This window comes from Trichoplax adhaerens, genomic scaffold (genome assembly GCF_000150275.1).
Source record: "Trichoplax adhaerens TRIADscaffold_19 genomic scaffold, whole genome shotgun sequence".
NCBI lineage: Eukaryota > Metazoa > Placozoa > Uniplacotomia > Trichoplacea > Trichoplacidae > Trichoplax > Trichoplax adhaerens.
Window position 1 is genome coordinate 721,707 of NW_002060961.1, and position 60,948 is coordinate 782,654.

Here is a 60,948-nt window from a genome sequence, read left to right on the forward strand (position 1 = left end):
AAAGTGGAATTCTATCTATCCAAAGAGATCTTACTTCAGCATTGCCTATGTATCAGATGATAGTCCGTGTACAAGATAAGAATAATACTAATTTATTTTCAACAAGTCGGCTACTCCTTCGAATAACAAATAACACCCAGCCATTATTTGAATATCCAGCTTACACAGCTAATATCAGGGAAGATACCGCTATTGGTACTACAATACAACTCGTAAGAGCTCAATCTATTAATAACAATACTTTAACGTATACATTTGAAGATACTGATGAATTAAATCCGTTAAGTATTGATTCAGATGGTCATGTAACTCTAAAAAATGAAGTTGACTATGAATTACAATCCACATATAATTTATTCATTCAAGCTAATGATCCAGTAACTCAATTAACGACGGTTACCACACTCGATCTACATGTTATTGATATCAATGATCATGCTCCAATTTTTCTGCATAAAGTATATGAGATTTCCATTAATGAATCGTTACCTATTGGGGTAATTGTTTTACGCGTAACGGCAATTGATGCAGACGACGGCCAAAATGGGAATATAACCTATTCACTTGTATCGTCTGCATCATCATTACAAGATCAGCAACTATTAACTTCTCGATTGCCATTTGAAGTCGATCCACTGACTGGTATTATAAAAGTAGCAGGACCTTTAGATTATGAACGGAAGAAAGAATACGAGTTTGAAATTATCGCCCGGGATTTCGGTCAATCTCAGCGGCTTTCTGATACTACTTTAGTTTTGGTTCATATTTTAAATACCGATGATGAAGCTCCACAATTTGAGCAAGTCGTCTACACCAGTCAAGTTGATATTAAAGCTAATATTGGACAATTTATATTATGTGTTCAAGCTTTCGATGAAGACGAGAATAGGCAAATTACCTATTCTATTCAATATGGCAACTTTAATTCAACGTTTCGTTTGGATCCATTAACCGGTGTAATTTGGCTAAATCGCTCATTAGAGCATCATCGACCCCCACTCCCAACGTATACTTTAATTATAGCAGCTACAGATGGTCGTTTAATTGGCCAAACCAGGGCAATCGTTCGCGTCCTACAAAGAGCTGAGGATCATCAGCCTATATTTTCGCAAAATCTATATCGAGGTTCAATTGGAGAAAATCTACCCAGTGATACGTTGATTACAACTGTCATGGTCACCAATCAATATAATCAGTCCATTGATATAGAGTACTATTACATTTTGGACGACTATGCAAGGGAATTGATTACTATTAATCGACTGAACGGACAGTTAAGAAGTCGAAAAATTTTTGATCGAGAACTTCCGTTGCAGCAACGAATTCAATTTGCTTTATATGCTAAAACGTCTAGCTGTCGTATCGCATGGACGGAAGTTGAAATTACTGTTTTGGATGAAAATGATAATCGACCATTATTTTTATTGCGGCGTTTCCAAGGTTTATTACCAGTTGGCAATGGTACTGGTGCTAAAGTCGTCACTGTTAAAGCTTTAGATCGTGATATTGACAATAATGCAATGATTCGATATCGAATCGACACCTCTAGTGCTAAAGATTTTTTCACCATCGGTCGACGTTCCGGCATTATCAGGACATTAGGCAATATTAATTCTATTATGAGTTTCGATTTTGTTGTACGGGCAACAGATATTGCTGATACAAGATTATATTCAACAACACAAGTGTCGATCTCGATGTATGATCCAAGCCAGATGAAACCTGAATTTCAGCATGCATCGTATGAGTATAGAATTAGTGAGGAAACATCAATGAAAACGGTTATAACCCAATTAAAAGCGCAATTTAGCAACGATAGCAATCGTATTTTGTCGTATAATTTAGCCAACGGAAATTGGTTATCAACTAATAGCCTGCAAAATTTTACATTAATCAGCACAACTGGGCAATTGGTTACTGAGACGCTATTAGATCGTGAGATAGTGCAAACTTACAATTTATATGCTGAAGCATGGGCATCACGTCAAGTACCGGCATTAACTGAAATTAAAATTACCGTCTTAGATAGTAATGATAATGCACCCCAGTTTACAAGCCGTTCCTATGTCATATGCATGGCAGAAGATGTCCCACTCCGTTATCGAGTGATTCAAGTTAAGGCTTCTGACGCAGATTTAGGTGATAATGCAACATTTCATTACCAGTTTTCTCCTCCAACATCAGACATAAGTCAATATCGTCGATTTTTTATCGATCCGCAGAATGGTTGGATAACTACTGAAGGACAATTTGATCGTGAACAACAATCACGTTATGAGTTAAGAATAGAAGCACTAGATCATGGCCCGATAATACAGCGATCATCCTATGTGATAGTTACTATTGATATTGCTGATGTAGACGATTCACCGATACAGTTTAGCCAGCCTAGTTATCGAGTTGAAGTTCGAGAAGATGCAACAATAGGGTCTAGCTTATTGCAATTACAAGTAATCGATAATGATTTATACCAACGTCATCAAGTTAACTATTATATTATACAAGGGGATCGAAAAAGATACTTTCAGTTAGATGAGAAATCTGGCCTGTTGACTTTGAAGAAGAAAATTGATCGTACAGTTCAGTTGGATTACCAATTAAAGGTGATTGCATCTAGTGGTCGCCATTGGACATCAACACAAGTTAATATCACTGCTGTAGATATCACATCTTATATGCCATCGTGCCGACGAGCTAACATTAAGATGACGTTACCTTATCATATTGCTGTGGGAACACTCATACTTACGATCCAGCCTCAGGATATACAACGACAATATTACAGTAATTATACTTACACAATATATGGTGGTAGTAAAGCGTTTCGAATTGATCCTCATCGTGGCCAAATTAGAACATTAACTGAATTTCAACGATATCAACCAAATTATGATTTGATTATTATAGCCACTAAAAGCCCTTCACATAACCCGCCTTCATGTCATATACAATTGCATGTTCAGTTTAGTAATATTGACAATAAACCACCTAGGTTTATAGCGACAAAATATCAGGCCACCCTTAAAAGCTACGCCCCTATCAATCATTTGTTATTACAGATTATGGCTATTGATAATGATGAAGGTCAAGCTGGTAATTTAACTTATGGACTGATTGATTCTGTAAATGGAACATTTGTGTTAGATAGCCTAACAGGTCAATTGTATCTTGGAAAATCGTTAATGGAACGCCCATCCTATAATTATACGTTGCTTGCTATTGCTAGTGATCATGGTGAGCCTAAAATGTCGGCAACAACGAAAATTATTGTATCAGTGTTCAACATTCAATCTTTATTGCCTCAATTTGAACTAGATTATTACATGGGTATTGTTTCTGAAGATGCACTACCTGGTACATGGATTGCTAATGTAAAAGCTAATCCAGGATACAATCAACATTATCATTATGGACCGATTATGTATACAATTATTCAACAGCAACCACTGCAGAAGGGTAACGTCTTTCATATAGATGAAAAGACTGGAAATGTTACATTACAGCAACATTTAGATTATGAAAAAGTACGAGATTACAATGTAACGATTAAATGTTATTATGAGGATGATGAAATGTTGTATGATACTGCGACGTTATTAATTCATATCAAAGATAAAAATGATAACCGGCCGCAATTTTCCCGATCATCCTATATTGTCAAAATGCATAAATTAACATCAGCTGGTACACCAATTGTTCGCCTTGTTGCATATGATCGCGATAGCCGTGAAAATGCCAACATACGTTACTCAATTCTTACTCCAAATCAAGATTACTTTAATATGGATTCTAATACAGGTATTATAACGTTAGCTCGAGCGTTGGATAAGTACTATCGAAAGAGATATTATTTAACAATTCAAGCAAAAGATGATGGTTCACCGTCGTTAGCATCTACAACAGCTTTACAGGTTATAATCGACGAAGTTGGCGCAGTCTTTGAACCGAAAAGGTTTACCGCAACCGTTCATATAGGCACTCCTGTTGGGACAGAAGTATTAACTGTCAAAGCTAGCAATCTTGACTTCCAAATTAACCATATCTATTATCAAATGCTAAATGCAACGACAATTTTTCAACTTGGCAATACCACAGGATTATTAACATTGGCTGATACGATTAAGCCAGAGCATAATCATACATTGCTTTTGGTTGATGTTTACCATGCGTTAACAAAAGCTTTCGTTGCTAACGTAGAAATCTTCATTTATGTCAGATATAACGATGAGTTAGTAGCACAAGCTAGGCCAATTTCAACAAATATTGCAAGCAGTCAATTGTCAGCTCAGCTTGGTCCAATTGGCCGAGTTAGAGTGGATAATCCAAGCTGGTTTTCTCGATTGCAATATGAACTAGAGTATCTGGGACAGAACACTAGCGTACTTTCTGCTATAGTAATCGATCGTTATTACGGAAATATTAGTATCATTCAACCGCTACCGACAGGCAGATATCGATTTAATATAAAAATGATCAGTCCTTATCAAATAGGCAAAACTTCGTTAGATATTACAATTAATGTAATTTCAATCCAGGCATTGGAAAATAGTGTTGCGCTTCGAATTCGATCGACATCAATAGCCCAGTTTTTGCAAAGTGGTGAATTACAAGTTTTAAAAGATGGTCTGCAAATGATTTTCCCACAATTACGGGTACTTATTATTGGATTACAAAACAGCCAATCGACTGAAAGTGAGAATAGACAAAAACGCTCGATTCAAACACAAGAATTCCAATTTCTTGAAGCTATTGTTATGGTTACTAACCTTGCTCAAACACAAGTTATCAACTCGAAATATGTTAAATATGTTATTAATAATAAGATCGATCGATTAAACGAATTTACGCGATTGAATATATCATCCACTGAAGATAGCAGATGTGATCGCGCTTGCCCTCTAGGAACAATTTGTTATGTACAGCAAACTACCGCTAATAACAAAAACTCATATAATCAGCGATGGCTGCCTAGGAATGGAACAACTGGATTTATTTCCGAAGAGTATCTATCTGTTGCTAAATGTTACTGTGATAATACCGCTAACGAATACGCCAACTGTACTAGTAATAATCATACACTCAATGGTATAACGCCTTTCGAAGAGGAAGATGCTTGCCAAGCAAATCCATGTGCTGCAAATGAAAAATGCGTAAATCAGCCACGCGGCTACCAATGTCTGTGCCAGAAAGAGAATCTACAAAGTTGCAGATCTCCAAAGTGTAGCCATGAAGTGTGTGATGATGGTAAGTTATCAAATTTGAATAGTTAATTCTATATAATACATCTTTATGTAAATAATCAATAAAAGAACATATATTGCGATCCCATCCTTTGAAAATAAAATCTACACCTTAAAGATTTTGACCGAAATAGTCATATAAGAATAAATATTAAAGCTCATATTAATTAGTTTTCTTGTCAGCAAAATGTATGAATATCATGTTAAATTCGATATTACTCATATATAAACTGTAGTCAATATAAACTGGCAACATAGCAATGAAGATACCTAATAGATCTCTTTGGTGTGATATTAATGTTCTCTTTACCCCATTGGTCCTAGATAAAGCTATCTCGTTTACCAGCAAAAGTCTTATACGATATACATTGGATAAGTCGTTACTGTATCAACCTTTGCTATCGCTAAAACTCAAATTTAGAACTGTAGAAGAGAATGCGACTTTGATATATATTGGTAATAAACTGGATACCCTTGCTGTTATGGTGAGTAGTAATTATAAACTTGCTTTGTCAACAAGAGTTATAGTGATGCATCGAGTCTCTTGTAGGTCTAAATCTTTTATTTTGAAAATAAGCGATGTCCAATATTTATAAGAAAATTAAAAAAAAAAAGTAGTGCATGCATGTTGTTGGATAATTGCTGAAATGATATATTATCTTTTACAGTTAATGGGTGGCTATATCCGCATTGTATGTAAATATAACGAGCTAATACAAACTATTACGATAAACTGGATTACATTTAATGATGGTCAATGGCATCAATTGCAATTAACACAAAGTGGGAGAAAGTTAATTCTAAAACTTGATATGGGCTTAAATACGGCATCAACTTTAGTCAACGGTGCATTCCGAATCGAGGATATGGAATCTGGATATGTTTTACTTGGTACTGCAGCTTTACAATCTGCCAATAGTCCATTATCTAGGTTAATCCAAGCAAGAAATTTTGTAGGTTGTATACAAGACTTTGAAATAAATGACAATTTAATGTCACCATGGGGTAAAAATATTCAATCCAGTGATTATATGCAAAATATTGAGAAGGGATGTCTATCATCAGACTTATGCTTATTACAACCATGCCCATCAAATCATTCTGTTTGTGTCAGTGGCTGGAATTCATATCGATGCGAGTGCCCGGGGGGCTATTTTGGACCTAATTGTGGAAATGGATCATTAATAACTAATTCTTGCGAACAAGATCCTTGCGGTAGTCGAGGTCAGTGTATCGAAAACGCAACCTATGTTGGATGCCAGTGTTATCCACCTTATACTGGTGAATTTTGTGAGGCTAAAATAGATTATTGCTCCATTCATCCATGCTACAATAATGGTACTTGTGTTAGCACAGTGAATGGTCCTAAATGTCAGTGCAATAGTGCTTACTCTGGTCGCCATTGTGAAAAAATGTTTGCATATCCATGTGGTAGCCAACTTTGCAATATTTTAACTACTTGTATAACCCATGCCAAATCATCCAGATGCATTTGTAATAACGCAATGACAAGCTGTCCGTTAAAATGCGCTGATCGTCCGTGTATTAATGCTATTAACTGTGTTGATAGTGATCTTAGACCAAATTGTACGTGCAAACCTGGCTATTATGGCATTGCCTGCGAACAAGATATTGATGAATGTTTATCAAATCCGTGCAATAATGAAGGTCAATGTATTAACTATCCTGGATCATTTGCTTGCAAGTGTACAGCTGACTATGAAGGCGAATTATGTCTAACACCTAAACTCCGATTTGCACCATTAACTGGATCAGGTGGAATGCCGTTAGAGGATATATTAGGCATGAGTTTATTTATAGTAGCAGGGGTGGTTTTGGTTAGTCTCTTTATTATTTGGCGAAAGTGTAGAGTGCATTTTACCCAGAAAGTAACGATAAGCAATCCTCAACCCCCTATTGCAACACCTGGTGAGCAATTGCCACCGTTAAACGGTAGAGCGTCTCCAAGGCAAATTAAAGAAGATAAGGAAAAGCGTAAATCACCTGTATCTCCACGAAAAGATGCAATTGCTCCTAATTCTGAAGATGAAGATGTTAGTCAGTCAGAGATTGAAGTTGATGTTAAGAACCATAGCATCGATGAAACGGACAAAAAAATTACAACCTTAAATCAAATTGAATTAGAGAAGTCGATTCGAATAAATGTCAACGAAATTTCTAGTGGTAGATCATCTGCTTTAAGTTATCAGCGCCAACAAAGCAATAATCATCTTTCACCTACTAAGTTAAAAGATGATGCTGCGAGTTTCTTTATATCGTCTGAAGGTGAAGATACAAGTTGGAATACCTCTTATTCAGCAACAGAATCAGCTGAATGCGCTCGAGTTCGAAGATCTAAATTAAAGGGAAAATTGCCAACGTCATCATTTTATGGGCCAAATATTAAAGTCAATAAAGTTTCGCTTGGATATTCAAATAATAGTGATAATAGCAGTATTTCTAGTGCTTCATATGATTCTGAAATTGCTAATAGTACGTTTAGTGTTCGTGACATGTTAAAATCTCGTCAAAGTCGGCAATTAGACAGAGCAAAGATTAGCCAATCACATCGACGTTACGAGAATTATTCTGCACAGCCTGAAGTACATTCTTCGCCACAAATTGAAGATTATGCCCATTATCCCGGTCGACATGGCGCACAAGGTGAAGATTTCCCACAGCGGCTAACTTCCTCTTGGGATCCTAGGCGACAAAGAATGCGATTTAGCCTTCCTTTGCCAGTATCCGATACAGATGGTGGATGTACAAGTAGCGATAGCAGTGAGCGTGCAGTTCGTAAAACCAAGAGCGTTTTCGAACGTAAAATTGAGTCGGCTTTAGCTTTTCGCTTACGTGAGATGGATCGTCGATTCATATTTAATAAGCAAGTCGATGAAGTCAAGATATATAAAGATGCCGGGCCGGTGACCGATCATGATAGCGACAGCTCCAGTCTAAGTACGTTATCGTTTACAAGTTCAGTTGATGAAAATGGTGCTTGCTCTAATGACGGCGGTAGTACTGACCGATTTACTTGGGATTATACCGATATGAATATCGAGGAGTTTCCAGTTGGCTACGTAGACATAAATCCTTGCTCAGATGTATAGTTAGTCCCGTTCAATTTATGCCTCATACGAAAGATACAAAGATCTAGATCATATCCATATTATCGGCATACATATTGCCTTGATTGCTATAATAATCATGTACAATTATAATTGTAATCTGATTTATCATTAGGTGGATGAGTTTATATGATATCTTTTACTCCGGCGGGGATATGTCAACAAATCTAAATCGATGAGGCTATTTTATATTTATTCTAGTAGGAGAAGATTTGTGTACGTATACAACTGATAGGTCTACAGTTAGTGAAATTATTGATCAATGTCGCACAATTCGCCTATCTCTTTACTAGTACCAGTTGGAAAAAAAAAATGCGAATCCTTTGCCATGCTATCGACAATAACGTCGGAAATGTGTTTCTGAATTCGAGGAAATAAAGTGCTTGCTTACATTCCGTAGAATAATTACGGTAACTACAGTTTATAGACCTTAGCTGATTGAAATTATCAATTCTATTCTGGTTATAAATATCGTGCCATTACTTGACTTAATTCCGAATTTAGTGTCATACTAATATTTATTATTACCACCATTTTATTCATACTTTAAAAAACTTTAATCTATATTTGAGGACGGCAACGATTGATTGTCACTTTTATTATTATTATTATTATTGTAAAAATTGACCTAAGTTGGCAAATTTGGTTTCATTATGTTACTATTAACCTTTTTATGCTACTTTTAAAAACTTGTTATGGCCACTAAATTAAATTTGATAATTTTGAGACTTTTTATTACGGCAAAATTGATAGTTTGATATTGCACTGGGTATCTTTCATTAATTATGTGCAATTGAACTAGCGTATGCCTGCTTCGCTTAAAATATTAATAATAATAATAATAATTATAATAATATTGTTGTAGTAATAATTCTATCCAAATGCTGCACTTAATGGACTGTTTTATTACTAACGTTAAACGATGATGAGAATGCAGTCATGATTAACACACTATAATTATGCTATATTATCACTAACGCTATTGCTCTTGATAATATTCCTATTATTAATATTATTCTTAAGTCTATAATATTAATTTTTTTTATTAATATTATTCTATTGTTATAATAATTATTATCTAAACTGCTATTGTATTTTATATCATAAAGAAGATTGGATGCCAAGTGATCATATCGCATTTTATTTTTGATCACGGATTACTTGCGATCTTATACAATTCTAGGGTTGCGTAATTTGTGCTATTATAGATGCGATATACAATAATATCATTTGATTAGGCAAGTAAAATGGTGAGAAAAATCAATGGACTTTAATTTCCATTTGAAGATATAAAATACATCTACGTGTACATGTATTGTATGTATTATAAGTATTATTCTATCAAGCTAAAACATGTATACTGAGAGAACAAAAATATATCAAGAGTTTGTTTTGATAATAATTAATTCATAGATAATATACATTTATAACAGTAATAGAACGAAGTAATGTACAGGGAAGATTGAAAATTGTAATATTGTATTATTAGTTATTAATATGTACTAATAAACTAGGCTATCTAAACAGCCATGATATATGACAACCTTATTCTTGTCATGAGTCCATCTTGTTACGTAAACATAATAAGTTTCTTGTTACAGCCGAGAAATCAATTCTTTAATAAATAGAATATTGACATTGATTGTATGGTTAAGCAGCAATTAACTATTGAATATGTTATCATCGTCAGATTCTGATTTACTACTAATTATCTCTTTAAGAAGTAGACAAAATAAAATTCGCACTTGTCATTTTCTATTCGATATTATCTTGTTGTTACGGCATATAGATATATTCAATGCTGCTCATAGTATTAGTCTTTAGTCGACAAGTTTTGTCACAATCTGAAATATAATATAAAAATAGAAAGGGTTATTTAAAATTGATTGTAGCAATGATATCCACGCAATGCCAGATTGCTGCAAAGTAATGATAGTCGAATATTGCCTAATTAACAATGATGATTAAACGACATCATTATTATTTCCTTGCGGCATGACATTGGGTACCGGAATTTCATCATCATTAATAGCACTAGTCGAAGCCATGATGCGCTCTACTTGATAGCGTTCCTGTAATAAAATGGATAAAATTTTACTTTTATAATAGCAATAGTAGAAGCATCATATAAATAACCAATTTCAAATGTTAGCTCGCCTTTCTCTCCGCTAAACGAACAGAGTATGGAACATCAGGTATAACACTTGCTAGGAAGTATTTTAAGGCAAATACTCCATGCTAATTGTATTTATGATAAAAATTGATGATATATTAATATCACTCTAATAAGTAAATTGCCGAAAGTGAAGAAAAAATATGTAGACGTAAATTATAGTTAGTTATATGTATGGTGTATAAGTATACGCGTATGCTTGAACCATTTAAAGATTTTATATAATTGATCAAAAATGGACCAATATACCATAAACGCTTACCTCAAAGGCGACAACAATCCACAAGGCTCGATCACTAGCAGTTTGGATATTGATATATGTGGCAAATGATGAGGTAAAAGCGATTAAGAAAGCATTACTGACCACTCCAGCAATGTTCAAAAAGTTCAAAATCGGCATCCACATTCCTATAACGAAGAATAACATTAATTGACATTCCAGCAGAACTGAACAATTCTAAATTGCTTTATTCTTTACGTATGAAATTGTGCTAAAAGATCAGTACTAGATTATTAAAATAGTTACCAATATGCTGAGCCCGATTAGCAAGTAAACGGCGATCGTAATGCAATAAACGCCGACAGTCAATTCTCATGTCTACAGACATGATTAGTATAGCTAGTAATGGAGCCAGTGGAAATGCAGTAGCAAATAGCTGTATATATAACAAATAAAATGAAATTATTACTTTGATCTTAGAATAGCGATTTTAGAGCCTAAAATGCTACATCTATTTGCAATATCTAGAGAAGTCGATATAAAAAAGTTAATCAATTAAGTGGATTGCAAAGATCGTGGCTACTACATACCATAAGATATCCATACATAAGAACTAGTTCATGAAGAAAAATCGAATAAATTTAGAGTTAACACATGAAATAGCTTATTTCAACTATATTAAAGATTTATTTTTATAGAAAGTAATTCATAACTAACTTTTTTCAGTATATTCGGACATTGTAAAATCTTCTGTTTTATATAAATAATATTCTTTTGCAAGAGCATTTTCTTCTACTTCTGGATGAATATCGCTTCCTTTCTTGGTACATTTGTTGATAAAAATTTGCTTTAGCCATCTGTTATAAAGAGATTAATACGTTAGAAGCTCTTAAGTTAAGATTTGATGCATTGTATTGCATAAAACCAAAATTCATAAATAGAAGATACAATTAAACATACGGCAATATTATATCTCGGAAGAATTTTGGCATCGGCTTAACTATGAGTAATACTGCCACTTGTATCGTCAATAGTGACATGCAATCATCATCAGTACCACAAGAATCGCGATATTGAGTGCCTAAATTGAACAGTCCAGCTCTCTGAATGTCCTATTAAATATGATTTGAAGAGCAATAGTAAGCATAAGTGGATTATTGGTACAGGTGGTCTTCGATATGGTAGTTATATGTAGGATAACTATTTTAAAAGCTAAACGAGTTAAAGATTCTATTCTTATTCCGAAATAAGGCACTTTACCTTGCGAAAAAATGCAATATAGAAAAGTGAAGTATAAGAGTTGACAAATTGAAAGGCAAATGTCTTTAGAATTAACGAATCATCATATTCTGTTTGAGTACGATAATTCTCTAAAAATTGAATATGCGAACCACAATGATCAGAATGGGGTTTTCGATCGCCATATTCATATTACTAAATAATTTGAAGCGGTAACACAATAGAGACTACTATTTTAAATTCCTACCCCAATCGTTCAACCATTTTGCAATTTTTGAATAAATCTATGGCATGATATGAAAGATAATAAGATAAATAGGTTATTTTATAACCCATTTAGAGCTATAAAACAATCACTACATTGAGAATTAAAATTCTTACTCGTCCTAGGATCATAATAGAAATAGTGTTCAATAAGCTTGAAGTTATGGAGAAAAACCAATTGCTATACTGAAAATTTAGCTGGCTATTAATTTTCAGAATGACACGGAAGGCAATAACAGCTGTAACACTAGCAATAACCAAGAAAACCTGAATAATTTATTGGTCAAGATAAAGGAAATGTGTTATTCTCATCAAGTTAACTTAATTGATATATTGGATAAAGTGAAAGCGCAGAATTCTTATAAAATGAGCATTTATCATATACCATAAAAAGTAGACAAACTCCAGATGCAAGAAGTTTCATAATTCTCTTCGATATTGGATAAATTGGAGTTTCAACGCCAGTTACCGGATCCTATCCAATTATTCGATATTAAATTTTCGTAAATTGTTGACAATACATTGCTTTAGAGATTAATTAGTAAAATGTACCTTAGCAAGCTTAGTTCCATAAAATTCAGGCCGATTTGGTTCCTACATATAATTATGTTATCATAATGAGCAGAAATGAAAGACTGATTTAGAATAGAAAAACTATCATCGGACATTTATCTATGATGTAGTAATAAATAATTTTCACGTTTGTTCCATTTAGTGCTATACTCGATAAAAAATTCATTGGGAGTAATATTACATATATGATAAGCTAAACGAAATGCGGTTCAAATATATAAAAGAAAATTGATAATTTTCAATGCTTAACGAAAATACACAACAAACTGGTTAGGTATCACCTAAGAAGGGATTTGTACATAGTATGATAACCTAGCTGTGAATTTTGTTTTAGTGTAGTATTTTGTGTAGAATACGTTCTCGCTCATTTGAACGGGTGCTTGGCTAGTTTGCATGAGTACGATAGAGACGATATTAAAATGCAAAAGGATCTTTAGTCCTTACCCTACAATCACATATTCTATAAAATATTTATTTACAATGATTCTGTATAAGCATATAAAAGATATCGTTAGATTGTCAGTGTTTTGTATACTTTGCCAAATAGAACATACGCGTGATGTAAATAGGAATCACTTAAGCAAATGTCTAATTATAATTATTGCTTTACTGTTAGCAACCTAGTACAGTCATGTTGCGCAGCATGTTTTATATTAAGGATAGACATATAGATATCAAAATTTTAGTTATTTGATTTTTTTACCTGTAACTCATAATTGTTGACATCCCATTTGTAGGCTAATGTCGCGCACTTTCGTTTCCACATTTCAACAAAGATTGTACCTATAGAAACAATAAATGTGATTTTGATTAATTTCTGTTATTTTGGTGTCGGTTTTAAGTTATATTGTATCTGGGTTAGGGGTGATCCAAACAAAATCGATAACTCTAGGTTACTTCTATAAGCTTATTATTCTTAATATTTACCCCAGATGCAAACTACTAATCCATAATAAGGGGTAACTTCATTATCGCAAGCTTTACTTAACCAAGTGTAATCAAGATTTGTACCATTTTTGTACTGCGCTATGTAGCTGCAATCAATGGATGAATATAGCAGAGAAAGAGCAATAAAAATGGTACATGTTTAATATTAGAATTCAGTATTGAAGTTCTACTTGAAAACTAGCAATTCCGTAATGAAATAAATTAGCGTCTATTTTAGTAAAATACCTAAAGTATAGACCGTAAATCATGCATCCAGCGCCAAAGAGCATGGGTATAAATAATGATGAAATTAACAATCCTATGTAAGAAAAAAATTGGACGATTAATAAAAGATCTATCTATCTAAATAATAATTATCTGAGGATTAAAAAAGTAACATTATACCTAGCCAAGCAAAGTAGAGGGCAATCTTTTCACCAAAATAATTGCGAATTCTCCATAATGGCTGAAATTGGAAACAACTTCCCCATGAACGATATAATTCTTCACGCTCAGTATTTCCTATTTTACTCGCGACCTTTTTACCATTAACGAATGGATTATGCAAGACGAATGCATCCGAATATGCTTTTTGCATGATTAAATATAATAGGCCTAAAGTAAATTCAGCAAATAAAGTTTGTTTAAGTAGTTTGCATGTGTTAGACGATGGTAGAATTCTTCGATATAGAAATTGTCCATATTGCTATACCCCGGCAATTTATCTTGTCTTCTGTATCAGCTCCTTGACGGATGTCCGTATTAATCAATATATTATGGACCTAAAGTTAAGCATTAATGTTATCGTAGTGAGATCGTTAAAGAAAATTTCTACCATACAATTTGTAGTCTAATAGTCTGAAATAGAAATCTTTTCATTAGCTACTATCCTTGTGCTTAACTAACCAGTAATGAACGAACAGAATTGCGAAAGAAGGATCTTGATTTTTCGACTCCTTCGAAGGCTTGCCTCTTATTCCATACAAATGGAGCGCTAACATAATCCACTAGACATAAATTTACAACGTAATCGTTTAATTTATATCTAATAGAAATCGATTAATTTTATAATGGAATGATTTCAAAGTTTGTTATAGAGTTAACAAGGATAATGTATTTCTATAATCTCTCAATTATGTAGGAGATCAAAATGGTAGAAATTAATCAGTATTACAAACCTTGTTCATCAGTACGGAAGAGCCTACCAATGCAACCTTTTGGTTCCTCATTGATTTGTAACTAGAAGTTATCATGACATAGGATTAAATCAATATGGTATTAAAAATAAGATCGAATTACCGGTAATGAGTTGATTAACCAACAGAAATCATATTTTTTTAACTGTATCTAACAATAAATCGTTTGATTCTGAATTTATTGACAAGAACAGAAAATACTTATAAACTTGAAAGAATTGATAGTACGGAATGAAATTAATACTCTAAGAAATTGTGAATGTTATCAAATAGTCATTTACTGATAACTCGATTAGACGATACAGTATCTTGTTTTTAAGATTTAGCGCTTTTAGTAGCAACAATCTATTTGAAAATATAGCTTAGATACAAGGGATGGATAATAGATAAGAATAGACAGTTTACATGCATACTTACTCCTGCTAGATCCATTTCGTAATTGACTTTTTCCGCTTCTTTACCCATCCTTTTAAAAGGGCAATAGATTTTAACAAAATTGAGATGTAAAACTTTCTCATACGTTACTTGTAAACCATCTTCTTGTAGTCTCTCTTCGAAAATTTGTCTCTGTTCAGCTCTTTCTACTTCTCTTGGATTGCTTGGATCGTCACAATCTTTATAAACTAAAACGTAATCAATGGGTCGTTCGGTCGGTTCTTCCAGTGAATAACTAGCAATTTCATCGTGGAATTCTGTAGCAGTGGCTACTTGAACTTGTGGTGGGGGCAGTTTTCCCTTACCATATGAGGACTTATCATATAATTTTTCAATATCGATGTTTTCTGTTGACTTTTTGGGCATGATTTATACGTATCTTTAGGATGATTCGATTTTTTAAATTAATTTTTATCCTGGATAAATAATTTGATATAGACAAAGTTTTGTACAGGTGTAGTGTTATCGTTTAGAAATAATTTTTCTCTTATAATTTTGATTCACTTACTAACATTACAGATGAAGAATAAGCAAAAATGGGTAGTTGTGTGAGTTTTTTCGTAATACTGAATCAGTCGTTGTTATACAGTATGATATACAGTATGGCAATGTTTGAATAATAGATGACGATGCCGTCGTAAACAGTTTTATCAATACTATATCGGACTAAATTATTCTATTGGTTTATCATGCTAATTAAAAATGTTATTATGTCGTTATTGTCAAGGCAATTTGTATTGATGCCCTGACTGAATTAAGAATATATTGGTCATGTTGGCGTATGATATAGTATGATGTTTCAGTACAAATCTATCTAATATAGTAAAGATATACGGTATAGTATAGTAAATTTTCCACTTCAATTAAAAGTAATTATTGTTATTATGGTATCGCAATTAGGTTTTTCTGAAGTAGATACACCTTTCTATGCTAAGGAAAGTTGATTTTGCTATGATTGGCTTTTATTTTGGGAAAGATTGATTTGAAAGCCTATTGATACTGATCAAAATTAAAAAATAGTGATTATACGCTTACGATATATTTACCTCTTGATACTAGTTACAGTACTGGTTAAAAAATGGATATATTACAAAGTCTAATCATGGTTTGTATTAAATATAATACAGACCATCGTTAGTCGTTGTGTTCCTACTCAATACCACACATTAAAGGCCATGAAGGCGAGTCCTGATGTATTTTTTATTAGCAGTATAGAATGTTAATGGATAAAATTACCACTTGTTACCTAGAACAATGTATAGGATAAACAAGGTTGCTCGTCGTATTAATATGCTATGAAAAGGGTTAATCAACGAGCTCGTAGCAACTTTCTTATTTTTTCATAAAGTCACTATTTTACGTATAATAATAATTTTTAAATGGAGGTCCCAAAAATGTTATACTGTATCGCATTGGGCAAATCTTGCGGTATTTGGATTATAACCAAAGGTATGGATTTACGAGTCGATAAAATGTTCTCCTGACTCGAGCCATTCCTTTTTTATTCAAGTACATTGATATAGCACGTAGGAGATTGTGAGCCACTAATATACTTTATTTCTACTGTATACCATATAGAGAATATCTTCAAGTCAGAAATAGTCAAAATGTACTGTTGTGGCCAATCTACTGACGTATAAAAAGTGAATGGATCGCTAAGGAGTGCTATATTCAACTGTTAGTTGTCCCTATTTAGATATACGCGTCTGTGTACGTATTTTCATAACCAGCATCATTTTTATTATAGAAGATATTGACAATGTTGATTGCTGTAGTAATGTACTGTAAATTAGAATCGTCATGATTGTTAATATCAGTCGTAAATGGTAAAAAAAAGTGATATCTAAAGTCTTTAAGCTAAAACTACACGAATATTATAGAAATTCTTGCATCGACCCTGGATTTTAAAATGATATATAAACTGACGGAATACTAGTATGTCAGAGGAGAGACCAACACCTACAAAATCAATAGTGGTCGAAGTTAAGAAGGAACTTCTTAACTTTGAACATACAGTACTGTAGATGTAGCTATGGTAACCATGATGATCATAATACCATTTAATACGAATACTACTGTATTATTTACTGGTTCTATTGATTATCATGGATGGACGGCAATCAGCTTTTAATAGAAATTAGCGAAGTATGCTTTAGATTTGGCCTACTGTTTATACCAGTTTCTACTCTACACAAGTATCATATATACGAGTTATATTATACACGTATTAGGATACCTGACAGTTAAAAAATTCCTCGCCAATCCTTCCGACTTTGGAGGGTTTAAATGACTACAATAATGAATGGAAAAATACGAGGTAGATATCCTATTCTACTTTGTCTGATACTTGTTACTAGCTGAATGCTAGCCGTACAACTTGAAATAGAATAATAATAATATTGGTCTACTGGATAGTATATTGATAAGTCTAAACAGTATATATCGCGAAGGGCGGGATGCCATCTTGTCCTACTCGTCTTGATTGCTACTGTACTGACAGGGCAATCGATGTCGTTGTTGGAAAATTCTGCATTGCAAACAGGCTGTTAGTCTAGAATAAATTATCAAATGATCAAGTGAGTAATATTAATATCGGGGGGGGGGGATATCCATAAAATCTTATTTATTTCATATTGAAAATTTTATTCAGCACCATGGTGAGTAAAATGGTTACTGCTAGGCGAGCTTGATTATATCGATCGATTATTTGACATCCTCATACTGTGCTAGCAAAATATTGGGATCGTAGGTCACCTGTGTAAAACAGATGTCATCTATGAACAAAATGTTTGCAGTATAACGTCGAGATTTTATGATATTTTATTTCACACATTTGTCTACGGCGTTTAGAGCCGCTCACACATTTCAAAAGTCTCCTATCTACATCGTACTTAAGATGAAAATAAGAATATCAATCTATGAATAGAATACCCAGGCTATGGTAATTTACGTTCATGATCGAGAGAATTTGGTTACAAGTTCTTGCTTAGAATGACCTTCAGCTTGAAACTTGTTGTATGCCAGCTGATATTGCACGATAACTGTGAGTTTTAGTCAATGGTAGATTACTATGCATTGTGTAGTACTGTAGGCAAAGCAATACACGATTATAAAAGCCCTCTTCGATACTTTCATTTTACCCTTGTATATTATATTTTAATGGAAGGCTTGGCTTTTTGTCAACCACACACTACAAGAAAAAATGGCTGTTAACAACGAGTCAAATTAGCCGGCCGACTCGCTGGCTGGTCATTTCAAGTATACCGTCTACCTTGAACCGTACACTATACTGTCCTCCTGAGTCCAATACTGTCGTTAGCCAGCCCATTTTGGGCAATCATTAGTCGTCGCCATTCCCTTTCTTCCAGCTAAGAGAGAGATGATAGCCTATTTTAGGGGCAGTGACACGGATAAAAGCACCAGTTCTCATGATTCCATAGTGACTGCTCTGTTAGTCTGCCAAATATAGCAATAAATGAAGATCAATCCATTTCATTTTTTTCAACAAAATGGCGTCAACAATTTTGCGAGGAGGAATCTTCTTTCCTTTGTTGATGTCTTACAGTGAAATCCAGACGCTTTCGGTTCAGCTTTGGACCGTAGATTACAGTACTTGCTACGGTACGGTATCGTACCGTGGACGACAAGACCGGAAAAATTTTCAGTATAATTTTTTGCCTAGTCAGTGGCCATTCAATGTCCTCCATGACAGCGATGATGTTGAGAGTGGCGTCCATGAATTCAACTTGTTACGCTAATAGCGATGTTATTCTTGGCAAGGATGATCTATTAGAATGATAAGATGATTTATTGATTGCTGTTATTGCCAGAATTTCGGTTTCGCTTTCAGCTATTGGACGATATACGCCTAGAGAGTGAGAATCATGGCCGCTGAATGTGCTCAATTATTGCAGAGTATTATCGACAGTCAACATGAAAGCGCAGTCAAACGCTCTGCTATTATAACACTGTTAAATTATAATGCCAATAATCAACCATCTGCTGTGGCATCAATAGATGTATTGCAAGTTGCTGTCCAATGGTTTCTGTATACAGATATACCATTAAAGAATCAAATGGCGACAATCTTGTTGAAATTTATTGTTCAATCCGATATGGAATTTTGTATGCGTCAATTGATGAGCGCTCATCGTTTACAACAACTACTGTTACAAAGTACCAATGTCGATCAACTTCGTATTGCACAATTTTTCCATTCTATTATGATGGTTATCAACCGTGTTGGTCATATTAAGATAGATCAGCAAGTATTAGAGGTATTGCTAGCTTGCATGATTTCTTGGGATAACATAGAAACGATTGTCAAAATGGCATCACAATTAGTCGATCATTGTCGTCAACAAGGTTATTCAAGCCAACTTTGTCTTGTTCTAGTGATGTGCATCGCTCGTAATCATCAACATCATCCTGCTAAGCATCACACTATACATACTGATACAACAACAGAAAATATTTTAAAGGTGATTGATCAAATGTCCAAGTTAATTGGCGTACTATGTCAAGATCAATCCATTGCTCTTCATTATACGATTACATCAATCCTAAGCTTAGCCATGTCCATCAATATCTCAATAACTATTCCTGACATACCTGGTGGCTCATTGCGTGATGCTGTCTTACGTTATTCACCCCTCAATCCATCGCCTTTCGTAGCTTATGCACTCAAGTATGTTTCAACGACGAGTATTAATCAGTCAGTACTAGACATCGCTAGACATACTGTTCCATTTCCTGATGCCCTACTCTCTTTAGCTGCTGAAAGATTACTGGACTGGATGGATTTATTACTGTCAAAATCAACTCATCTTGACGATGCTGCTCCTGGATGGTTAGCTTGTATACTTCAATTTTTTGTAACTATGATTGACCATGGTCGAGATAAAGTTATCGATAGTGTACTTCGAAGTAAAATTGATCAGGTTAGTTGTCATTTATTACTATCGGTTGTTATTGACATTGATTAAAAGGTAGTACAACATCATGATTTGTCAAAAAGCGATAAATGCTAGAATTTATGTCAAACATTTGTGCTAACTTTGCAAAAGTTGGATGCAAGTAAAAGTGGTTATATATTTCTTACTTTATAGATATGCCGCTGTCTCCAGAACAAACATGCATGCTCTTCAATGATACCCCTAGTTCACTTGATATTGTGCCGTCATTATCATTCTATTGATATTGTTTCCAAGGTATAATCTTTTACATGTAATGCCATAATTATGAAATTGGGCCTTATCTTTGGTCTAGGGAGAAAGAGCTATTACTTACATTATATATAAAAATAATTTTTTTCATTATTGTGTACTACTGTATTATGATATTGTTTCTATATGCTATTCCATAGCAGTAAATTTATTTATTTACACTTTGACATTATCAGCTGTTACTGATACAGTTACTCTGACTAGTTTCCCTAAGTTGACTTTTTAATTGCCAGGTCATCAATCACTTTCTTTCGATATTGGATACACTCTATCAAGATCCTGACTTATTCCCATCCTATAAGAAATGTTGCCAAATCGTACATGCGCTATATTACTCTATTCCAAACTATCAAAAATTACTTAGACCAATTTTTAATCATACAAAGGTAATTTTATCCGATTGCAATGCATGCTAATATTTTTATTTAAGATAGATACGCAGCGACCATATCGATGGTTTACTTTGTACAAAAAAATTAAAGTATGAAGGTATCATTAAAATCAATTTCTCGCTTATTTTTTAATGTAGTATGTTCCTAAAGAAGAAGAATTAACATCTTTACTATCAGAATATGAGGTCGTTGATCGTGGAAGCTATTTAAGAAATCGATCGTTAATAATAAAGAAGATTGGCTTAGATAATTTAGGCAATACCTGTTATATGAATAGTATTCTGCAGGTCCTATATATGATTGATGGGTTAGTCATGATTATACGTATAGCACTGACAACATGTACAGTACTATTAGCAACTTTAATCATCACGCAGATAGAAATTGATAATGATAAAAAAATTGTTGATGGTGTTTGTTGTACTAAAAAATTTATATTTACGGTTTGACATCTGTAGCTTTCGAAAATTTATCATTAGCTCTACATTTGATGGAAAGCAACCATTATTAATAGAATTGCAGAGATTATTCGTATATTTAACATTATCGCAGGTATGCTAACGTTCTATATTGCTAATAATTGCTTACGTTATCCTGATGTAACTATTGCAATCTCATGATGATGATTCAAGTTTATAGCTACAAATGCTGTTACCTACTAAAGAGATTTAACGTTTTGCTTGTAGAGGGAATCTATATGTCCTCGCGAATTTGCAAGATTATCACGCCCAAAATGGTTTCAAGAATTTGAACAACAAGACAGTTCAGAATTTTTAAAATATTTATTAAGTTCATTTGATAAAGAAGAGAAATTGCAAAATCGCAGTCGAAACGATATTCAACATTTCTTTCAAGGGGAATTTGTTAACCATATTAGGTGTAGAAAGTGCAACAACGTAATGCAACACAAAGAAGAATTCTTAGATCTTATGCTTGCGTTTGGTAATGAAAATGGTAAAGAAATATATCTGTATATATGTATATTTTAGCTAGTTGCAATCTATGTTTACTTTCTTTGTAATCATTGAACCTGATAATCTATAACAATAATCAACTTTATTTAATGTTTCTTTTTATTTTGTTTAAAATACTTTTCTATTATTGGTTGATGGATCATAACTTCATTGACAGCGGATACATTAACAACCAATGCTAATTCTATGCCAGATAAAGCAACAAGTAGCAATTCAACTACCGCCCATCGCAGTCTCAATAATTATTTAGATAACGATACTCATGTTCATACTGGATATTCCTTGCAAGCTTTACTGGAGAAATTTTTATCTGAAGAGCAATTATTGGTTGATCAAGGCAATTCTTACTCTTGTGATCGATGTAATGAAAGTACTGATGCGGAAATTATGCGAACACTTACGAAATTACCACCTTGTTTAATCCTGTCGCTGCAAAGATTTTCTTACAATACTTTAACTCATAAGCGATCGAAAATTTTTCGTAAGGTACACTTTCCTAATGAAATATCCTTACCATGTCACATGGCGGATCAGTCCAGTAGTAGTGAAAGTGATGATATGACGGAATTGTCTTCTGGAATATTGAAGAAGGAGGATCCATTGTATTCTATGTCTCAAGAATACAAATTGATAGGATATAATTTGCACTCTGCTGTAATTCATTCTGGTCTAACAGCTGATGGTGGGCATTACTACAGCATAGTTAAGACGCCTTTGGATTGCAATCGCCGCGATAACGTTCCTGTGGCTGAAGTTACTGACAATGGCTCTGGATGGATAATATTTAACGATACTCATGTTCAATGTAATGATAATTCTAATGCATTAAACAATATCGGTCGTGATCACTTTTACGAGGTTGCGTACATATTGTTTTATATGCGGCATGATTTTCAAGTTGATGAATGTAATTCTCCTCATTCAAGGAACTCCATGTGTGGAGATTTGCTTATGAAGCAAGATTTAGTTCGCGAAGTCATTCTTGATAATGCAAGATATGCGCAGGTATTTGGAATTAAGAATTTACTCGTTAAATAAGATAAGATTCTATTACTTATTACATTGAAAATTATTTACGAAGTAGAACTTTGTATTTATTAATTGCAAGTATCACGTAAAAAAGTTTCCATATTATGACGTATTGTTGATGCAAGTTCACTTCTACCTTAAAACACTTTGCGTACATTCCGATAGAAATGAATATGTAATGAAATTTTGAAAATTATTGTCATTAATTGTCTAATCTTACTTAATTGGTAATGCAACGATAAAGTATCTTACACGTAACGGGTCTAGCTTAAATTATTTGAAAATGATTAGTTACTTTGAGCAAGAGTAGTACTTTATATTGCATGCATATTCCATGTAATGAATTGACTAAATCAGATTTATCGGTGTAGTTGTTCATTTACTAAGAACGGTTGTGATAGCTTATAAAATTTTTCCTCTGATTTTTTACATTTTAATTGAATAAATAACGGTTTATACTGTTGACAATGAATAATTTTTAAATACTAATAGGAAAATCAGTCCAAGAAATCGGAGAATATTACCAAATTAAGGAATCTGGGTCCCGATGATAATAATAACGACGATGCTGGTTCATCTGGTAGTAACAACCGAGATTATGACATTCCTATAAATCGATATATATACTAATATAGTTATTATTAAATGTTATTATCGATATATATTATGAATTGTCTTGTCATCGGTCGTGTTGATACCAGTCCTTTGTAAAGATATATAAATTAACGTAGGATTGCTAGTACTCTTTAATCATGCCGTATAATTCTTTATTTTATTGAGCTATAATTGAACCATTCTCTATACTATGAAGTCTATTTTGGTCGTATTATTATTTATGATATGCTCTGTGTAACGTCATTGCATATACATTCCATTTTATAATACACTTGGTAATTTTTAAATGATACGATAAATAGGGCAGTGAGTTTAATTTACTTAGATTTCAAAGTCTACGTTTGTGGACATATGTACAGTACAGTAATGTATGCTTGAATCACTTCATCTAAAGTTATGTGCGCATAATGAATAACTCCATGGTTCGTAAGCTATACGTAGACGTATAAATACCTTGCACTTGCTATTTCTTGGTCAAGGGTAGAAAGATAGGATCAGACTTAATTTGTGTGAGATTATATCGGTTAATCTATCAGTAATATTCTATTGAACGCTCGGTATAAACTTGAATGATTTTTGTAATTAAATTTTTTGGCACTTTCGGTTGAGAAGCATCGATCGAATACTGTATTAACTGTAGGATTTTAGAATATGAATATAAATATTTGTATGTATGGAACGCGGCTGAGATATGACCCTTCCTAAGCACGAGTATAGCTATTCATTCATTACAGTGTCAGATTTACTTGGATATCATGTATAATGATAATATATTTTGTATTACCAGTATAACGGAAAATATTTACAAGGGATGATTATTAATATATAATGATCAAGTTTAATATGGATATTTAAAAATTATTAAATTTAAAATCTTGAATTTATGAACATCTTCAAATATCTGTATATTAATTATCATACAAGCTATAAAGTAAGAATACTACTTCCTAATGTCCACGGTGCTCATTGATAATCGCCATTATAGCAATCAGTTTCACTTACATAGTATTACGATTGTTATGTATTGTATGAGTTTACCGTTTCAATTGGAATTATTGACAACTGTCTTCATAAGTAAAAAACAGTTTGCTTAGTTAATTTTAAGCTTGCTACATGGAATGAGCAATTCTTAATCGATGATTAATATGTAGTGTAATGAAACATGAAAGGGTCACTCTTTTATAGGGCCTTACTATCATGCAATTGGAGATCATTGATAGTGGATAGCTTGCTGATTAATAAGCAAAAGCTACAGTATATTTTACTAGTCTACGAGATAATCAAATCCGTATACAATCAAATAAACGATATTACTAAAACTGATGATAATACAAAATTATTATTGTTTAATTTATTTAACTTTGAATGGTGAAATCTATTAGATTGGCAAATATGTGCTCAGATTACGTATTCATTCTTTTAATCATACTAATCATTGAGTAAAAGAACAAAGAGCAGATGGCTACGCTGTCTAAATTATCGAAATATGAAGTTTAAAACGACAACTGGACGAGAATAGCATCAATGCGTTTATTCATATATTTATAATTAAAAATGTTGGAATACAGGATGTCTTTGACACAATATAAATTAATTTTTTACTATTATAGTCTAGGAAACTTAATTATTGAGTTGCAATGTTGTATAGAATAATTTACGTCAACAATCCGAACTAATGATAGTGTATTGTACAGGGTAAAAAATTACATACGCTCTCTAGGGCTACTTTTTAATTTGTAATATATCAAAAAGTACCGTCTTTACTGGTTGATTAGATGTAATATTTTACAGCTTTTCACGATATACTGTACAGTTGTACACCAATGGTATAGCTAAGCGATGGTTGTCTAGATAGGGAGCAGTTCTACTGTACGTTGGAATATTGAAGATTATTGAAGATGTTTTAAAAATTACTTAGTATTTATCATGAAAGCTAGAGTATAATATAGCCTAGTCTTTAGTTTTTATTTCTTGAGCTAGAATGTATTATTCCTGAATTTATTATTCTAGTACATATTTAATCTACAGTATTATTGTCGTTTGATTGTATCGGTTGATATTGACTCAATCTGCCTATCCTTCACTTTATTAGCTCTTTCGGTAAACAACATTTTATGATAAACAATAACATGCAAAATTCTAGGATAACTACTGTATAATACTCCATGATATGTGAATACTAGCCAAGCATGTACATTGTGTAGTAATGTGTCTACATGTTAATTTCATTTTTTGATTTGCCGTATTATAAGCAATGCCAGTCAATTGAAACTTTACTGTCGATATTCACCTGATTCCCAGTTAAAGTATATTTCTTCCGCAGTATTATTCTTGACTTTATCTACGTATCGTGCATTGTATGGATAAATGTCGACAACGAAGTGGAGATGAGTATATAGAGTATTTACATATAAATGATATTTTCTTGACGGATAAGGTTAATTAATTGCATATGTACGCATCCATCGATCTATAAAGTAAACAAATAATAATAAAAAAGAGAAAAAAATGGACCCAATTTTGAACATGGCACTAATTCATTCCTTTCAATATTATTTACGGCATTGGCTAGATATGAACTACTGTCTATTTAATCCTAATTTTAATTGCTCGCTTATTAAAAAAAAATACAACAGCGTCTCTAGTTTTGACAGTTCTAACTTGTGAATAGACAATGCTTTAAGTTTATACTACAGTAATTAAATTAATACTAATGCCGTTGATTTCAATTTCCAATATCGAGCGTTAATGCCATTGAATTGTATACTCTTGCAGTATTGTAGATCGATACTGATATGTGTATTCCTCTATAGTATCAATACTTAATACGCGTTTACCCATCGACGTGGATGCGTGGCGAGTATAGAGCGTGCAAGTTTGGAACAGACTTTGGTTGCACAGTAGTGGTTCAACTTTGATCCTTTTCAACCTTGCACACCAGTCTATCGATATGATATAATCATGTACGCGTATCTAATCGGATGGTAATCCTTATCCTTTTTTTCTATTTTTATTTTTTTAATAACGAATTTTAGTCCTTAGTATTGGCCTGGAAGGTTTTTGTTGATTTGTTGGGCTTTGATTATCATTTTTAATCAAGCAACAATAGATGGAGGACAGGTGTTGGAGAATTCTGTAGGTTATTTCAGTTGTACAATAGAAAAATGCTATTGAATCAAGCGATAACCAAAGTATTGAGTGGATTTTCTTCTTATTAATCTCTTCTATTGGCTTAGCGATAGTGATAATCAATGAATACAAGCGAACAGCAAGCTTATGGTGCTTTACGTGATGTCATTAGTACAGTATAGTGTCGCAAGTAGGACAATGCGCATTGATGACTGTCTTCAGGCAAGGTTGATTTCCATATTTGTCTAGGCAAGTGTAGACACGTCAGTCTATTTCTATCCTACTCCACTTGTGTCTATTTTATCCTATGTACTAACAGGTACTGTGTCTATGAGTCGCCAATTGTCGGATGATTTTAGGAATGGATCCATTGATCTTACGTAAAATCCCTTACTTGATGACGGCATGTGCCTACCGTGATGATGTCATTTTTTCGATGGAATTGCTTGTTGGTCATCTACAGTATTGCTGTACCATTGATGCAAGTACAGTATACTACCTTAGGATCACTCTCTCTCGATACTTTTAATATAATGATCTCTTGAATCATGACCCTAGATGATCGCTTTATGTTCATTTTGCTTGTAAAAACCAAAAAATAAATCCTAGAGAATGCTGATGGATAAAACCATTTATTCCTAGTTAGAAGTGTAAGCAAAGTTAATACACTAGTGTACAGTGTACAGTGTACAGTGCAGTATGGATCGATGAAGCAATACTGTACTGTACCGTCAGCAGCAGTCGTTTTACAGTACCTTATGCTACAGTCACTGATGTCAGTACTGTACACTGAGTACTGTAGAATACAGTACAAGATGCACTCTCTACAGTATCTCGTACTGTACTTGAGTACTGGAAAAGGAGACGAAATCTTTTTGGACTGGCAGTACTAGACAGTGCTACAGTACTGAATGTACTGTCCACTGTACACTGTACAGCACAGTACTGTACGGTGGAGGACAGTTCAACCTGAGAAGGGTCCGGTTCAATTTCGGTTCTACAGTACAGTGGACACTGGAATAGCACTATCCACTGTCCACAGTACTGTACTGTACAGTATGCACTATGCACCGTCCACAGTACAATGCACCTGACTACTGTACTCTACAGTACACACAGTACAGTGTACTGTAAACTACAGTGCAGCGTACTGCGAACTACAGGACAATGTACTGTGAAACACAGTACACTGTACTCTACTCTCTACAGTAACCAGTGGAAGTTGCCCTCCAAGACCGTGCAAAATCAAAAGTCGATGTTAACAAAGTGAAAAACTTGGAACAAACTTCTATCCATGCGTAGTTTTGCAGACTTTTTTACTTTATCCAAAGACATCCAATCGTTGTACTGTTGCCAAGTGAAGGAAATGTAAGTCGATGGTTTCACAATCAATTTTAAAAGACTACACCGAAAGGAATGTATATTCTATGACACAGTTATTATTTTATTCATGGTGTGACTTTAGGTCATGACTCTCGACTCAGTCTAGATGGAATTGATACATTGATATGAGTGGAAATTGCCACTCTTTGACTCTCATGCCAACCAACTACTGTAGTCATAGATCACGTTTAGTTGATACGGTCATTGCTATTGAATAAACATGCACAAAGTAGCCTAACCATAGACGGTCAATTCTACTGCAATAGATTGTGCTTTCGTATGAAGTCATGGCTAAGAGACAATTAGGATAGGGATAGCACCATTGAAATATGCAATTCGTATCCATTTCAATCCATCCATAGACTGTCTATGTCCTACTGTATTACTGTTACTCGGGTAGATAGTCCTCAATACTAGTTGACATTGAAAATGATGTTGTTAAGGCAGTCGGTGATATTACTGCAGTTTACACTTTCATTGTGCTCATGTTTGGCTCCACTTCGGTTGTCGAAAGCAATTGACTGGCTCATCTTTCCATACACAGAAATCATTGCTAATTGGATCACCATGTTAATCATGTTATTCATTGGCAGTGGAACATTATTGGCTAGACGATTGTCCATTTTGCTACAGTTCATGACCGGTCCATGACTACAGTACTTGTACTCTATACTCCCATAGGAAATGCTTTCTTTCTGCCCTGTCTACAGTACCATGTACCGTCGATTGGAGCCACCAATCTTCCACCAGGCCTACTACACTAGAATAGAAGTATTGTGTATGGGTGTCGAGCACCGTTTCAGTATCTTACCTCTTGTTCACTATAGCAGGCCAGAAAAATGCATTCATCACCTTTTCCCACTTGTCTCTCTTCAACTACCCAAGTGGAAATAAAAATTATTATATTCAAAATTGTCAAATCAAACCTAAACCAAATCAACGCATTGTATGTCGTCCAAAAGAGAAAGTCCATTACTACTCTTTTCACCTCTTTACTACTGTAATCGGGTATATAGTCGGTACATCATTGATATTCAATAGAATCCCTGTAGGATAGTATTCAGCGCTCTGTCTTACTGGCTCTCTTACTCCTAGCAAGATGGAGTACCTTTCACAAAGTAGTATTTTATCCGTGCTCATGCTGATAGACCTACAGTATTATGCCTTCAATAGGAATAGAGTATCAATATTCAACCATTTCGTCCTCCCTTGGTCTTGATGTGACTGATTGAAATTGGATATTGTTCAAGGATCATGATACCTTCATTGATGCCCATGACTCGTTGCTATCATCCATATTATCGTCTTTTAATACGTGTACAAGCGTTATAGCGATAGTAGCACTCTAGTCCATAAAGTCCTGATTAACATCAAATAGGTATCAACGGTTTCCTTTTTGACAACGTCGAATGGTAGAATAATTCTTTGCTGTTAGCAATAAAATATCTTTCGCAAAGTGGTGCTATCTTCATCCATTTTGGACACTAGGTAACCGTACACTATCATCCTTACTACCAAGGCTATATCAATATATTGTACTGTATATTCAACAATTTAGCCCATCAATCTTAATATGACTGATTGAAATGATATCCTGCTAAAAAGCCTGATCGTTATAACGTACGGTTGTATAACAACTCGTTGCTAATAGTAATAGAGTACCGGGCACCAAGTCAATGTTACCTGACACACATGGTTACTTGTCTAACCGAATAGGATCATTTTCTAATACAAGTGGAGTATCAATATTAGGAGTAAAAATACTGAATCTAATCGAGGAGATTGAACCCGACTCAACACTCTAGTCCATCCGTCTTGATATTGCAGATTGAAATGAATTAAAATACTGCTAAAGAATCAATCCCATTTTTATAGTGTCCAGTTGTAAAATTGTTCTTTCCTGCATAGTGTAATCTGTTCATAAATGGAGATGTAATATTAATACTCAACAATCTAGTCCATCAATCTTGATCATTCCTGATTGAAATGAAACACTGCCAAAGAGTTCAGTCTTTACAGCCTCGATAGCGATATGAATAGACCAGGTGCAAACTACGCTACGGGATATTACTGCCTGTAGTGGATTCATTTATCTTGCATGCACAATGGTGCACTATTACGAATGCGACTTGTGTCGATATTGAGACATACTTGAGATACATACATAGGTGAAAAATGCAATGTTTTCCTAGTTAACTAGTGGAACCATCACTCATCGATAATACACTACAGTATATGAAAGTATTGAGTGTAAAAGACGCATGCTAATAAACCTTTGTAACCGCAAACTTGCACTCTTTAAAACATTTCAAAATAGAATTTATTCCATGAAAAGAGTATACCGCAATCTCTTAAAATTTGCTCCAAGCATCATTTCAGTAGTTAGTCGTTGTATCATGTATTCCTGCAAGGTTACAACAATAGTTGAACGCAGAAATGACCGCGATAATTGAATTTATAATCAATACACACAGGTAGATTCTATTATATCGTGTATTTCTAATCACTTTTAATACTGGATCGCAAATTGATTTCCTTGTACAAATGTGGGCCATTATCTCATTGGTATTACAGTGCTTATGGATGCTTCTAAAACTGAAATCTATGTCAAGAAACATTTGATACATTATATTATGTACATTAAGCAACAGAGTTATTCTTTTCTGATTACAGATTAATCTTGAATGACTAAACTACTATTTATCTAAGTTACTTACATTGAAATGAAAAGCTCATTATAAAACAAATTTAAAGATGGTTTCAACTTCGGATAATCTTATCTGAGTAGTTATTACAAATTGAAGATTACTTTCGTGATTCTAAATCTCAGTTGTTAATGGTATATTTTTGGGTAATTAAAAGTTACTTTCATAATGTACTTCACTGGAAATAATTATGATGGAAGAGTGCTTTCTATACTCGTATATATAATATAAATTGTACCCCATAGCACCCTGATTATTTTTTATATCTTTTATTATCCGTATACAACATATTCAACCAATATACAGTACACCAAATCAAGCTTTCTAGGCTTTTAAACTGTGGTCATAAAAAAAAGATTGATCAATTGGTTCCTTTTTCTCTTTATTTGAAAACTGTACGGCATAATTAGTGTTGTACGTAGCACATTCGGGTAATCTACATAGATTACGACTTTAAAATTCACCTAATTTTCCTTTTATTTGGCATGCTAATTTATCTTCACTCAAAATTTATATAGTCATATAAATGGCATGATTTAAATGGTATAGCATCTTACTTAATATTAGCTTTTCGTAATAACAATGTAATTTTATATCTTTTCATTTCTATGCCTTTATTTTTTTTTATTATACTGTACAGTAACTGAATGATTGTTTTACTGTATACCAGTGTACTGTAATATTGATAATGCAGTAAATTGTAAACAGTTGCATCTCTAGGTCTCTGATTATATATTAAGTAAGTATAATGTAAACATAGCGCATTCATATTAAAAATTTAGAACCATACGATGCCAGAGATGACATAAATTATTCCTTGATCATCACTTTTTCATTTCACATGACACTACGTACAGATGTATAAATGTAATATAGAATAGGATACTTGCCTACAATCAATTAGTAATTTTTCTATACGTGCAAGATGGCCAATATAATTCCTTTACTAATTTAATCTTCTCATATGTGCATTCTTTAATTTCTTTCATAGACTTTAATTTACTGTATAAAAGTTGTACTCCAGTTTTTCATCCATGAAGCGGCGAACTGCGGAGGTAAGTAAAGTTCGCCGTTCAGTGAAGAAGACACGCATTACCGATACAATATATGGAAGGGTTTCGAGGTGAGTAGATTGGATTTATGTTTGTAATTATACGGACGGATTGTATTGTAATTCTGAAATAGTGAATAAATAGTTGACTAACCATCAGTTTAACATGACCAATTACTATCAGCCGCTGTTATTACTGCTTGCATATGAATATTTCGTAAACGCCAACTCTTCTACCGTACAGTATATAATATTTGTAAAAGGTCTATGTACGCTGTAAATGTAGTATATCTATGCGAATGTATAAAACCGGAAGGAAAGTGTAATTGCTATAATACAAGCTAACAATAACTTTCTTGTTGTTGCATACTCGGTAAGACGATATTTTAGAGAGAAAATAAGTATGAAACTGTATTTATTGTTTACTCTATTCTATATGCTGATATTGATGTACTGTACTATACTGTAGTAAGACTTCTATTAGAATACTATTGAAGTACAGCTATGATAAGTATAACTGAATTACTAGAAATGCAATCAGTTAGGAATTATAGTATGGAGTATACGACCATTTTTCGTCTTTCTTGCTTCTTAAATATCATACATAGCTTTGTAATAGAGTGAGATTTTTGCTACCACGTAATGTTTATTTAAACGTAGACGTATAAGTCGATAGTTAATTGATTAGCCAATATCGGTTGCATTCTATTATGGTTCTTTAGTAATAGAATGAGTGAGTTATTAGATTTCTTATAGTGCGTATGGATCGAATAAGTTAACAACGAGTATCGGCTGGTAAAAATATATGTTAGGGGGTAATATAGAAGTCTATAACTCTAGTAATGAAACAGTGACATTTTTAAAATATAAAAATCACCATAATTCAGTCTCAAAATTTGATATGTCTTAAATTGTTAATAGCCAAATGTACATTATTAATTAGTCTTTATTCATTGAATAATATAACACAAAAGCTGGTGTTACTAGTTAAATATAAATGTTAATAAAAATAGGAAGGAAAAGCTATTTTTCGCAACAAATTACAATTTGTTGTCAACTTTAATTTACACTAGCAATTAGTAGTGTTGGTAATATCGCATTTACTTTCTGCAGTATCGTATTTAAATTGTTTAGTTCAGCTAAAATTCTACCATTGTAGTATTACGTTTACATTACACTATCTGCAGGTAAAGATATCACAAACGTACAAAATTTTAATTTATAACCACTAATATCGTATGATTATTTCTTAATTGACTAAAATCTATTCAAAATTGCAATCTTTTCTTTCACTTTTGACATTTTTGACTTTGAAATTTATTCATAGGTTAACTTTAATTGGCCGTTTTCTTGTCACTTGGGTTTCAGTGCTAGCACTGGATACTTTAATAAATTTTCGTTTTGAGTTTCTTTGGCCCGTATGGCTATTAATGAAAGATACTTACGAAATTTTAAAGTATCAAGGATTGGTAAGTTAATCTCTTTTGTAGAAAGTATCTAATAGCAGATACAGTGGAAATAAGCTGTCAAACTGATTATGATTGTAAGCTTAATCCTTCATTACTACTGTAGTTTAATTCTTGATCGATACCACATACAAATATAAAATAATGGCCATTTCAAAAACCGTCAATAACAAAAATTTTTACTTTCAATGTATATACTGCACATAAAGATCTTGAAATTCTCAGTACTTCGACTTAGTGGTAACAGTTAAAGAAGCCGCTTAAGTTACGATATTAAACGATAATGACTAAATAAAAGTACTGATGGATGATCTAGCATTTTAATAGCCATTAAATACGCTTTTATTTACTATCAATATTTTATACATTGTATCGATTACGAAGTTTGAAGCGGTACTGATTATGTAGTACATTGATGATTAACACCAAACAGTTTTAAATTGACGGTTTTTCACTTGATGCACGGGCAAAACCAATGCTAAAGGCTACGATACTATCATAGTCAGTCTAACAACAATAATAATAATAGGCTCTCTTAGCCTCTCTATTGCACAAGTAACACTATGCTATCTGGTAGAATATGAGAATTGAGATAACCAACGCTCGAGAAAATAATTTAATATTAATAGTGTAGTATATCGATGGCCACTACCTCAAGATACTGATATCGGATGGGATATTGATGGAGATTGCAATCATAGCTTTCGCTCTACTAAACCGTACGAATTACTATAGCGAGAGTTCTGAAGAATAATGGAGCTTCTACTATATTATAATCACAATTATTTCTAGTTGTTGTATTGTATATCGTAGTTGTATTAGGCATTTTATTAATAATTTCAACTAATCAGTAGTCACCGATCAAAAATGTACAGATTATATCTTAAAATCTTTTGTGTTTTGCATACCGTTCTAGGAGGCTACAATATTACTGACTGGACTGACTGTAATAGCGGATTTCCTATTACTAATCATGTTTCCTACGCGGTGGCTCTTATTCACTGCTAGCACGTATAATTGTATGCAGATAGCGTGTCATTCTGGTATGATAGTTTTAACATTCCAACATAATCGGATTGATTCTTAATATTTTTATTTCTTAAAAGACGTAACACAATTTAAATTTTATTATTATACTTATCAATTAACTGAACTTTACCTTTTAGAACGGTTGAATTTAGCGACCTTATTTATTTGGATGGTATTTGTATATAATGAAGCAACGGTGAGAGCTATCCATTTACCAATTTATTTAGAATTATGTCTCCCATTAGCTGCACATAGGTAAGGATATGGTGAACTAAGTAATTATAATTTATTTATGTTCCTATCACATCGAGTAACATCAAAAATTAAGAAATATAAATATTTTTATATGTTAGCATTGGGCATTCGTTGGTGACGATAGGGCGTGGAATAATAAATTATTTAAAATATCAAATGATAAGAGTAAGTGGATGAGATTTGCTATCTACACTATGCTATAATTACGGTTAGATAGAAAAGTTGAGTACGAGGTCGCGTTTTTTCTATAGCGATATTATTTATTTCCTGTTACAATATTGCTTTTATATATGTAGAATAAACAGTTGCAAATTCACAGAGATAAAGCTATCATATCATCTATCAATCAATTAATACCTACGACTTCAAACGAGCATACAAAAGAAGCTCTTAATCGGATTGCGGGAACAGCAGCTAGCGATCCATCATTAAGTGGTATGCTGTTAGTCTACTGTTTTGATAACTATGGCAATAACCTTACTGTCATGCTAACTTAAAATTTTTAATAATACAGCCGCAGTGGCCGAAAAATTGCAAGATTGGGCGCTAAGATTTTCGAATATGATAAAACATAAGACGACGACTGTACAAAGTATACATAAATCAAAAGTCAAATCTAATCCAGATAATAACGTGATTAATGCTAGAAGAAATGAAGACTTGACTGATAAAATTAACAAAACTGTAGATAAAAAAAGTGTCTCCGACAGTGATAGTAATGTCATAATAAAGACAATTAATCATACAAATCGTAGTTCCAGTGCTAAGAATTTTGCAGGAAAAGTCATGGAGACTTCTCCGGCTATTGTATCATCAAAGAATTTATCGAAAGATGAGGTAGACGACGATTACGTATTGCCTACAAATCCGAGATGTGATCAAAGTTCTGCAGCCTTATCAGAAAAGAATAATAAAACTGAGATAAATTATGAGAGTAGAGAGTGTAAACCTGAGCAAATCGAACTAGATTCTTTAGTAATTCAGTATCAAGAGGAGAAAGCTGCCAGGTATGATTAATGTAAACATGGTCCATAAAGTAATTATCCATGTCATTATTTTATCATTTTTATTTGTATTATACTTGCAGGCTAAAGGCCTCGTCCATCATAACTAATCTTGAAATTGAAATAAAAAAAGTCAAAGATGACCTAAAGGTATTATACGTGCAAAACCGATATTATATGCCTTAAATTAGAATTTAAAATTGTGTTATTTCGATCTTGCTTTCATCATTCCTAGTAGTTGTAGTAGATGTATGTTACGAATCATTGGCGTAATTATGTTAGAGCGAAATACTATTTACTATCAATCAGTATGGTTGTATTGTTGATTATTTCTGCTTCGATGTCAACCTATTTAGCAAAAAGACTATGTCGAACAAGAGCTTCGTCAGCAACTAAAATTAGTAGAAGAGTCCAGGCGTACAGAGGCTGTTAAAGAAGATTTGAAGAACTCAAGTGGCAATCGGTACAACAGAAATGAAATTCTTACCATCAATTTCGATTTTTTTTGCCTACAGTATAAATCATTCTAATAAACGTATACCACATTATGTTATAATGCGTTGATACAGTGTGCAACTATCTCTTTCTACAGTATATATGCGCGTACAAGTAATTACGGCGAACAACATTTTTTAATTGATTACAATGGCTTTAGAAATTGGAGCATGCTATAATTAATTTATTGCTCTACTTGAAATTTTGAATAGAAATAGGAGTTTATCAAGCGCCAACAAAGATAGTCACTCTAAAAAGAATGATAAAAAGTCTAAAGTTGAAAGTAGTTGGCAAAAGAAAATGGAGCCAAATTTAGCAATTAATATATCTCATGATAGTTGCCGCTTGACTCAAGCTACGTTGGAAAAGGAGAAGGGTATGCTATTGACGCAACTTCATGAGCGACAAGATCAGCTTAGAAATGCCCGACAGGAATTTGAAGTCTATAGGCATCAAAATCAGACGGAAATATCAAGAATGAAAAAAGAAATAGAATCGTTAAAATGTAACATTTCATCACAGCAAGAAAAGAATATTAAATTAGAAAATGATTTAAAATCTGAAACTCGAATAAAAATGGATATGTTTGAGCATATGGGAATCGCAAAGCATGAAAAAGAACTCATTGAAGCCCAATTGCAGAAGCGTGACAGAGAAATTACGGCACTGAGAGCAGAGATGGTTGAATTAATGGCAGTAGGTAGTATACTGCAACCATCCAATGGTGTCACCAATTTTGGATCGACCGAAATTTCGCCGATAGTTACAGCGAGTCCGCATTTTATTGGCCATCATCGTCCTATGATGGTTGATTCATTGCAATCGAATACTCACGATTCAAATCGATATCCGTCTGGTGTTACAGGCCATATTGAAAAAGATCGCAAGTAGTGACTTTGTTAATTTATATTTGAATTAGCAGTCGATAAGTTATCCTGTTTTATTAATACTCGAAGTTTATGTGATAATGACTCCTAAAAGGTTTATTGAGATTGCTATTATGTGTACGTATGTCCTTATGTACAAATGTGAGCTAAATTGAACGATTTTAATTCAATCAATACCATGAGGATTAAGAATATAACAAGATTATGTATTCTTACCATTGTCTACTAATAAAAATATGCGACTATCGATGTATTATTGTATTTATTTATTATTTGTTTGTAGGATATGTTGCTTGGCAATACATGTTTGCTGTTCAGTTATGGTTTACTGAATTAGTGATATGCCACTGTGATGTGTAGGGTATTTGTACAGTATGTGCAGCAGTGTTGTACAGTCAATGCTGCAGTAAGTTCTCGAACATGCACTGTTGTACAATGTCCAGGACCGTGTACTTGCAGTAGTCATTAATAATTTCATTCAATCGTTTGTGTCTAGTCGAATCAGTAACCTGTGAAAAGTGCATTTATTCAAGAGGTCCCAGCTTGAAATCATGCATTTCAAGTTTTCAACTGTAGAAATCGTGATCCCTTCCCCTTTCCAGATCCTCGATCAAAGGGATAGAAAGAGTTTATGGATTAATCTTTGCGAAGTACTGGCTTGACAGTGTTGTATTGGAGTTGGATGATATAGCGTACCAGTTTAGTCGTATCGAGATTGGCTTGAAGGACTACAGTACTTGAAACGTTGCACTGTACTGTAGAGTCTACAGTGTACACTGTACAGTACAGTACTGTACAGTAGACCAAGGTCCAGACCACAATACAGTACAGTACCTCCAACTGTACACTGTCCAGTACTGTACAGTATGTCCAGAGTCTGGTAGTCTGGTACATGTCCTTATTGTCCTACCCATGGATTTCTACCAATCAGTAGTGTTCTGTACTGCAAGTCCGTACAGTGTACAGTACATACTGTCCATCTTTCACTCCGGCGCATGTGAAACCGTACTGTAGCCTTGTTGTCAATCAGTTCGCTTCAGTCCGTCACACACTCAGACTGATTGGTTGCACTCGAGCACGTCGGTCGGTACAGGTCATCCCATCCCCCTCACGTCATTCAGCCCACGGTTGAAGCATCCAGCGAACGAGCCAACCACTATTGGCCAAAAGACAAGTCCAAAGAGAGGAAAAAAAAATCAGTTCCATTGGCGCTTTCCTTTTGCCATTTTTTCAGTCCATTTTTCAAGACGAATTGAATTGATAGTATGCCGTTGGCTCAGTTAGGAGGTGAAGTTTTCCATCAAGGGAAATTTGTTCAGGATAATGAAGTAAGTCAGTCTGAATCATGTCCAATTTGCAATGGTAGACGTTAAGCCAGCCACTGGCTGTCTTTCAATCCACTCCATAGTGACAACTATCACCCATATTGTCAATGAGTCAAGGAGACAAACTACGGTACTCTGGGTAGCTTACCACAACCATGGCCACCAGTCGACTCCATACATAAAAATGGAGTCGACTGTCCACCAAAATACAACATGACAGCCATTCTAGTGGGACTACCATCGTTATTTTATTTTTTTTTTCCCCAACCTTGGCAATCGTCACTGACTTGAAGATCATTTAAAATCAATCGCTTGCGGTGTAGACGGTATCAATTGCAACTTCAAGGGGGCATATTGGCGGACCAAAATACCACAATGTACACTGAAATGATACAATACACAGTATTGTATCTGGTCTTCTGTGTCGCATTGATGTTGGTTGTTCAATGGCTGTGAGAAAAAATGAAGAAAAAAAAAGAAAAAAATGAAAGAAAATACTCAATTGCAAGAGTGAACGTAATGCCATTCTCGGCAATTGAACACTGTTTTCATGCCCGTCAGTGATGTACAGTCATAAAATCAACGACAACAAGGAGAAATGAGATTCAAATGGCCTGCAATTACACTCCTTTTTAGACAGTATTCTCCTATCGCGACACAGTACAATACAGGTGTAAACCAAGTATTGAAAACAATTTAATTAGTTGACAATCTACTTGTACAATCAAACCAACAACAGTATGTTGCGTTTTTTCTCTTCATTTGTTCAAAATACTATTCCAAATGGCTTTCATGCCAATGTTAGTATGTTGTAGTGCTTCGTTAGAATGGTACAGTGGTGAATTTTCGCCAGTGACATTGATACAATAGGTTGTAGGACGACGCTTGGCATAGATGACATCGCTGACGAAGCCATCATCATCATGGAGTAACTTTGACTTGAATGGAACTACTAGTAGGATATAGTATTCATTGCATGCAATGTCTTTCAGCTTTTTTTCTAGCATTTGATTGCCAACTACGGTCAATGAATGACTATATTCAAGTACTCGTAGACATTCGGTGATGAGAAGTAAGCGCGGTTCGCCACACATTTCAATCGGTTCCAATGAATAGCAACAGTTGTAGGCTGATTTTAAATCCATTGAAGCATGATTACTCCAATATTTTGAATAGAATGATAGCTTAGTCACACGCCTACAATTTAGTCATCATTTCCAGTTTTCAATTGCGCCAATGAAGTGTAAAAAAAAGTGCTACCCAAGGGTAGAAGTAGCATCGTTATGTTGATTGATATACACGATGACTACAATTTCCTGTCGATGATTCATTACAATTATTATGAATTAAATGGATTCCATTCAACAACTACCATCTAAAAATGCCATCGTCATTTCTATGACTTGTTGCACATATCATGTTAGAATAATAACTGCTGCAATTATCTACTGTATTCTTCTAGTTAGTTGACAAAAGATCATATAGTGGCTTAGTTGTTCAGATAGTATGCTTATAATTAAAATCGATATCTGCAAATCATCCTTGTAAACAGATCAATCGATTGGACATTGCTACTGTTGTCAAATCGAAACTTTACCTGTATACGCGTATGTCAATGAGATCGCTTTAAAGCTAAAACTACGTAGTAGGCATGAATACTCTACTCTACATCTTCGGATTATCTTCTATCAGTCTTGAAGTCAGTCACTCGAAGAAACCTCTTTCTCTTGAAGTTGATGGATAATGTTATGAATTGTATCCTTTTACTTGTTGTTATCAAGTAGTTACGGAATGCATTTATCAGCTTTATTTACTACTTGCAAGAGTTGTCAGAAACTACTAAAGTTTCGGATTTCCACTACCTAATATTGATCTACTGCTGATCAATATTATGAAAGGCAGATGGTGTAATGTACTAAAACTACCACTGTGACTTTGGAATAACATGTCGACGCCTGTTGAAGCGTTAACTTTCTATAGAAACCATCAAAATTGGAATGATGCACAATGAGATAGAAAATATCAGAGTACTTGCACAAGTTAATCGCCATGCGTACCAATCGTTTCATACAATAAAATTTAATTTCATCTTTATTATGCAAAACTGTTTTAATATATCCTTTAGTAGCTACTGAATATAGTAAATGGATGAGAAAACATGACTATAGGACCGTTTTATCGACGATATAAAAATTAATAAGTATATGTATATATATATCCATATATTACAGGCTGCATCGGATGAATTGCCACCGGAGCAAGGAGATAACTCGGTAAGTTGTTGGTCTGTCGTTTTCAATTTTATACACTTTGTTCATGCATCAATCTAACTGATTTATTCTATTTTGTTTAAAGATCATCGTTTATGCTGTCGTTTGATTAGTCAACTATACGATTAAATCTCTCTAATTTGTTGTCAAACTCCTGTGATGCTATGATTTTTAGGAAAATCAGGAAAATGTATCCGAAATAGAATTGACTTCAACGGAAGCTGCAGGCTACGAGAGAGCTGATGCTTCACAGTTTGAATTACTAAAAGTTCTTGGTCAAGGATCTTTTGGCAAGGTTATTTTGTCATTTAACTGTATTGCTATGATTAAAAATCGTAATAGAATCCATAATGGAATAATTCAAAGCACACTGTCGTTAAATTATTTGTAGGTATTGGGATAACTCACTTAAAGTAAATGTAATCTCTTCTTACTATTATATAATGCTATTAACTTAAAAGTCATTTACAGTTTTCGATGGAATCTGTTAAAAATTGGCTTAGTTAACTTTGCAAAGATGCGAATTTTTTCCTGATATTATGCAATATTGTTCATATGAATTCCTTATTTTAAAAAAGGTTACAGCTATCGTTTGCTGTACTTTTACAAATGATGCTTATAATAATGTAGTTAATATTAAATGCTATAGGTTTTTCTTGTAAGAAAGAGATCTGGGGCAGACGTTGGTACACTCTATGCAATGAAAGTCTTAAAGAAGGCGTCATTGAAAGGTAAAACAGCCGAGTTTTTTTTAAATTCTGTTTTAGAGTTAACATAGTGCAGATTACATTATATGTTGTACTTGATAGTGCATAACTAGAGCACCTTGAAGTCTTTTTTAAGAATTTTAAATTATGGCTTTGTGATACATTGTTTTTGATGTAAGGCGCCGCAGTAATTTATTAACTTTGATAAAATAAGTTTGTTGCATTATGAATAAAATAAGAATGCGTTTTAGTATTAGTAGGATGCTTGATGTAATTCTAATTGGCGTACTCATACTTCGTGCAGAGTTTATTTAGTCATCTTTCTGCTTTGATTACTTTTAAGCTGTAGTTGATTTGACATACTAATGTTAAACGGGTGACAATGGATACTCTTAATTTGATAGTTTTAAATTAGTATGTGATCGTTAAACTTCTCTATAATTGCTGATAATACTGTATTCTATGATGTAATACTCATATTTTCCATGGTATCTTGTTGTTGCATTTGCGAAGAAAAACAGTAAATCTATGTTCGAAATTCTTTTATCCTCATTTTATTCATAGCTATGAATTAGTACCATCTTATATCATAAGTTGACCCTTCTATTGTAATTCCTTTCGAAGTGTCCATTAAGGCTAGTCGTTATTGCAGCCTTTAACAGAATTTTTTTAACTCCTCAATACTGGACAGTATTAGCTGCAATGATAGCTATTTTGAGTTGGCACTATCCTAGTTTGTCTTCGAAGTAATATAATTGCGCAAGCTTTGTAACAGAAAAAATATGATATGAAATATTGGAAGCTGTGATCAATTAACAATAATTAATTAATAGTGTAAATTAAAAGGTTAACAGAGGCAGCTTAATCTTTAGATAGCCAAAACCTAATTGTACTTGCGCATATGATCGCAGCTGGTGAGCTTTTTACGATATAAAGTCTAATTCTTGCTATGATAAAATTGCAGGATATGTGCAATAGATAAATATATTCTAGTATGTGCGGTTAGTATACTGGCAACTGATAAAGCGATCAAGTTTTGATGTAGTAATAGTTTTTGTATTTAGAAAATGTATGCATATATATTGTAAGCTGTTTGCTGACATACTGAGTATTTATAGACAAAATCAATTTATGAGAAAGAGATATAGCGAGCTATTTTATCTGAGGGTTACTTTAGTAGTCCCTGATTCTTGATATAGAAACTTTTATTTCCATAAATTTGTTGTAAATACTTTTAACACATTTTAAGTTACTGAATGGTAATTAAAAAATGTAACTGCGTACGCTATGGATAGGCTGTGCTTAACTTATTTGATGTTGCCGTAGACATAATTGATGAATCTAATCAATAATGTAACGCAGCAGACGTGCAGCTAATCTATAATTTATTATTGTGATTAATATTATGTCTCATTGCTTATTATTCTAATGAACATCTTTGAATACACACTCTTAGTACGCGATAGGGTCAGAACTAAAATGGAACGAAATATATTAGCAGACATTCAATTTCCGTTTATAGTTAGATTATACTATGGTAAGAGCTTTGGGCATTGTAGCATAATTTCGACTGGTACTATTTAAGTTCACACTCGGTGTGGAAGCGTAAATATTACAATAAGTGTCCTAATAAAAGTATTTAAAACTTCCTTAATTTGCAATAAAAATTGTTACCGAAACCAATGTCTGATATATAACGGAAATATACTTAATGAAATCAACATTTTTAATAATTAGCTTTTCAAACGGAAGGAAAGTTATATCTTATCTTGGAATTTTTACGTGGTGGTGATCTATTTACAAGATTATCTAAGGAGGTTAGACTTGTCACATTATATAATGTTATATAGCGTTCAATGCAATGCATTTGTATCCTGTTGAACACATAAACACCTTGTACAGATTTATGCTATAACGAAATGTAGTTTATTGCCTACTGATTTATAATAGCTGCATGATTATACATACGTGTGTTTAGGTATTTGATTTTAACATTTGATAAAAAGATGCCAAAATCGCTAATCTGTGCGCAGCATTTCTAAATTAATGAGTACGATGGTTGTTAAAAGTCTTATCTACAGTATGAAATTGATATAATGTCATCTTCCGTGAAGGCTTTGCTATACCTTTGAAGTATTTATGATCTCCTTATATTGTACAAATCTCTTAAAGTACTGTTTTATAGCTAATAATTTTATGCTTTGGATTGATGTGAAATTTAGGTCATGTTTACTGAGGAAGATGTCAAGTTCTACTTGGCTCAGCTTGCTTTAGCATTAGGTCACATACACAAATTGGGAATTATTTATAGAGATTTGAAACCTGAAAAGTTAGTATTTTACTTACTGTTAATTTAATGAAATTTTAAATTTACCGCTATTTCTATATGTATTATTTTGACCGTATACTTTACTTATCGAAATGTACATCGTAGATATTAGCCTAAATTTAATGAGGAAATTGCGATCAAAAAATAGTTAGACGTTACTGTAACTGACGACATAATAGCAAATCTCTCAGCCAGTTCTAAAGTCTTGTTAACTATGGCATATTAAGAAATTTAGCGCTTAATTATTTCCTATCCTTAAATATTAGCGTTTTACTTGCTGCGGATGGTTTTATAAGCTTGACGGGTAAGTTTCCTTTGATTACTTTGCCTTAAATCTGTAACTTGAAGGCTGCTGAGCTAACTGGCCCTGGCCCCTTCATATTTTAACAATATCATAGAATTTCATTCCGGTATATTTCAATGCTATTAAAGCTATGCAGTTAAAGTACAGTAGTTAGTCAAGGCGATAACTTAGTATTTCTATTCTATTTCTATACGTACGTATTGATCCCTTGGTATTATTTAGACTTCGGATTAAGTAAAGAATCAGTCGAAGATAAGAAAACGTTCTCATTTTGTGGTACTGTGGAATACATGGCACCTGAGGTAGTTTTAAAAAGGGTTACCGACAACGTTATATCTTTGAGCTAACATTTTTGACCGCATAATTCTCACTTTCCATCACGATTAGGTCATTAGTCGTCGTGGGCATACTATTACCGCCGATTGGTGGTCATTCGGTGTTTTAATGGTATAACATTTCTTCTAACTTTCTATTTATTCTCACGATGAATTTATTTCGCAATTAATGATTAAATTTAATTTAGTTTGAAATGTTAACTGGCACATTGCCATTTCAAGGAGAAAATAGAAAAGAAACAATGACCATGATATTAAAGTAAGTGATACATTATGGCATCGATTTTTGTTAAAAATTAGCTGTTTGAGGAGTTTACAATTTAATGCATATGTAGCTGTTTTGTATGTTGATTTTTTACTGTTAATTACATAGGAGTAAACTGGGTATGCCTCAATTTATCAGTTTGGGTGCTCAGAGTCTTCTCAGAGCATTGTTCAAGAGAAATCCGACTAATCGATTAGGTTTTAAAAGAACTTATGCAAAGTTAAAATATGAATGCTTTTTTGTTTTGCGATACGCCCGTTTTTGATGGTACTTACGTACACAACTTTAGGTTCTGGTCCGAATGGGTTAGAAGATATTAAAAATCATCCGTTCTTTGCTTCCATTGATTGGAATAAATTACTACGAAAAGAGATAAAGCCTCCATTTAAACCTGCGGTGAATTGTAATGATACGTATTATTTTGATACTGAATTCACAAATCGAACACCAAAAGGTAAAGTTGGAAAGAAATTTTATTTGTCGTTCATAACCTTATTGTACGATTAACCGACGTAGTAGCCAACAGACTGTTTGAAATGGTCTCGTAATTCATAATCCAAAAGATTTTAGTTGTTTCAGAAACACTATAAAACTTGTAATTGATGACAATATGTTATATGTAGATTTCAAGACATTGATTATAATAAATATTTACGGAATTTTTACATGAACTTGTTATTATTAATGAGTAGATTCACCAGGAGTTCCTGCTAGTGCCAATGCGCATCAATTATTTCGTGGTTTCAGTTACATTGCGCCAATTTTAGAGGAAGTATGTTAAATAATTATAGTCTGTTTCATTCGGAAATATGTTCCGTGCCTATTTATGGTGCATTATAGCTCTAATCTTAACTAAATGTATAGACCTACGGGGAAGTGAACCAAGATCAAGATAATAACTTCGAGAGATTTATGGTGAGAATTTTATTTTTTTAACCATATTTGTGTCCTATCTAAATATTTAAATTTTTCTAGTTGGAAAATTACGAGCAGAAAGCGAACTTTAGGGATGAATACGAATTAAAAGAGGTTAATTGGATATATTGTCGTATTTACTTTTATAGTGATATTTACATGGTAGCAGTATATATTATCTATCTTTGAAACATAATAACGTATATTGCTGATTGCGATAGGAAATTGGAAAAGGCTCGTTTTCTTTGTGCCGCCGTTGCATCCACAAAGTCACAGGAAAAGAATGTGCAGTAAAAGTAAGGAAATACCAGTACAGTGTTTATTGTTAATTATTGATGTAATATGGGCGCACTATTATGATATCACTATGTAATCTTAAAACTGGTGGTATTATATTAATACATAGATTATGGATAGGAATAATCGTAATCCTTCGGAAGAAATTGAGGTAAAGATAGTAGCAGTTTTTTAAACAGTAATGAAATATGCTTTTTGAGAGTCTATAATAATAAATGGCATTACTATGCAGATTCTGATGAGATATGGTCGTCATCCTAATATCCTTACCTTTCAAGATGTAAGTAATTGCAGTCTGGAAAAATTTCCAGGAATTGGATACCGAAATTCGCCTGTCGAATTTACGCGTATTATAAACTATCAATTTCATACAGACTATAATCTATAATGAATTAGGCTGCAATATTTGAGCTTTACGGTAAAAGTACCTGATATATAGTAACTAAATTTGAAATTAATTATAGGAATGTTAATATTCCGTACGTACTTATACATGTAGTCGTACTTAGATCATCTAGGATAATCAAAACAAATTTCATTAGTTTGCTACCCAGAGCATTTTAGTCAATGATGGTATTCAATGTATTGTCGATTTGATTATTTGAAATACAGGTATATGACGATGGTAAACATATATACATGGTTACTGAATTGCTGAAAGGTGGAGAACTTTTAGATAGAATAATGAAAAAGAAGCATTTAACAGAAGAAGAAGTTCGACAAATTATGAAAGTTTTAATATCAACTATGCATTGCCTACATGATCAAGGAGTATGTAGATATTGTAACGAATTAATATTTTAGTTAACACTGTATAGCTTACGTCATCTTATCATGGTTAATTACAGGTCGTTCATCGAGATTTGAAGCCTAGCAATATTTTATATGCTGATCATACGGATTCTCCGGAAGCGTTGAGAATTATTGATTTTGGATTTGCAAAACAACTGCGTGATAGTAATGGTTTGTTAATGACTCCGTGTTATACAGCAAATTATGTAGCTCCGGAAGTCTTGAAAAAGCAAGGGTATGATGCTGCTTGCGATGTTTGGGCTCTTGGAATATTGATGTACATAATGCTATCTGGGTAATGATGATATAGTTGGTAGCTTTCATGAGTTATCTGCTAATATGATGATATTACAGTATAATTTATAATTATATCATACTCTCAATAGAACAACTCCTTTTGCGTACGATCCGAAAGATACAGCAAATGAAATACTTAAAAGGATAGGTGATGGACGTTATAAATTAACAGGTGGTAATTGGAATCACGTGTCCTATGATGCGAAGGTATTAAAATATCATGTATTCATCTTCAAGACTAATTGCTAATTAATAACCACGTAAACAAACTTCTTTTTACGGCGAATAGGATTTAATTAGGAGATTATTACATGTTGACCCGAAGCAAAGAATAACAGCTGGACAGGTTTATAAAACATGATAATGATAATTTGCTATTTTTAGCAAATTAAAATTAGATTGTTTTTTTATCGTAACCCCTTATAATATATTCTAAAATATTTTCATATCGTGATTACGCGAATGGATGGATGTTGTGCAGGCAATACAACATTCTTGGATCGGTGAAAAGAAAACTTCCAGTACAAAATTAAGCATATTTACTGATATGCGTAACTTGAAGGTATGTCATTTTTACTAACTTTAGAGTTTAATTGAAACATTAGCGTTCTCGAGAAGCATAAGACAGTGCTTTTGATTACGAGCAAATATTTTACGCTTTCAATTGCCCAAGAAATTCCATGTAGTAAAGACATTTTCATTGATATCATAGGATACAGTTAAGGCTACATTTACTGCTTACAACCGAACTACACAACAAACAGTACTAGAGCCGGTACTAACTTCCCTATTGGCAAAGCGTCGACGTGATAAAGCGACGAAAGTATAACATGTTATATCAAAATATCTACGGAGGTTTTATTTATTTCGTTGAGTGTAATTGTTATATATGTTTTCGAGATATAAATTCTCAGACAATGGATGATGATGGAATTTTGAATAGGAAATTGAAGTGTTATTTTAAAATTAATTTTATTTGTAATAGCAAAACAAGCGTAACGTAGTTTTAAATGACTTTTTATTAACGCAAATTATAACAGAACTAACATAACACACAAGTGGTCATGCTTGCCGATATAATTTAATATCGAACTTTTTTTTACAGTTTTGATCTGCTATAATTACTGTTTAAGACATGCGTTCAGCAATAGTAAAATTTTTTGATGTCGTTATTTATCTGCTAATATTCGGACTCCTTGTAAATGCTTTTGCTCGTTTGGCATACTGCATTGATTAAGTTAGATAATAACACATTATGAAATTATAATTTCTGTTGTAGATTGCAATTGTAGTACGAGATCGCACTTTGCAAGTAATTTTCTGATAGTGAACAAATTTGTCCTTACTATCTGTTGATAAATAATAAGTACATAGTTAATGGATATCTAAATGCTATATAGAGTCCACTGATGGGACGCTCTTGACATTATTGTGAACTGCTGAATTATTTTTTAATCTTTACATTTGCGACCTAGGTAGCATTTATGATTAACGTTATATTGCTAAGCGTCAATCACAGTATTTAGTTTTGGAAAAAGCGCATAATTAATTAACTATGCAAGACTTGAGATCTTGCATAATAGTTACGGCCAATTCGGTGATCGGTGTTTGCTAAAGACTTTATTACAAAAAGGATTGTCATCGCTATTCCGGTCATAAGTGTTAATAATTGCTTTCAATTGAGAAGCAATTGTGCATCTACAGGTGATAGAGATTGTTAGTTTTTTAACATATGAAAAGGAAGCAATTATGTTTTAAAAAACCTTGGTTTTTGCATAGCTAAGTCTATGCACGTACAGGTAAACGAATATATAAACATGGGTGTATGTTAATTAAAAGTAACGACCAAAAATGCGAAAAATAAAAAATACCTGTAAGTTTAATACTTGGTTGTTATCGAATTTGCGCTTAACTGTAATATGAGTATAAAACACTGAAAAAATTGGATCGTTGACTGTGCTATTCAATACTAAGGGCAATGGTGAATACATAATACGCAGGAAAGTGTCATGAATTTCAGTACAGAAAGAAATATAACTTTCTGGTGTATTATTACAGTTACGAAGATATAATAAGCCAGTTTCTACAATTGATAATTATAATGATTACGAGAATAAAATGAGCCAGTTTAGAATGATCCATCACCTCTTCAATCGCAATGTTATTTCTGTTTAAACCTTCCAAATTTCATAAAAGATCCAACTAGTAAGAAATATGAAGTTGAGGAAAAACAGAAAGTAAAAAATGCTATCCTTCTAATGACTGCAGAATTATGAACGATAACCATTGTGTATGAACTGAATTCCTATAATACTATTGATCACTTATATGATACTTATTAAAGCATCAACCTTAAATTACTAGATATCTACTGCAGCAATAAAAAAATGATAACGCTTTTTATTTATTTTTGGATACAATTCAAGGTAAGAAGGAACGCAAACGGTTTCTTTTCTGAAATCGACTTTTCTACTTAATTTTTGCAGCTGTTCTTCGTAAAGTTTAAGAGCATGGACATTATTTGCACCATTTCCCTAAAAATTAAATACGAGTTAACAATAAAAGCTGGTTGAAGTCGTACTGATACGATGATGTATACATCTATATACGGTACCTGAGTAAAATAGCGTCCAGTTTCCGAGAGGACATCCATTGATAATTGTAGTATTAGACGTAGAAAATCCCATTGAGATCCTAACTCATGATATACATATCTAGGTTAGTACAGCTACCTGCTCAACATGGAGACAACAGCGATATTTAGAAATTGAAAAATAAAACCTTGAGGAGTAGTTGAAACAGGGATAGCAGTCAGATCATTGATGACATAATCAAACACCTTTCCTTCACTTGCATACTTTTTCAGTATCGGAACACAATCTTCAACAATAACCTATCAAGAAAGTCGCCATCCTTAAGGAAAAAGCTACGAAAGTGGCTAATGCGCACATTTTCATGTTTAACTGAATCTGTAAAGTTTCATAATACTGATTGATAGGTGTGAATATCTAATTTTTATTCTATTGTGATACCTACCTTGTAATTTGGCCCTTCCAGTGAATCCATAGCATTTTCACATATACCACGTAAATGTTTAATAGCAGCATCAATAACTACCTGATCAATTTAAGAAACGTTAAGGGGCGTAATTTCCGAGGCATTTGTGTTCTATTTAACTGCGACGTACGCGAGCTAACGTTATTTCTTACGATAAGCTGTATTTTAAATACTCTTTAAAAGTAAAAAAAAATAATGAAAGATATTTCCACCATCGTCACATATTTTGGCGATTGTTTCAGCAACTCATTGAGAATACCTCCATCGCCTCCACCTAAGTACAGTAATAAGTATACATATTAACAGCAAGAAAAATATCTTGGCAATGGCAATTAATCAATTAATTAATTAGTTGAACAAGTCTGTTTACCAAGAATGAGGACAGTTTTATCAGTATAATCTTGGGTATCATTTCCAGTTATAGCCTTAGTATAGGCAATGTCGCTCTCTGCTAAATCTGAAAATATAGTATATACAGCACAATTGAAAACATGAACTTTAAGAGCCATTATCAATTTGGAGCTACAGGATGAATTTGACATTGAAGATCAATTTCGATATGAGTATATAGCTACAGTGAACCTACTTGGGTCGTCGTCCAGTAGAAGCATATTTCCATATTGTGGTGAATGACAAATTTTAACATTTTGGAATTGGGTATCTACATTTACCACTACTCTATAATTGTATGAAGATACAAAGTATATAATAACGTGGTAGTGAAACATAATTATAGCAGAATTAGTATTACACACGAGGTCTATAAACTCCCTAGGTAATTACAAAATTTAATCCTATACCGTATTGCCGTATAAATACGCGTAATTACTTCAAAACTAGTTCGTATGGTGACTGATGCATTTTTTCTGTTTTTATACGCAAGTAACTACAATTTATAAGAATAAACGAACTTGTCAAAGTCATATTCGACGAGTCTATTATCACAAGTAGGAACATAAATATCCAAATCTCGGCATCGTTGAATTGCAGGGTAGCTATTTTAATCAATAAAAATAAATAATATTAACCCTAATCCTATTGTTGAGTCAACAAGAACTTATGCGTAAGTAATCTACCTTTTACTGTTTCCTTGAAACAAAGATTTGATTTCACGTTCATCCTAGCATGGTAATAACATAGATATAATATAGTTACATTGGACAATCGCTCCACAATTACGTAATTCATAATAATTTTAACCATGTATAGCGCAATGTAATCACTAATTAGTTCTAGGACAAGTATTGTTTACGCATATGTAGTTTTGTTTATAGTACTACTGTATATCAATGGAGATAGGACAGGTGTAATCTGAGGTATATAAATCTCTACTGTAAGCTGATTTGTTACTAGCCACTGGAATTCTTCTAGTCCTTTCGAGATGGACTATATCATATGGATCGCTTGTATTAACACTGGTCAAATGTATACAAATTCTATCATTTTAGGATATCAATTGAAGAGTATATTCTTCGTACTATGTAAGCAAATGACTGACTATTGTACACCTATTAGAGAGCTTCTATATAGCTATAACACTACCACAACTAAGATGCATCATACCGCATACAGGTACTGTAAATGCGAACTATTTGATAAGTTCACTAATGGATACATCTATTTTCGATATTACTGTAACGATTTACTCACAGTAACATTCTTCCCGTTTAATTTTATTACTATTTATCACTGCTTTTATTACAAATTATTTTAGCATCAGAAATGGATTTAAAAAAAGAGTAGCGCTTCCATTGTAATATCATTACAATCTTACGTCTTCGCTAAAAGTGATTGTTTTCCCGTCAGGTAGCGGTTTAGTTATATCCACAGTAATTCGGTTGATATCCTGGTAGAGTCGAATGACCGCATGGCTATCAAGGAATAAGAGTAAGTATAAAGTAAGAAGACGGATTTGGTGATGCAATGTTTGTTTAGACAGAGCAAATTGTAAGTTTGTACACAATAATAAGATCGATAAAATTCGATTGCATTTTTGACGTATTAGCAGTCAATCTTAAGCGAGCATATCTTAGTAATAGGACGTAGGCGAGGATAGCTAAAAACATGCACGTACACATGCTCATGTAACGACTATTTTATAAAACGTGTTAGTATTTTGCATCGACTATCATTATTGTCGACAGTAGGAAGAGGTCATGAAGCTAAGATTAGCTTCTATGACCGCAAGTAATTTTATCGTCTCGTCATGACGATGTTTTTACGGTAATACGAATCCTTTAGTGTGTCGGTTGGAGTATCGTACAATGATATTTCCGTCGATTGTTAGCAATAATCATCATCTTTTCTCCTAGACGTGTCTTGACTGTTATATTGATCTCCAAATATAAAGAAGAAGTAGTAGAATAGTTGGTTTACTGTACTGTATCTAGCCAGTACGTAGTTGTTATCATCCCATGCACTACTTTGTAGCTATACTACTGTACTTCTAATTTGAATTATTATTATTTGGTCGATGATATCCAAAATACGCTATTTGAATAATTATAATCGATAACGATTGAGAAAAGTTTTGACTAGAGTGATATATTATCCAGTAGTATGGCCAGGCCAGTTCATGATTTTGATAGATTGCATCAGTTGAGTCTAGCTTGCACGTGAAGGTGTCAAGTTGTGAATAATGATATTCATTGCATCCATTCAACACAATAAACTACTTTGAACATATTGCATCAGCAGTAGGTCTAACGTGCTTTTCATGTACAAGTGTTGACAACTCCCAAATCGCGAACTACCGTACTGTGCAATATTGCATATACACGAGAATACAAGGTGATGGGACGAAATAAATTTCGAACATTTCGAGCCCATGTTGAGGCTATTTCCATCCTGGATGGAATGACCACTTGTTGCATGCAATCAGCTTATTGGTGTGCAATGTGTTGTACACAGGAGTGAATCAACTAGTTTATCCAGTGGACATTGCTACTTTTACTCGTATCCCTACAATATTGACATCACTTTCCTATTAAGCGATTGTACTACTATTCCTGTTGACTTATTTTATTATCATATTGCTCTTGTCATTTTGTCTAGCGCTCATTTGAATAGCTGTTGGCGTTTAGTATATATGTTGCAGTTTTAACCATAACATGTATACGTCCGTCAGCAGATTTATAACTACAATACAGTATAGGGATCAATTTGGAAGGGCAATCATAGAATTAGACGAGCGCACCGGCGGTAGTTTATGTCCAAGCCATTTCTTCAACTGCCATAACGTTGTTTTAGCTATGATCGTTGTGATAAAACAAATTATCATCGATTCATGCCTTATTCCTAGTTTAGCTCACCTACGATCAGGACCAGTCCACACCAAGAGTTGACCATGGGGTAATGGCGATGAACATACTAAATTGAAATCTTTCTGCTTCATAAACTGACTAGCATCAGCAATGAATGCTTCGGGTGTTAATGAAGTTTGAATGGATCGAAAATCAAACATATAATGCAAGACTTTGTCGTCGGCCATGCTGCTGTCTGACAGATGGAAAGTTGCCTAGTGCGGTTCTACCACTTGATGGTTTTGCTAGACTGGTCCAGTCTACAGTCTTGATTTTTCCACTGTAGCTATTTGCAATACATTGTACTGTACAGTACAGTACAGTACTGTGGATGACCATACTGTACACTGTACAGTACTGTACTGTACTGTACTGTACATTGCCCTGTGCGGTACAGTACTGTACACGGTGGAACTCGAGGTCTTGATGGTCCGGTCCGGTCCGGACCTGGGCCAGACCTTCAAGACCTTCTTTAGCCGCGCTCTAGAGTCTGGGTGAAACAAGGCAACCGTCTGTACTGCAGTCCATCGGAAGACTTACACTGCGACCGGATGGACATTGGACAGCCTGACGCAGGACCATGGCCACTCTTTGCTTTAACGATGGCTTGAAATTGATTTTCTTTTACGGACAAGTCTAGGCCCACAAACAAAGTTGAAGGTTGGAGTTCTATGAAGATGTTGAATTCTACAACAGGGTGCCTTGAATTGAAACCGGAAATGACACTCTTATTCTACATTATGAATAATCAGCAACTGCGTGATTAACCGCAATCGATAGGTTACCGTCAATGCTGAGAAATACCAATTCATTTCGTCCATTATCTAACTTGACTTCTAGTGCTCCAGGATGATGAGTTCGAAGGCATGTCGGGGAAGGTTTAGGCTTTAGTTTTAGTCAGGAATTTATTACTTATTTTGTAGCTAGAAAACCTTCTCTCTCTCTCTCTCTCTTCGCATAACGCTCCTCTTGGAGGACTAGCCGATCAAAAAGCGCGACTACAGTCGATAGAGCATTTTACTGGTACAGGCGTGGAAGTGAAGACACTGACATAAAAACACATTAGCTGTGGTTATTCTCAGATTGAAACCAATATCAATTTATGTTATACTATACTTTAAACTGCGTTAGAGCACACACATCACGATGTGACCTTTCAGCTCTCTTATCAATGACCAAGATGTCAATGAATTTTACAATTTTCCTAGCAAATGTTCTTTTAGCTGTTATAAATATTATACTTTTAGTTGGCTACTATTCAAGACAATTCATCTGAGATTGACTTTAATATAATTTCTCAATGTTGGACAGAACTTTGCTTCAGTGCAAATACACGAGCGCAAAGCTCGTAAACTAGTAGAAAATCAATAACTAGTCAGCGCTCATCTGTCGTAAAATTCTACCGTCATGAAGAATTCTGAATTTCAAATGAAATAATTGCAAAATATTATAGACCTAGTTTCATTAAACAAAAAATTTGCAGACAGAAACAGCATTTCCATGTGTCAAATCAACATCATTATCAACGTTAATACACGCCAAAATCATTTTGAATTTTGTTAATAAGCACTTTATTCGTAGGTAGTATAAGAAAGCTAACTACTCTTCCATTGAAAAGCAAGATGCTAAGATTTATTTTTTTTATTTTAGTTTCTATAACGAGTAGTTTAATATGAGCACCAAGCTAAGTACGTTTTGTAAAACTTTTGTCTTGCGAAAGATCCTTGCGAAATAGCAGAATGAAATGAATATAGCCTATTAAATCCATACATTGTACCAAAAAGTAATGCAAAAATACTGAAAAACCAATACAGCTCATGATCTAAGATCTACGGTTAATTGCTGGCTTAAAAATAAATTTCTTTGGCATTAAACACTCGCATATAGTATTCTCAAATCTTGAATTAAGGTCAAATTCTTAATTCCCTATGAATATTAGTTACATTTCAATTTATCGACGCATTGATATTTAAAATTAGCTCTATATGCTAATATACTTTTGTTACGGAGTAACTTTTGCGTAGCTGTCTTAACACAGATTCCATAAGATAGCTTATCTAGGACAGTATTTACACCAATTGATCCATAATATTTTACATGCTCTTAATAGATAATTGCATACTTGTATAGTATTATCTATAAACTGATAATTAATGTTTATGTAGATTTTCTATAAATTAACTGGCTTTTTAATAAAGTTTGGGTCCAGTTATATATCTAAGAGAGATTAGTGGTGTTTACTGTTCCTCCTGACGATAGGCGATCGTCAGTACTTAGAATCAGACTGTAGGTAAATATCAAGGAGGACAACCATGAGAAAAGACTCATAATATCGTTTTCTATATTAGTTCTATATTTTCCCTAATACAAATTTCGGTTTACAACAACTTTATACATATTGACCTTATTTAATTCCCATATCACCAAACTTACTAACTATTGGATAATCAGTACGTAAAGCTATGTCAGTATAGGTTAAGTCTTGAGTTAGATGATCGAAAAGTTATGAACTTTGAACTCATTGATATCCGAATTAACATTTTATAAACTAGTTGAATTAGCTTTCAGACTTGCCGTGGCAGTTAAGAATTGAGCTCCTAAAATTTTAGAAATTCTTGGGTTAATCATAACTGCTACCAGAAGCTAAATTATTGAATAAATCCAAGTTTTACTTTGAGCATTAATGAAATATTCATATGGTTATCATAAATTCCTGCTAATCACAACTATATGATTAGGTAATAAGGTTCAGAAAAATACTCTTCAATTACTTTAGAAAATATATGCAGCTTCATAAAGAGCGATATCATATATTTGATTAAATAGCAGTGCATAATATTTATCGTACGATTAGATAAATAATTATTGTATTAAAGAAAAATTGGTTATCAGCAAATATCAGTAGCTTTGCCTTAAATTATCTGCCACGGGATCATCTCATGCTAGCTTAATTATTTTGGCTTGTTTACGCGTACATATTTCATTAAATTAATAAACCACATTTCATAGCTTAAATGCCCTTTACATATGATAAAAAATATACAATGTTTCAGTATGAGTAAATTTGCCTCCGCTTTAGGGATGTCGTTCATTTTGTTCACTAACCTGATGCAATGACATCATTTCACATTGTTAGTATAAATAAGAATCTTCGTCACTAGACAGTTAGTATTAGGTCAATCTAAGAAATTATAAAGAATATATATAGCGGCCGAAGCTAACTTAAAGTAGGGCTATCTTATTGCTGTAGGTTTACATAGTTTTCTCTTCCTTGCTTCTTTTCGTAACAAAATAATTATCAGTAAAGTTTTCCTGCACTTGGCCGTACGTTATTGCCTAATGCCAATTTGCCATACTTAGGCCTACTAGAAAAAATCTATCAAGATGCAAAAACATATCTAAAGAAACCTACTGAATATTATACAGCTGTCAGTATAGAAGAACTATAAAAAAGATCTGCCTTAATTAATACCCGAGAAACATGCTAAAGAATTATTGGACGCTATATTTACGAAAATTGCTAATCAAATTTTTCATATTGATGTACGATGTTACGTTCTGTTGCTTTTCCATAGCTATAGTATAAAAGTAATTTCTGTAATATTTCTTTTTTTTCAGTTATATATTTGATAAAGAAAAATAAAATTAAATTGTCAAAGTATGAAAAATTTATGTTTTGTTTTGGAACACAAGTATAGCACCAGTGTATATGAGTAGACCCGAACTACAGATATTATGGGTAATTAACTCTTTATACCGCTTCTTTATTGTCTAATTTACGAGAATGTTGGCATTTAAGTATGTCAAATTCCGATATATAAACTATTAAAGAGATTCAATTACGAGATTCATGCAGTATTTGATTTAGATTCGTTGTGATTTTACGGTGAAATTTCTTGAGCTTTTAGGATTAATCTACTATTTAAATATTCTAGGTCAGATAAAATTGTTTACTGCCTATCTGAAAGCTTCTTAATAAATTGCTCATATTGGCGTATTACCATGCAATATTACGCGTATACTGTAATCGTATCTTAAAGTATCGGAGCAAGCTAGATGAGCTAGTATGACCGATCTAAAGTTATAGACTTAATCAGAGCAGATATCATTAATATTTGGTCGTACAATTGGGCCTTTCGTGCTCACGATACTCTTAGGACATTTATAACTTTTTTACCATTACTGTAATATCGAAAGGCATAATATATTATGAAATACGACAAAGTTATTATATTGACCTATCACGACAGCTTTAAATTATGGTTCTGAAGGTCGATAGATATCCTTATGTTATCAACAAGTGAATATAAAGTATGCAATCCGAGTTCCATCAAATAGATTAAGGATTAATTACTAAAGGTATCCTTACTATATATATAAGGCGAGATTCACTAGTTCAATACAAACGATGTTTCTAGATAGATAAACATAAATTATATTCAACGAGCATAGTTATGATATAGCATGCATAAATGCAAATATAAAACAACGGATTTAGTAAAAAGCAGACTGAATATTGGTTAAGTTTACTACAAATTTATAAAGTTATCGTGCAGCTTACTCATATTCAAAGTAGAAATATATTGTAATATTAGAAATATAAAACAGCTATCTACAACATTAAATTGCTTAAAAATAACCCTAAATAAGGTTTCTAATCAGCTATTTATTAACTGATGACGGTAAGTATATACCTTAATTATAAATGATATGCTGATTTCATGGTGTTTTGGCAAAGGGTTTATTGAATTTTATATTATTTGTGCTATAATCCTCGACGTGACTGTATGTATCATAATGAATCGTATGCTTTTCTTGAAATAATAATTATCCACCTAATTGGCTTGTTTATTCATTAGAACAATTATTTGCATTTACCTTTTCCTAGCGTAAAATCTATCATCATGCTTCATTTTGAGAAATTTGTAAAATACTATTAATAATTAACAAAGTGTACAGTCCTGTAAAGTTTCTAAAACGTAAATTAAGGCCAATAACATAATTTGATTCGATTGTGGGATAACGATGACTTGTCTGATCGTCTACAAAACAGATTATATCAAGCTACAATTATTATATAAAAAAAAACAAAAAACGAATTAATTAAAATTTACACGATTTAAAATTATACTTTATCATTCCATAGCCGCTGTTGTAAATTGAATTAATCATTAATAATTTCTGTATAACAAGCCATAGAACTAACTGTTATCAACAGCATGATAGTAACAAAAGAGAAGCGAAGATGATGAAATCGATTTGATACGATATTAATTATAGGAGTGGCCAAATATTTATTGACTTGACCCGATTATGGTTTATCATGAGAGGAATCCTTAATCATATTGTCATCTAAATAAACATCATTATGAAAGAATGATATTGAATTAAATGAGTAAATTACGGATAATTATTTATTAGTTCATCGTTGAACTAACCTTTAGTGCCCGTTATCTGCACATGCTAATTTATATGTCCGGTTGCATTCTTTCTTCTACTAGTAGAGAGATATATGAATCCATTGATACATTATAGTAAATTATAAATTTATCTATACGCGTATATGTGTGACAAAGTTACGATTGGTAATGAACTTTACTTGTCATATTGATTTTAGTCACTATGATTGATTATTTAACTTTAATTGCTTATATAAGAAAAATAATATTCATCTTGTTATCTAGCACGGTGTACAGTAGAACTACATTTTTCAACATAATAGCTAGAAGGATTCAAGAAGACAGTGTATCGTTGCATTATTTACCACGTAGAATGATATGGAAATAATCCGACAAGAATGCTACGTTAACTAATGTCTCCTATATTTCCGAAACTAATACATTTCTTTTTATCCCCATCTTGTCAATCGTGTCTGTCTACATAAATTTATGTCCATTTTAATAATTTATAATTCTAGTCATGCGCTTATAGTGTACGAGTAGACGCGCAAACAGCATATAGAAGGGTAAATGTGTTTATATTGGGTGGAAAGCATTATTAATTTGCAGTGAAATATCAATAAGGCACGCTTGGATATCTTTAACTGTCATATATCAAAGGCGGTAACATGTACGTCAAATAGAAGTAAGCCTATTATGAACGTTAGTTAAATAGAGGGTGGTCTATCGTCTGTTATAATTTTTAAATAATGCACTGTTGTATTCACTCAGCTATTGGTCAGATTTGTTATTTCATCAAAGTAACTGAAACACAGCAATCAATATTTTGATGAAAGATTAAAATTAAGAAATTATTAAGCCTATATATTGCTTTCAGATGTGAACATTGCATTCAAAATCGGCCATTTGCTGGTGTTCTGAAATTAAAAAATCACAGAATAACTGCTTTAAAAATAGGCATGCTTAAATTTAGAATCAAGACTACTAGTCAAGTTAATCTAGCTCTTGCGACTGTTATTATTTATTGCGAATTATTCAATAAACTTTGTGTGGGGTTTTACCGTATTTGCTATTCTATAAAAACATATAGCATAGATGATAAGTAATTGTCGAGGCTGCAATTGGCATAAAAATGATAATGAGAGACTCGCTGATCAAATGGAAATAATGGTACATACTTGTAATAGGCTTATTACTACTACGTTAGGTTCGTAGCTTAGTGATCTGGCGGTCTTAGACCAGCTTAGATTCTGTAATAGCCTTGATACGCCTAAGCATCAAGAATATGACTCTCGGTACTTAGTATAAAAGTGAATACCGTTGTTCATCATTTCATAATCAGCCAAGGCCCGCTAACGCACAGTACTTTATTCTATGTAAACTATTACAATACTATAGCAATGGATAAAAAATTTATCTCTGATTGTTTTATTTCGTATTAAATTAATAGTTATCTCAAAAATATTTGACTTACATACTAGAAACATATATGATCAAGGATTTTAGGCAATTAAGTTCATGCCATGCATCATTATCTGTAATGGTCATGTATTGCATTCATCCACATCGACTGTATTTGGTGGCTTTTATTTAAGCAAACATTATGTCACTATTTCTATAGAATTACCGAACGTCTACTTTATGCCAATAAATAAAGATATATTTTCTTTAGTCATCGTATTTTGATTATCGATTTTAGTTTTTAAAAATAAAAATCATTTTGTATCAACGTTTAGGATAGTCTACCTATTCATGTATTATCTATTAAGATTTTAATATTATGTGGCTAAATTACCCATTTTAGACCATAGCCTTATATTATAAGGCATTACAAAAAAAAAATTCGTAGGTATCAATAAGGGTTATTTCAATCAAATTGATAAATGATAAGCACGCTGAACTTATTTATTTGTTGTATAGCGAGTAATACTTAAACCCAGACAGAAACTATTACTATTATTCTATGAGCGTTCATCTTGGACTTTCTAATGCCTTTCTTAGAGGGGAACTTTAGCTATATTCTTCTCTTTGTTGCACAATCCATTTATCATGAGATTGGAGCTAATTTAATGTGTAAGCATAAAGTGTAAAGTCCAGTTAGCTGTACGTAAAATAGATAGATAATTGTATAAATGCAGATTTACCCCTTACAGCTTTTTTTCAATAAGTTCGGTATAGAAAGAAAACTATCGAAAATAAAGTTATACTATTGGTGATGCATACGGCATGTGCACTTCTACTAATTCATGAACGTGTATACAAATAATACATGCAGTCTTAAACTTAAAATTATTTCCACGTTGAGTTTAAAGCCGTACTT

At 33.1% G+C, this 60,948-nt stretch overlaps 7 protein-coding genes across 7 annotated transcripts in view; 5 read left to right on the top strand and 2 right to left on the bottom strand.

Annotated features, from left to right (window-relative positions):
* Window positions 1-3,830, top strand: part of TRIADDRAFT_31660 (uncharacterized protein) — a gene marked incomplete at both ends in the record, with an annotated part of 6,201 nt that extends 2,371 nt beyond the window's left edge. The window contains one exon of the mRNA XM_002116901.1: window positions 1-3,830. This exon is cut by the window's left edge and continues 2,371 nt beyond it. Within this exon, the coding sequence (XP_002116937.1) occupies window positions 1-3,830 (3,830 nt within the window).
* A 2,441-nt stretch (window positions 3,831-6,271) lies between these two features.
* TRIADDRAFT_31830 (uncharacterized protein) lies at window positions 6,272-7,096 on the top strand (the record flags this gene model as incomplete). Its single annotated transcript, XM_002116902.1, has 1 exon — window positions 6,272-7,096. A coding segment is annotated over one exon (825 nt), but the record flags the coding sequence as incomplete, so codon positions are not given.
* Window positions 7,097-10,332: 3,236 nt separating this feature from the next.
* On the bottom strand, window positions 10,333-15,761 carry TRIADDRAFT_60984 (uncharacterized protein; the record flags this gene model as incomplete). The annotated part of the gene is made up of 20 exons (XM_002116964.1): window positions 10,333-10,440; window positions 10,804-10,949; window positions 11,068-11,197; window positions 11,352-11,374; window positions 11,479-11,618; window positions 11,722-11,873; window positions 12,022-12,131; window positions 12,248-12,284; window positions 12,382-12,531; window positions 12,650-12,739; window positions 12,817-12,858; window positions 13,541-13,620; window positions 13,765-13,871; window positions 14,011-14,083; window positions 14,170-14,379; window positions 14,477-14,546; window positions 14,671-14,771; window positions 14,943-15,003; window positions 15,064-15,111; window positions 15,378-15,761. 20 exons carry the CDS (start codon window positions 15,759-15,761, stop codon window positions 10,333-10,335), a joined length of 2,262 nt encoding a protein of 753 aa, XP_002117000.1.
* A 3,518-nt stretch (window positions 15,762-19,279) lies between these two features.
* On the top strand, window positions 19,280-23,645 carry TRIADDRAFT_60985 (uncharacterized protein; the record flags this gene model as incomplete). The annotated part of the gene is made up of 7 exons (XM_002116903.1): window positions 19,280-20,335; window positions 20,504-20,605; window positions 21,150-21,319; window positions 21,471-21,564; window positions 21,699-21,966; window positions 22,144-22,991; window positions 23,508-23,645. The coding sequence occupies 7 exons, from the start codon at window positions 19,280-19,282 to the stop codon at window positions 23,643-23,645; spliced, it is 2,676 nt and encodes an 891-aa protein (XP_002116939.1).
* An 8,236-nt stretch (window positions 23,646-31,881) lies between these two features.
* TRIADDRAFT_60986 (uncharacterized protein) lies at window positions 31,882-37,038 on the top strand (the record flags this gene model as incomplete). Its single annotated transcript, XM_002116904.1, has 10 exons — window positions 31,882-31,970; window positions 33,226-33,367; window positions 34,281-34,407; window positions 34,531-34,648; window positions 34,747-34,813; window positions 34,945-35,083; window positions 35,163-35,655; window positions 35,736-35,802; window positions 36,009-36,115; window positions 36,360-37,038. 10 exons carry the CDS (start codon window positions 31,882-31,884, stop codon window positions 37,036-37,038), a joined length of 2,028 nt encoding a protein of 675 aa, XP_002116940.1.
* Window positions 37,039-40,010: 2,972 nt separating this feature from the next.
* Window positions 40,011-48,628, top strand: TRIADDRAFT_60987 (uncharacterized protein; the record flags this gene model as incomplete). The annotated part of the gene is made up of 26 exons (XM_002116905.1): window positions 40,011-40,058; window positions 40,591-40,632; window positions 40,805-40,924; window positions 41,279-41,360; window positions 43,074-43,153; window positions 43,559-43,665; window positions 43,932-43,969; window positions 44,192-44,271; window positions 44,357-44,416; window positions 44,493-44,563; window positions 44,678-44,766; window positions 44,859-45,023; window positions 45,262-45,341; window positions 45,434-45,484; window positions 45,545-45,598; window positions 45,706-45,780; window positions 45,891-45,932; window positions 46,014-46,061; window positions 46,394-46,552; window positions 46,630-46,868; window positions 46,960-47,077; window positions 47,160-47,216; window positions 47,352-47,432; window positions 47,583-47,693; window positions 48,150-48,182; window positions 48,575-48,628. 26 exons carry the CDS (start codon window positions 40,011-40,013, stop codon window positions 48,626-48,628), a joined length of 2,184 nt encoding a protein of 727 aa, XP_002116941.1.
* Window positions 48,629-49,041: 413 nt separating this feature from the next.
* On the bottom strand, window positions 49,042-50,918 carry TRIADDRAFT_31833 (uncharacterized protein; the record flags this gene model as incomplete). Its single annotated transcript, XM_002116965.1, has 9 exons — window positions 49,042-49,072; window positions 49,289-49,404; window positions 49,485-49,564; window positions 49,652-49,763; window positions 49,907-49,987; window positions 50,140-50,201; window positions 50,298-50,384; window positions 50,514-50,605; window positions 50,839-50,918. Coding segments are annotated over 9 exons (741 nt in total), but the record flags the coding sequence as incomplete, so codon positions are not given.
* Window positions 50,919-60,948: the final 10,030 nt, after the last annotated feature.